The sequence below is a fragment of the Gambusia affinis genome, linkage group LG12 (genome assembly GCF_019740435.1).
Source record: "Gambusia affinis linkage group LG12, SWU_Gaff_1.0, whole genome shotgun sequence".
Taxonomy (NCBI): domain Eukaryota; kingdom Metazoa; phylum Chordata; class Actinopteri; order Cyprinodontiformes; family Poeciliidae; genus Gambusia; species Gambusia affinis.
In genome coordinates this window covers 3011774-3067299 of record NC_057879.1, presented here as the reverse complement: position 1 = coordinate 3067299, position 55526 = coordinate 3011774, and the positions used below count along the sequence as shown (strand labels likewise).

At 40.3% G+C, this 55526-nt stretch overlaps 3 protein-coding genes across 3 annotated transcripts; 1 reads left to right on the top strand and 2 right to left on the bottom strand.

The window, feature by feature from the left end:
* Positions 1 to 27807: 27807 nt before the first annotated feature.
* Positions 27808 to 47668, bottom strand: LOC122840585 (claudin-1-like). Its single transcript, XM_044133103.1, has 5 exons — positions 47577 to 47668; positions 30460 to 30712; positions 29179 to 29343; positions 28855 to 28939; positions 27808 to 28034 (listed from the first exon to the last, which is right to left on the bottom strand). Exons 2-5 carry the CDS (start codon positions 30680 to 30682, stop codon positions 27893 to 27895), a joined length of 615 nt encoding a protein of 204 aa, XP_043989038.1. The 5' UTR covers positions 30683 to 30712; positions 47577 to 47668; the 3' UTR covers positions 27808 to 27892.
* Positions 32147 to 34830, top strand: zgc:153913 (carboxypeptidase N subunit 2). The gene is made up of 2 exons (XM_044133101.1): positions 32147 to 32530; positions 32689 to 34830. Exon 2 carries the CDS (start codon positions 32694 to 32696, stop codon positions 34245 to 34247), a length of 1554 nt encoding a protein of 517 aa, XP_043989036.1. The 5' UTR covers positions 32147 to 32530; positions 32689 to 32693; the 3' UTR covers positions 34248 to 34830.
* LOC122840584 (transcription factor HES-1-like) lies at positions 43258 to 47668 on the bottom strand. Its single transcript, XM_044133102.1, has 5 exons — positions 47577 to 47668; positions 45561 to 45668; positions 45371 to 45466; positions 45199 to 45286; positions 43258 to 43847 (listed from the first exon to the last, which is right to left on the bottom strand). The coding sequence occupies exons 2-5, from the start codon at positions 45666 to 45668 to the stop codon at positions 43435 to 43437; spliced, it is 705 nt and encodes a 234-aa protein (XP_043989037.1). The 5' UTR covers positions 47577 to 47668; the 3' UTR covers positions 43258 to 43434.
* Positions 47669 to 55526: the final 7858 nt, after the last annotated feature.

Here is a 55526-nt window from a genome sequence, read left to right as displayed (position 1 = left end):
AAGTGATGTTAATTTCTCACTAGTTGTACATCATGGAACACTCAGATGACTCAAATAAATCCAGAAATCTAATCAAGTAGTTTAATGCCTGTAAAAGTCAGAGGATCCACAGAATGGGGGGGGACTTGAAACAAGCAAAGTTCTGAAGCGGTCTGGGTGCCATCTGCGGACGTGGATGATAGAGTCTCGTGACCGGCATGCTGAGCATCATAGAATCCAGATGTGAAGATGTGACAGGAGAATTAGATACACTAACTCATGACTGCCTGAGAGCTTTATCTCGTCCCACGGTGGTGAGTCAGGACAGAAATATTGTTTTCCTCAGCAGACATGACTTGGGGCCAGCACCAGGAGAAGTTATCTGAGGATGCCACAGAGGAAGTGAGGCAGGAGTCCAGAGCTGAGGAGATGGATGCAAAAACATCTCTAAATTTCTAGGGATATTTTAACTCAGCAAAACTTGGATTTCTCTAAATCATCTGAGCAGACTTGCATTTCTAGGGTTTTACTGTCAGGTCAGAAGTGTTGCCTTGTTGAGGTAATGAAAGGTGAGTAAGACACCAACCGCGACCTTTGAGGTCATATGAGTGTTTAAAAAAAGATGTCAGCAATAGCCTTGTTGAAGCACTTGTTCCTGGGTTGGAGTCGTAAAGCTGTTTCCACAGTGGGACAGATTCCTGGAAAGTGGACGAAAGCCACCAATCGTATTAAATTCACCTCAGGCTCAGACGGCAAAAACACAAAGTCTTATCGAGGGTGTAGGAGCTTGTTTTAAATTGATAATTCCTTAATCTTGATGAAAATGTTCTTGTTCCAAATGGCAGATTATTTCACGTATAACATGGGAAAAATGTCTAGTTATTTACCGAAACACAAATAAAACCTCGGACATCTGCAGATTCTGCACAGCTGCATGTGGGAGTTGCTCTTGGTGAAGATAGGCGATCTGCGCTGGCTGCTGGGTGTAAATTATTTTATTAGCCTAACTGTAAACAGTTTAAATAGACAGAATAATGTATTCTTGGATTGTGAACCGTCACCTACACAACTGACTGATAAATACTTTTACAGGGACTTTTTAATGATAAACGTTTTTGATAGTGTACTTAAAATAAACCACAGACTCAGAAAAGGTGTGTGTGTGTGCGCTTGTTTCTAATACCTCGTGGGGACCATTTTCCTGACACATACTACATTGTGGGGGCCCACTGATCTTTGTGGGTACTGAAGCCTGGTCCCCAAAAGGGGAAACGTTGTTCTTGGGTCGGGGGTCAGATTTAGGACTAAGGTGTAAATTGAGTTTTGGTTTGGGAAAAGGTTTAGGCTGTAAAAATGAATGGAAATCAATGGAAAATCCCCACAAAGTTAGCTGGGCAAACAGGTGTGTCTGTGTGTGTGTGTGTTGGGGTAATAATTTGGGACTGATTTGCAGAACATGAACCAATTGCAAAACATTGTCAACATGAGCCCACCTGTGTGAAAGCCGAGTCTTGGCTGGAAGTGGATCATTTAAGCAATGAAGCAACGTTCCAAAGATTTCTCCACAGCAGATCCGGAAGACCGACTGCCGCCGAAAAGAACTGTGGCTGTTCTTCTCTGTGGACTGTTTAGTGGGCTGAACTACGTCAGCCCACTAAACAAAACCACTGACTGTAATCCATTACAGCTTTATTGTTTTTTCATTCATAGCCTCCAGTCAACAATCTGCTGATTTATGATGGATGTAAACAGATTCGGAGTCCAGTCGGACGTTCTGATGTGTAAAACCGCACAACTGAAAGAGGGTGCTCTTTGTTTTTTCTCCACCACCGCTGCCCTGCTGTGTCTTCATCGAAGCGACTGCTGTAGAAAGAGACTCCAACCGGCTGGTATCTGTAATGGAGTGTGAGGTTCACACGGCCATTTGTCATACACGAGAGAGACATCTCCCGGCCAAATATGATGACAAACATAGCACAGCCATGCAACATTCCAGCCGTTCCTGTTCCAGGAGCTGGAACCGTCTGTACATACGTGATTCCTTACAAACCGTCGACCGTGGATGGAAATCTTTTAGCTTATGCAATATGTTTTTGAGTGCAAGATGCTTTAAATGGCCTTCCTAATATCTGAAGTACACGTGACGGGGGGTGAAAATGCTCGAGAATTTGATGATTTATAGTAAAAAACAGAAATATGCGGAAACTTTTTATTTTAAATTAGTGGTTTTTCCATCTATATTTAGCTTGAAGTAGATGGGTCTTGCTCACACTGAGCTTCATTATTTCACTTTGTCTCCAAGCAACAGAACAAAGTGAGGAACAAGGCTCCAGTTAGATCAAGTAAATGATCTCATGGAAGGGAAAAAACATTAAGAAAAAAGCTCAACCGTTTTTTTTTTTTGTTTGTTTAGTGTGTTTTTTTTAAATAAATAATTCCTAAAAATAATAACCCTCAGTACTAAAAAAGAACTTTTTTTTTGTTTTTTTTTCTCAGCAAGGAACAGTGTGATTACAATCAGCATGATTTCCTATTTCACAAAGCGATTCATGATTGCATCAACCTGAATACTTTTGTACCTTTTACTGGATACCTGACATCCTGCTGCTCTCACTGTGTTGTTTTCAGCGAGAATCAGCCGCTGCCTTCAGGTAACCAGAGCGAAAACATTCCATGCGTATTCGTGCCGTGGCTACTTTCCGAGCCGTGCTGCAACACGAAGCAGAAAACATCCAGTTCATGCTGGTTTTATGCAACACACTGGACGTCTCTAAGAGGTTGAGGCAGATTGCCGAGCGCGTCGTGACTGTTGTCTTTTGGTAACCCCTGCTCACATCTACGGTTGTGCAGTGCCTGAGAGCTAAATGAGCCGATCTGAGGCGACGACATGGTTTGCTTTGCTAAATATAAAAGAATGAAATCTTTTTTTAAAGAAGCAGTTTTATGCATTTTCCAGGCACCTAACGCCAATATATGGTCCAATCAAGTGACTAGGTTTGAGCCTGTCACGATGGCAAATTCTGATGGACGATAAATTGTTGCAGAAGTTATTGCGATAAACGATAATAAGGTTGTTTTGAGACTGTTTTTAAATTGTAGTGAACATTTAACGCTGGAACTGGAAAGCATTTTAAACATCCAAAAATTAACAAAACAACAAAGACAACAAATGGAATGATTTTTGAAGTCTCTGTAAACAAATTGTCCTTCAGAAAAATAGGTCCAGTTGAGACCAAAACACCAGACTGAAGTCTTTAGTCAGCCAGTTTTTGGTAGAAAGAGAAAAATGATAAATCAGGCAAATAGAAATTATTGAGCTAATTTTAATTTAGCATGTGTTTAAGTAATTTATTTCTGCAACAGGGCTAACAGCTTCAGTTATTAAAAAAATGCTGAAAGAAATTTGCCTTTGGAATTTAACACCTTGAAATTGGGCCTCTGTTTCTTTAAGAAGCTCCTGCTCTTACTGAAACTCCGCCTTCAGGAAGTCATCAAAACATGGCTCCTCTATTAAACCTTTAATCTTTTGACCAGCACTACATTGAGAAATAGCTTCTACAATGATCTCTGCATATGCGCGGTGTTCAACAAGTGGCTAGTCTGAAGGAGCTGAATGGGGGGAGGCAGAGAGATTGAAGGATTTCTCAAACATGCATGAAAGAATCAAAGCAACACTCCAGGTATGATTTTGATGAAGTAATATTATTATATAAAGCTAAGAAAAAGTCCATTTGACATCATACTGTCCCTTTTAAAACTCAGCAGCAAGAGATGCAGAAGGGACTCGACAGAGCGTCTCCATCTCAACCTTTAGGGCCAGTCTGAAAATCAAAACCTGCAGAATCAAGAGCCTCCTGTTGGTAAAGCACGCATTACGATACGACTTGATTTTTTTCCCCCCCAAGTGGAATCCTTTTTTTGATGGGTTGACCTTCGGTAACTTTGGGGCGTCTTGACACGGTGAGACGGTGGCATGCAGGACAGCGGCGCTCGGCTGCTTCTCTCTGCAGGCCAGATCAGGAGATACACACGGCTCTGTTTTCGTCTGACAGTTGCACAGATGAGCTTTTGCTCTCAGGAATGCTGCTGGAACATGGCAAAAAAAAAAAAGAAAAAAAAAAAGAAGGGAAAGTGGGGGCTTAACTCTCTGAAACCAGATGTTATGCTTTTAATTATCTTTGCTGAACTGATGTTTTGAAGTTTGGATGTTCAGCTGGAAGGAAATGCCAACATTCTTGTTTACACTGATGCAGGAGACAGCTGAGAATAATCAGATAAGTATTTGTTTTTTTTAAATCACATTTTTTCAAGGCAAATTTGTAAAACTGGAAGAATTCGGAGGGGCAACTAAACACGAAACGTAATACACTTTCTAACCGTGGCCGTCGGCAAGCCGATCTCCAAGCTGAATGTGTCGACAGAGTTGACTCGGCCAGAAATGCTTAGTGAGCTGAAGGAGAGAAGGAGAGAACAACGTTAGTCTAAGGAGACGCACGGGAGAGATCCCAACTTTGAGACTCACAACATTTTCCAGACTTCGTTTAGTTTGCTCCAACCGAAGGATGGTGAAGCCATCAAATACACACTGAATACACACACTGTTCTGTAGTTTTAAGGGATTACAGGACCTTTGCAGTGACATTACAAAAACGAACCCAGTGTCCATTTAAAGACTGGGTCACCGTGGCGACACATGAAGAAATATTGGAGAGAGAAAGTCCATCCATGCATTGCCTGCTTTTAGAGCAGGTTTAGACAATGCAGCACAATCAAGTGATTGAACTTGAAATGAGTCGATTTCATACGTGGTCCGTCATAAACTGAGGTCTGCAGAACCGGGCGGTGGTCAGTATGGACGCTGTGACTCGTCTGAGTGATGCATGTTGTGACATGGGGTTGAACTTTCTGGGACATAAAGTCCTGGGAATATTAGTGGCTATTTTGAATGTTTTCCACTGGTGAATATTTTTTTTATTTGACAGTAATGTCGCATGCTGTTCGCCTCAGAAGTCTCATCAGACTGTATATCTTAACAAGAGTCAGACTTGCTGTGTTGTGATCCGGTTGTAGGGGCTCATCAAGGGCAGAATACTGCAAATTAAATGCATTTAAGTAATCAAAAATGATAAATGATGGTGACTAGTAAACAGAAATAAACGATGGCGACAAGAAGGATTTGTTAAAAAAAAAAATAAATAAATAAGAAATCTCAGCTAATCTACAGATATCAGAACATAATGAGGAACTTGAAGCTCAACCTGGCTAATGTGTAAAGCCCGAAATGGCAGGAACAGCCCAGAGTAACCCAGACACAAACAAGCAAGAACACAAACAGGTGTGGATCCTGTTGTTTGGAAAGTCTCTGAGTTAGAGTGAGAACAGATGTTTGTTTTCAGATTTGACTGGTTTAGCAGCAGCGCTAAGGCTCGTATATTTGCATATTTGTTGTTTTATTTTTCCTGTGTGCTACGTCTAAAATTCAGCATTTACTTTTGACATCTTTAAAAACAACTTTGTGTGGCAAATGTTGCTACATTAGATTCTACAGTCATATTCAATAAATTTAAATATGCCTTCCTGTGAGACCAGCTTATCAGAGAAAAGTAGCTTTGACCAGGCATTAAATATTCTTTATAAGAAAACACAATAGAATAGGAATGCACATTGAGTAGAATGTGAGATATTGTCCAGTAGTTATAATATTTTAGCCAGTCATTCCACCTGCACTTTTTTTTTCTTCATTGGCAGGAAGCAGAAAAATCAGCCTAATTAACAGAAAGAAGAAAAAGAAAATATCAGTCTGTGTGTAACTGATCCATGTAATGTGTTTCGCTTAGTGAATTGAGTCACAGAAAGAAACTTGTCGAAGATATTGCCAGTGACTGAGCGGGTCTTTAATATGGTTACTGCTGAGCTTTATGGGTTCTGGTTGGCAGACACGTTCTGTTAATTGAACACAGTGTTCATTCCATTCCCACTGCCAAGCTAAGTAAACAAGCTGCTGTCTTTGACTTCATAATTAGTTGTGAAAACATGCGAGTATTATCACCGTTCAGTAAGCCTCGCCATTAGAAACGCCAAGGATCCGACGTCTCTGTTCGGTGCCCTTTGGAGACGAACTCGGACCACAAACCGGCGCTCTTGTTTCCTTTATCACTTTCGCTCGTTTCATCGTGTGTGTGCTCCACAGCACCCGGGGTTGTTTTGGTGGAATGTGACAAGTTCGCCATTGCTGAAGGCCAAGACTGCGATCTCATCCGCATGATTTAGCGTCGCTGCATAAACTTTAATTGAGGTCCAGAAGAGCAAGGCAAATAACCGCACTCCGAGGAACCCGGATTCCAGCAAACGGGAAAACCTCAGCCATGCAAAAAGAAAAAAAATAAATAAATAAAACCTCCCAAAAAACATTTAAAGAGGGGCCAGTGTTCGAACGCCGTGGTTTGGAAGAGCGGAGTCTGTTCCACAGCTTTCCCATCCTCGAAACCTTTCCCATCTGCCACAACCGCAAACTTTATGGCGCTTGATTGGGGTTTTATGTGATAGACCAACACAAAGTAGTGCATAATGTTGATGACCTGTCTGCTATGTTTCAGGGTGTTCATGATGGTGTTCACTAATGTTCTCCAACAAACCTCTGAGGCCAGAAACAGAGCAGCTGCTTTTATACTCAGACTCAATTACACACAGGTGGACTCGTTTACTAATTAAATAACATCTGAAGGCGAATGGTTGCACTGGATTTAATTAGTGGGAGTCAGAGTAAAGAAGGCCAAATACAAATGCAGTCCACATTTTCCATATTTAATTTTTCAAATGGCCATTATTATGTATTTTCTAGGCACACGGCACCAGTTCATGGCACAATCAAGTTACTTTTTATGAATCATAAAAATGCTGCAGGGCCATGGTGAAGCCAGCTGCGGTCGTCAGGCTGAAACAGAACCATCATCCTTCTGCCACTTCCTGTCATCTCCTGTTAGTCATGTGACTCGCGTGAAGCAAAATAAAGTGTTTCCACTGCAGTTTTGCAAAATACAAAATCTATTTCAATACAGACAGGAATAAAAAGAAACACCTCACCCTAGAACAAAAACCTTTCTTCGGAAATGAAAGGTTTTCGACAATCGGTGTGTTTTTTTCTAAATCAATGTGTTTCCATTAAGCAAATTTATTTTCGTAATTAAAATTTGTGCAATTTTATGGTTTATGGCGGGAAAACAGGGGGTTGTCCTGTCAAACCGTCAGTTCCCGAAAACAACACACACAGACACACACACACAAAAATACCCCTAATAATCACGCCTGGCTTTTAAAAAGCTTGCAGAGTCCAATGGACCGTGGGAGGAATCATTTTGTTTTACAGCAATTATTATTTTATGATTTTTTTTGCACCTGATGTTAGCCAACCTTGTATCCATGACGACCTTAAGGAACTTAATATCTTGACATGTAAGAAATTTGGGGGTGATAGTTAAAGGGCTAAACACACTTTTCAGTTCTTTAAGGCTGTAACCTCCAGAATGATCGATAACTTTGTATTTAAAAAAAAACAACCTTCATGTTTAGGTGATTTCTCAGACAATAATCAGGCCTGGATGTGGCTTGTAAAAATTTCCCTCAGCTTTCCAATAAAATGTTATTCCTCCCAGTGAATTTATGATTTAACAGCGGCGGTGTTCTCACATACGACCGGGTTGGTTTGGATGAGTTTTCTCTTAAGAAATTAAATGTTGAAAATGTCTCTTTGTGTTTTACTCAAAGTCTGATCGGCTGATGGAAAAAAAAATAATTTGATGATCTGAAGCGTTTAGGAGTGAATGAAAAGAAGAAAAAAAATCAAAAACAAAAGAAATCGGTGAGGGGGAACGGATGTTTTCACGGCCCTGTGGCTCCGAGGTGCCAATAAGAACGAAGAACCTCGCAGCCGCTGCTCCCTCCTGCTGCAGAGCTCTCGCTTGGTGAATTGTTTATTATGCTCTAAACAAGCTGTAATTACTCTTTGCTCAGCGGCGCTGTGGTCCTGAATGATATGCTCTCTGTTCCACCTGTGTCAACTCTGGCTCACATTCCCACCATTCAAGGTCGGCCCCTGCACCGGGCCAGTAAATCCAGTTTGAGGAGCGCCATGTGAAATATGACACGGTGCGCTATGTGCTGCTGGGCTTTACGTGGAAAAGTTCTCTGGAGGTTCCACAGAAATGAGGACGCAGAGAATGAAGAGAATGAAGAGAAGGAAGGAAGGAAGTGAGGAAGGAAGGAAAGACGGAAGGAAGAGAGGAAGAGGGAAGGAAATACAAGAAGGAAGAAACAAATACAGAAGATAGAAAAATAGAAGGAAATAGATAAAAAGAGAGAAGGAAAAGCAATCATGAGAGTACCAGGTACTCCCCACATGGATGAGGATAGAGTTGCAAGGTCTCTCTTTGGTTTCACGGGGTTCACTGAAGCGCAGCCACAAGTGAAACCTGACCTGGAGGTAAACAGGCAGCAAGTGGGAGGCGTGAAAGAGGCCAGTGGCGCACATGAAACTCATCATCGGGCGCTTTGGGCCCCACTATCTCATCTCCACATTTGACACCTGCAGGCGACAGACTTCCACGACATCTCGGTGTCGGCCGCCGGGATCGGTTTGCGCCGAAGGTGTCACAACATGGACAAAGGCCAGGGGTGGAAACTCAGTAACACGCCGTGGCGCGGCGCCGCGGATTTTTCCACTTCGCACATCAGTTGTGAGGTATTTGAGTCTGCCTCGACCTCCCCGTGCAGGTGGAACGCCACAGGCACAGTTTACAGTCGCAGGCCAGCCGAGATCTGGGAGGATTGAGAGGTGGCATTTAAAGAGACGCAGGAGTTCATCCTGCTGTCGGTACCAAGTGACGACTCAAAACCGAGTCGAGTCAAAGTGAAAGAAGAGAGATGTAGCTGCAAAGTTAACAACTTGTCGTTGGTTTGTGTGAAAAGTAAACACGATTGTGATCTCACTCCAGTCCCTTTCAGGTTTAGTCAGAGAACAAATCAAGATTGCTCATTTTCTCTCTGCATTGGTACGTCCACATTGTTGAAACTCCCCTGGCCAGTTGGTGTTCTGATCAAACTGGTCCAGTTTGTCTGTTTTGTGCCAAGGAGGATGGGAACAGCAGTTACCTGTGCATTTGTTTTGGCGACAATAGCAGTGATGTTGCCAAAACAGGGTGTGAACACAGGGTTCAAATTGACCTGACACCCCATGTGTATGTTGAATCTTATGACATTTTGTCATGTTACAAATAAAAACTTACATTTTAAGCAACAGACCACGAAGTAGTGACTCGTAGAGAGAATTACACACTTATAAAAGAGAATAGAAGTGCAGTAATTGGTCAATCTACCAAGGCTAAACTCATGTTTTTGCAGGTAAACTATTTTAGCTTGTATGTTCCCGGTAAGTGAACATTACTGGGAACATTACCTGTTGTTCCAGTCGCTGCATACATGATGTGACCCGATGTTTCTTTGGACTGGATGACAAACCGGATCCAGAGCACATTAGGCCTTTTCAGGCTGAGCACGATTTGTGCATCTGGTTTACATGTGGTGTCTATGTGGGCACATTTCCAGCGATATCAAGTGTCCAACTTAATTTTTAGGCCAGTTTTAACTGCAGCTAAAGGCATTAACAATGAAAATGATCTTACTTCAGCTAACTTGGGCATCGCCTGGTAAAACAGGTCCTTGTTCTGCACTTTGCTTCATACAGAAGGTCTGGACTCAGGATTTTAAATTTTATCTCTAACATTTGTTTGTGACGTACATGATACGCCAGTTTGATCCTATAAAGCTAACCGTAGATTTCCTGCACTGTAGACAAACATCCTCCACTGCGAAGAGAAAACAGCCAATTCAAACATGGCAGCTGTTAATGTTAATTCAGTATTTGGAAGTGTGACCAACACAGACCGAACAGCTTTGATGGTGAAGTGAGATTTGAATCGAACGCAGGACGGAAATGGCCAGGCTAGCTTGGGCTCATTTACACTGCATGATGTTCATTAATCTGCATCATCCCTATAATATTTAATCTCCTTGCTTTTCATTTTCTCACTGCTGTTCCACTTGGGATCTGAACACTCGTCAACCTGCATCCCATTGAGAGGTGTCAGAGTGAAGAAAGTGAAAACAAAGAAGTTTTATTCATAAATCATTTGAAAGTCGTGTGTCATTTTCTTGTTTCCTCACAATTATTCATGTTTTTTGTTGTTGTTGTTTTTACCAGGAATAATTGTTCTGTTCTGCAAGCACAGTGTCAGAGTGTCACATTAACAACTCCTTTCCTCAAGGACCAGTGTCTTGCATATTTTAGTGTCTCCTGTCCGAACTCATAATTTAAAAATTTGAATCAGAGCTGATTCGAATGTTTAAAGGAGCCTGCTGCTGATGTTGACCCATTCAGTTAATCGGAGGAGTTGAAACAGAAAATCTGTCATATAGGACCAGAATTACTAACACTGGAATAGACAGTTTGTTTTAAGCCATTAGGTCATTTGATTTAAAAGAACTGGTGAATATTGGATATCTGATGTACTGTTAAAGATGCTGAGAAAAATAATCATCAACCTCCAATAACAAGATGAGTAAGACAGCATCTTAGGGCCACTGTAGATAGAAATTTTAAAAAAGAAAGAGTACATTTCCACCAATAAAATCTCGGAACTTTTTTTAAAAAAATAAGGACACTTCTGAGTTTGAAAAGGTGAAAATTTGCTGAAGAAAGAGTCAGACGTTTTTTGAGATTAGTCTCAAAATTATTTTGCAAAATTTTGACTTTTAAAATTCAAATATTTCTTAGTTTTTATTCTCAAAGATTTCCTAGATCAATCTCCAAATTTCTGGGTGCTTGTCTAGCAATTTTTCAACTTTTCAAACTGAAAAACATCCAAACTTTTTTTCTCAAAAATTCCTGAAATTAATCTCCAAATTTTTGTTTTCCTCCAGCAAAGTTTTGATGTTTAAAATAAAAAAAAATTTTTCTTGTTTTATAGAAAATTTCTGTGATTAGTCATGAAATATCTGAGTTTTATTTCTAGCAAACATCTAACTGTTTAAACTCAGAAATGTCTGTTTTTTCTAGAAAACCTTTAACATTAATCTCAAAATGTTGAAATTTGGCAGAAATTCAGAAATTCTGTCTCTAATACGCCACTATAGACCAGCTTATTGTTGGATTTATACTGCCTAAAAATAAGAATATGTATTTCGACGTATAGTTTTAAGTAAAAATGGGTTTGTTGTGTGCGTAAACATACAGGACGTGCTGGAACTGAAAGGAACCCAGTTCTGTTCTGACTGTATTTTGGGGCTTGCTGCTCATATGTGCCGTTTCGGCTCTGCGTCCAGGCAGGAATGCGGAGCAGCATTCAGTCATTCAGTCATCCAGCTCTCCTGTCCTCCATCACGTCAGCCACAGCTGTTGTTACTGTCCCTCAAAATCCAACGGCCGTCGACTCGGCACTGGGTCAGAGTTGATATCCAGGCGGATCCCACATGTTGCTCTTGGGAAGGATGGTGGCAACAGAACAACAACGTAGAACATGCAGGCATTTCAGTCAGGTTACCTTTGTCTGGTATTGAAATTTTAAATATTTGAAATTCTTACACGTGTGAAGAAAAGGAAACCATTTCACCTCCATTCCACCAGGGTGCTCCAGAGGTGCCCTGAGGATAAACGCCAAGGTTCCCCACACTGAGGCCGCACTAACAGCTTTACACATCTTTTCAACATGTGTGCTGTTGGCTGTTCTCCCTAAAAGCGGGCGTGTCCAGGATTCACCCGTCCATGGCTCCTGGTTATGGACGGTAAGCTGTCTTCCTTTTGGTGTTTGTATGTCTTTCACAACCTGAACCTGTAACCACGGTAACATCTGTACTTAACTCATGTCATGAAGCTGCATGATACAACCACCTGGCCTCTGATGGACACACAACGTGGCCCCATTGAACTCATGTAGTCCGGATGCCATGACGACGGCCATCCATCACTGCACACCAAAATATGTTCGAACTGGACCGTGTCTGATTTCCTACGGAAGCAGCAACTATGATTTTCTAAATAATTTAACACTACAGTCATGAATCAAGGGCAGTATAATGTGTTTTTTTTAGACATAGCGCCACTTTAAAGCACAATCAAGTAATAAAGTTACATTCAGTTATAAAAATTCTCTATATTGAACATAACTTAAAAGGAATTTCACTTTGTAATGTAACTCCTTCAATGCGGCGTCTGTCCCTTTAAGAAGCACCTTCTCTTTCCAACGCTTCATCTATAGGAGGTCATCACCACAACATTTCTTTACGAACCCTTTAATGACAACATTACACTGAGAAGTAGCTTCTGTAAAGGGCTCAGCAGAGGCTCAGTTCCACCAGGTGTTTGCTAGTCTGAAGGAGTCATCACTGGTTTTGCAACCTGAATGGTTGCCACTGGAGATCTAAGGATTTCTCAAACATGCATGAAAGAATCAAAGCAACCCTCCAGGTTTGATTTTGATGAAGGAATAACATTATAACATGAAGTAAAGATCAAGAAAGTAGATTTTTACATAACAACAAACAATTTAAAAAAGAAAAAAAAAGTACATTTAAATACTTATTGCAGCATTTTATAAAAACATTACACTTTCGGTGAGGTATACATCTGGAAGCTCCCTCTGTTTAGTAAACCCAAGCGCGAGCATGTCACATCAGCCACACATGATAACATCATGAACATCATCACTCAGCATTGTGTGTGTGGGGCGTTTCTGTCTAAACCGCTAACATTCAGTCTGGTGTGCTGCTCACTGCTGAAGTGAGAACAAACACCAACCATGGTGAGTCTGAAAGTGAGGCGTTCAGAAAGAGCAGTTAGTGATAAGTCTGGTAAAGCAAAAGTAGAAGTTTTACCCGACAAAAAGATGAGACGGCCCATTCCATTCTATAGAATATAACCCATAGAGGACTTTCAGAAGAACTTGTGAACATGTCCAGAAAAATGACCCCATGAAACGTGACAGTAACACTGGTCCACTTTGCATCCCCAGAACCAAACATGGAGAAGCAGCATTCAGCATCTATGCACCACAAATCTGGAACAAATGTCCAGTAAACTGGAAAACTGCAGAAACACTGAGTTACTTTAAATCAACACCTAAACCCAGCTGTTTGGGGTTGCCTTTGATTAGTACTAAGTGGAACCTTGATCAACATAGTTGACGTGTGTTTGATGTTGGCATTTGACAAAATGTAATGCTTCATAATTGATGACTTCGTCATGTTTTTATGACGGGAAGCAGTATGAACCGCCTCGTCAGTGAACTGTGGTTGACCTGCAGTGAGGTCTGTAGAGCAGAGTTTGTAACACCAATTACGTAACATTTTCCTACAGTGCATATTTTCTGTCAATTTTTTAATGACGCAATTAAATTATTTGCTATGAGCCACGGGACCGATGGACTGAGGAGGCACAGAATGTGGTGGGCTTTGTTCTGGACAGCACAGTGGACCATGAGGATCACGACAACCGACCAGCATCCACTTTGATTTTTTTAATCACAGAAGGATGAATCACTCCTATATTAACACTTAGCTCACACGCCAAGGTTAGCCTTAGCAACCGAAGGCCTCCATTATCAACACCAGAGGCAGCAGTTGTGAGGCTCTCAGCAGCGATTTGCCTATTAAATGAGAAATATCTACATTTTGTTCCGATAAGTGGCTCATTTAAGGACGTTCCTTAAATTCAGGAACGTCCTCCCGTTGCGATTGTGACTCCCAAATTCAGAACTTTAGAGGGTGGGACAACCACGTTGATCCAGACGATTCAACGTGGTTGTCAGGAGTTCTGATCTGCTTCAAACACTCCGAACAGATAAGGAATATTTTGTAGGTCATGTTTCTGTTGGCAGGCAGCTGTTTTCTGTCATCTGTAAAGCGTTTCTGTGCGAAGCTCGGAATTTTCCCTTCAGAGTGTCTTTAAAGAATCCCGTCCGATAAAAAAATTTCTGTGAGAGGATAGTGGAATGTGTGGGAGGTCATTACACAATTCTCACCACCACGCCCTGGCCGCCTCTCCACAGGCCGACATCCTGTTCAATAGTGACACCCATCAGTTGAACACTGTTAAAATTTAAACTCAAAACGCCTTTATCCGTAAAGTTTGCAATCATTTTATAGGAATTGATGTTCAGAGTGCAGATCCACCTTCTTTGCAACTTTTCATTAATCTCCCTCACAGATGATCAGATGATCACATAGAGGATTCATAAGTTGTCTCCTGTTCACGCTTCAGTTTCCTGCAGAATGTCAATGTTTTTCTTCTACAAAAGTAGATTCCTTGACGCCTCCCATTGGACAATAATCTGTCTGAAAGCCTCGTGGACGTGGATGCAGACACACCCACCTGCTGCCAATCACTCCATTACAAATGTGCGCAAATCTTTGTCCATTTGCCGTTAATGTTGAAAAACACAACTTGCAATTGCTGTGTTTACATTAAATAAGAACAGAAAATAAAATGATGTGAATAAGCTTTGTCCTGTGGTAAGGCATTAAAAATAATGGCAGAAGCATATGTAAACAAATACAAGGAACATATTCATAATTCAGTGCTCATTATCTAACAGCCAATCAGAGGAGACGTCCGGGTCCTATTCAGGCGATAGTCCTGCCTTCTTGGGAGCGGCTACGTATGCGGAGTTTTGGGGAAACTGTAGTCTGTGTGTTTACAGACGAGCTGTGATTCAACAGGTTGGAGTGACACAAGTTTCTATGAACTGTGATGCTGTGTGAGCTGTGATGGAGCTAGCTGCACATTGTCTGAAAAAACAAAAACAATCCGTGGTCCTGCTACCACTTCCTGTCGTCTTTTTCAACCTGCTGTTGATCATGTGACTCGGGTGATACAAAAAAAAAGTGTTCCCATCGAAGTTTTGCCAAATACATGTATTTCGAGAAAGCTGAAAAACCACTTCGTCCAAGCGCAATTTTTTAATTTTCTTTTTTTATCAAAGCGTAATTTTATCTAAAATTTCTAGTAAGCAAAGTTTTTATTTACGTAATTTCAATTTGTGCAATTTTATTGTTAACGATGAGCAAGCAGTGCACTGGTGGTAATGTAATTCTGTCGACACTCTTCAGGAAGAGATCCGTGTCCCTGACCGACCTGCTGGTCGCTACTGGAAACTGCAGCTCTGAGGAGGAGCTTTGTCCTCAAAAGCGGGGCTAGGCCTACCCAAGTGTTTTGCACAGCTGAATGGTTACCATGGAGATTAAAGCTTTTCTCAGACAAGCATGACAGAATCAGAACAACACTCCAGGTATGTTTTAGAAGAGGGAATAACATTATAACATGATGTAAAGCTCAAAAAGGCTGATTTGACTTAATGCTGGCCCTTTAAGAAGAAACTGCCTCCTGAAAGCGAACTACACACTCATCATGCTCTTTAGAGTCATGGAACATTTTTTAACCAATGATTTGGTTAAAACAATAATTTCTTAATTGGAAAGTTTTCATTCTGGAAATATGTGTCTGCAGTGAAGCATCAATCTATTTGAAAGCTTTTTCCACATCTTTTACCAGAAATCCAGTCTGTGTGCGCGCGCGCGTGTGTGTGTGACTGGCCGTACTTGTTTGTGTCCTACCAAGTAGCAGCAGAGGCTGCTAATGCAGAAAGAAGGGAGACGTGGTCATTTTCTGCTGCTATAGTTCTCTGTGATGAGCCGTTCCTACAGTGTACACATCAAAATACCTCCATTATAGTTTTGGAACTATCTGGCCTTGGATCATAATGCATCCATTCACAACCACACCTGCAGCTCTGCAGAGCTTCTTCAAGCGTGTTTTTCTGGAAATACTTACTCAGAATTATTTCTCGTACACTTAAAAACGGGTTAGATTTGACATCCGCACAGAGATGATTGAAAACTTGCGCATGCAGCCTTCTGCATGCTAATTTCTCCCCTTTCAGTCAGATTTAGGTTGTAAATCTGCTAGAACTGGAAATTTGGAGTGCGGCCAGACCAACAACATACTTTGGCTCTTTCCCGCTGCCTTCTGTAGTTTGGCTTCGAAAATGCTCTTTGTCTGACAGAACTTGTTGCTGCAAGATTAATTATACAACTGTCAGCAAGCACCACCCAGTCAGTGAAGGAGGAGCCTTAATCCAGAAAGAATCAGAAGATAAATTTCAACAGACACGTTTCACCGTGGCATTGTTGCACTAACCTTCACGGTAAACGGAGTGACACAGGCCAGTTCTTTTGCAGCTTTCCCCTTTAACCCACAAATTTGAATCGACTCTAAATCTCCAGGGACTTTACTCAAAGCAAAAGCTTTTTCTAAGTCGGTTATAAATGAATTTAAAACAATAACATGAAATCAAGAAACTCTGCTTCTGCATTTTTTTTTCTCCTTCTTCTAAAGTGAACGTCAGTGTGTGTGTTTGAAGCTCCTAACTCTCCGTGTCTCATGATCAGAACCATGTGTCTGCCACGTGGAGGGCTCACTGGATTTGTTTAGGCTCCTTTCTGAATAAAAGCCCAGGTTCCCTGAGGACAACTGAGAACTACGTCATTTATTAAGCAACTCCGCATAGTTTTATGCACAGGAAACAGCACATGATGTTTTATTTGTGTTTCTTACTGAGTGGATTAAAGCAATTTCTGATTGGTGTTAGCTTGTACTAACATCAAGACAAAATACTTCCATTAACACACATTTCCCCAATGTATGTAAAACATGTCTTGATGAAAAGCATTAGTAGGGAAGTAACACTCCCATATTATTCTACGGAGGCAGCGCTACAGTCTGGTAGGGCTGTGTAGAAACGGCACACCCCAGTCTTCCTCCTTGCAGTGTGTTTCTCCATCCTGGGTGCGGTGTAGATTGGGTAAAGGTGAGGCGTTTCGAAGCGCCTCCTCTCTGTCAGGACAGACGCTGAAGTTCAGCGCAGCGACGCAGCGACTCCTGCCAGCAACTCCGTCTCTCTGCAGCATCTCCCTACAGTTTAATTTAGGGTTGTTTACACACACACACGCTCGCGCACGCACACACACACACACACACACCTTATGAAAGTATGTGTGTTTTTCTCACATATCTGAATATATGAAAATATTATAAAGTGATCTAATAACACAAAGTTCAACTTATTAAGGCTACATTAGGACATCCCAGGTTAAGTACCTCTTATAGGGGCAGTATTATGTTTTTACAAGGAACTAGTAATCAAGTAACTGTTATAAAAATGCTCTATATATCAAATATGACTTAAAACAAATTCGACTTTACTATATAACCCTGTCAAATTTGCCTCTGTCTCTTTAAGAAACTCCTGCTCTTTCTGAAACTTCAGGAAGTCATCACACATGGCTCCTATAATCTTTAACAAAGTTTTTACCAGCGTTGCACTTAGAAGTAGCTCTTATAATGAGCTTACCTCCACCAGGCAGCTCCACCAAGTGTTTGCTAATTGCTGCTGGCTAGTCTGAAGGAACTGAGTGGGTCTGTAGGAACTGCTCTGTGAGCCTCAGCTTTGAGGAGGAGCTTCATCTTGAAGGCGGAGCTATGTCCACCCAGGTGTTTTGCACAGCTGAATGGTTGCCATGGGAAATCAAAGGAGTTCTCAGATATACATGAGAGGATCAAGTCAAAACTCCAGGTATTTTTTTGATGAGGGAATAACATTGTAATATGATGTATAGTTAAAAAAAAAAGTCAATTTTAAGACTCAGCATTTTGAAGGGTTCTCATGCATTTTTGGTCATGCTGAGATCCACAGAGCTGTTTAAGGCCTTCAGGTAGACAGTAGCAGTTTACTTCAGAGGGACAAGCAACATGGTTTCAGATCTACGTTTCTTGTCATAGGTGTGTGCTTTTCATGTTGTTTTTTCATGTTTACTTATACTTTCAGTATACTTACCGGGACCAAGGACAAAAATGTTTCCTTGGATTAGATCGGTTGCGGACCCTGGTATAGGATGTAGCGTACAAGTGGAGAAGAGTGAAAACAACTTGCAAAACACCTGGATCTGACAGACGGCACAATCTTTGAGTTTATTTTCTTGCATTTTTCCCTGAAAACAAAGAGGATTGTGAGGTTTACCAAAGGGAACGACTTCTGCAGTAATATGCTTTGGACAGAGTCTAAAATTAATTACTTAGACAGTAGAACACAGAACATGTTTGGCATAAAACATGGGGGAAAAAAACGCAAACTTCATTCCAGCAGTAGATGGTAGAAACATGAAGGTAGAATTAAGGAATTAAAATTAAGAAATAATTATTATAACCTACATAGCAAAAACAATCCACAATAAACTATCAGTCATGAATATGGTTCTGAAATAACAACAAAAGACTACGGGAAATGGTGATGTGCCTTTGACCTCATTTCACATCCTGTAAAGCAGTGGGGAGATAGAGCTGGACTGCTTAGTGATTCTACAGATAGAAAGGTTCTGCAAAAATATCCATTATGTTAGTGTGAAGGTCATCATAAAAAGTTTCAGAAAAAAGTGATCAAAATATACATTCTGCAAAGGAAAGAGCTCAGCTAGGTTAGCAACAAGCTGCAAAGTGTATAAAGGGAGAGGTGTAGCATGAACAACAGGAGTTCTTATGCATTGTGTTCCATCGCAATGACCTAACCTTTCTATAAGTTATCTGTAGCTGCGTTTCCATGACAAATGTACACACAACCGTTTTCATGCTATGGTAATTTCGAAAATAAAGCTATTTTGGTACTGTAGTGTTTCCATGAAATAAGAAAAGGAATTGATTTCACACGAGTAAATCTGTTCATGTGATAAATCACTAAAAATTATGGCAGTGACAGATGTAAACCGTTACATGAGATATATTCATATTTCAGTCATCAGAGAAGATGTTGGCATCTTATTCAGGCCCCGCCTCGTGGGGAGTGGCTACATCTGCAGCATTTTGGGGAAATTGCTGTCAGCGGTTTTACAGAAGAAGAAGAATTAAGAAATAGAAAGTCCGACACCAGAAACCAGCACATGAGAACATTCTCACTGGGAATGTTTTTGGCAGCCTCAGAGACACTCCTTCAGTTGTCATAGAGACAGGGAGGCTTTAAGAGAAGACAATTTCCTCAAGATAGCGCCTTTTAAAGTACACACTTCTGAACTTTCCCTTTAAGAGGGGGCAGCACAGAGAGATGCAGTTCCCCCAACCACATTTTGGTTGATCTCATCTGAGGATTCTGTAGAAGCGCAAAAAGTTTCTATAATCCACTTCAGTCAGTGACATGGAGGTCTGGGAAAAACAGGGGTGCTTTGCAAATGTTTTACAGTAGAAAAAGAAGGAATGATTAGATGGGTAGCTAGTTAGAGACAGGAAGTTTATCATCTTTTATTTTATTTCAGAGCTCTACAGAAAACAAGATTGGGAAAGAAAGTTGCATTGCAGCTTTGATGTTTTCAATATTAATTGATCCTCTTGGTTTGTGGGTCTCATTGAGTGATCAACTCAGGACAACAAGGAAACAACAAATCAAATTTCCAACAGAATAGAAAAAAAATCCAACATGTCCACCTTCAGTTACAAAAAGAGAAGCCATTGCTGACAGGTTGCTACAGAGAGTTGAGATGTGTGATGCTGCATATTTCGGTATTGATCCGATACCAAGTAAATTAAGGGCCACTATCACCATTAACTATACCGATACTTTCTATCATTTAAGTTTGATACATCAACAAACTTCTGACTTTTATCTGTTTTTGTGGTTTTTCCTCTAAATTATTTTTGTTTAAATCTTTGGACAAAGTTTATAGATCTCAATAAAATACTTTAATAATATATTAACATGACAAGTAGAAAAATAGAAACAATAAAACAAACAACAACTTTGTGTGCATTTTCCTAAATAATCAAAGTGCAAACGGTATATGTAATTTGAGAGCAAGTCAAAACAATTTTTTTTTAAAGTGGAGTTGTGAAATAATGATCCTAAAAGTAAAATTTCCAGAAGTATTCTTAAACTGGAGTAAGAATATTACCATCCTATTATCAATCCAACCCTGTGGCGAACTTGGTTTTGACATATTGGATCAGTGACTTTGATATCGTTTGACAAAATGTAATGTTGATTGCTTGTTTTATATGTCTATGTTTTTATGGTGTAAAACACTTAGAACTACCTTGTTGCTGAAATATTCTATACAATTAAATTTCACTTGACTAAAATGCTTGGGGCTGGGGTGAAGGTTCACCTTCCAGGAGGACACAACCCTCAACCCTAGTGGGGTTGTGACAGGTGCTGGTGTCTATCTCAACAGGTGAGAGGCGGGGTCACCCTGGACAGGTCACCAATCTATCGTAGGAAAATCCAACATCAGAAAGAAAACATCAACACAGGCCTAATCTTGTGTTTTAAAAAGCTTTTCAACTTCAAAACCTCACAAAATCATGTCAATCTGTCAAAACCTAACTGTTATAGTTTCAAAGTTAGGTTTCTACACAGTGTTCCAAATTATTATGCAAATTGGATTTAAGTGTCATAAATATAATTTTTTTTGTTGTGCTGTTAAATTTATAGATGGTATTGTGTGACAGAGCTCTATGAATCACTATAATTAATTTCAGAGAACTGGTTGATTAGTTTGTCTGGTGAGCTCAATTAAAGGAAATCTTCTTAAGAAGGATGTTCCACATTATTAAGCAGGCCACAGGTTTCAAGCAATATGGGAAAGAGAAAGAATCTCTGCTGATGAAAATCATCAGATAGTTTAGTGCCGTATGACATGGTATGAAAACATTAAATATTTAACAAAAACTGAAGCGTTATTGTACTGTGAAGAGATTTGTGGCTGATTCTGAACACAGATGGATTTGTTCAGATAAAGGCAGAATGAGGAAGGTTTCTGTTAGACAAATTCATTGGATTTAGAGAGCAGCTGTTAAAATGCCTTTAAAAAGCAGCAAACAGTTATTTGAAGCTGCTGGAGCCTCTGGAACCTCAAGGTGGAGGATCCTCCAGAGGCTTGTTGTGTATTATTGGGCCCCTAACCAGAGCTCACAAGCAGAACCGGTCTCAGTGGACCCAGCTGGACATGAAGATTGATTTTCAAACAGATTTGTTTACTGATGACTGTTGTTCAACCCTGGATGGTCCAGATGGACTCAGTAGTGGATTGGTGGTGGACGGCCACCACGTTCTAACACACTGTGACGTCAGCAAGGAGGTGGTGGAGTCATGCTGTGGGCTGAAATCATGGGGAGAAAGCTGGTCGGCCCCTTCAGAATCCTCGAAGGTGTGAAAATGACCTCAGCAAAGAATATGGACTTTCTGACTGATCACTTTCTTTCATGGTTCAAAAAGAAGAGCCAAACCTTCAGTAGCAAAATCATCTTCATCATGACAATGAACCATCTCATGCTGGTTATGGCTGCTATAGGCATAAAAGGGGAGAAACTCATGGTGTGGTCACCATCCTCCTCTGACCTCTGACCTCAACCCTATTGAGAACCTTTAGAGTTTCCTCAAGCAGAAGATCTGGGGGTCTAATGCAGTTCATATCAAACAGCAGCTCTGGGAAGATATTCTGACATCCTGCAAAGAAATTCAAGCAGAAACTTTCCACAAACTCACAAGTTCAATGGATCAAGAATTGAGCTATGATATCAAAGAAGGTTCTATGTTAACATGTAACTTGGTCTGTTAAGACGTTTTTGATTGAAATAGCTTTTGATTTTAGTTCATGTGATCACTTAATGCTGCACATTTAAAAAAATGACAGTTTGCAGTTCTTTATTATTCATAAAATGTTTAGAAAATCTGCTGTGCATAATAATTTGGAACAGTGCATTTTGAGTTTTTTATTTTTGAAAATGGGGAGCTCATGGGGAGCTTTGTTCAATAAAATTAGATTTATACTGTAATAGTTTATGACTTGAAAATTATACTGATCATCATTTGCATTGACCAATTAAGAATATCTGAGAAAATATCACTTGCATAATAATTTGGAACACGGTGTAAAAATATAGGCTCAGCGTGTGTGTGCGTGTGTGTGTGTGTGTGTGTAGGCGTGCGTGTGTGTGTGTGTGTTTTGTAGCAAACACAGCTGTTCCCCAGCGGTCAGTGGAGGCAGCAGATGGAGAAACTTATGTTTATTTTTGCAGCAGCAAACCCTGAGAAATCCGCAGGAAAGGACCCTGTTCCCATGGAGACCCTCATCTGTTGTGTGTGGAACAGAATCCAGGTGTTAGAGAATGTCAGTGATGGTGAACTGCTGGCCAATTCATTGGAAAAATTAAACAAAAATGGCATGAAAGACAAACACACGCATACATGCCTTTGTGGTTTAGGAGACCATTTTGACTTCTAAGGTGTTTATGGGGACGCACACATGCAGGGCTTGCTAGACAGTTCACACACAACCAGCATGTATATTAAGGACTTAGACTGGCTGCTAAGTTGGAAGAAAAACCTCTAAGACACTCCGAGCTCATTAGCTACTTGTTAAGGCTCACGTGGCTTGAGAATGCTGGTGTATGTACCTGAGCGTCTGAGTGTGTGTTGGTTAAAAGGATTCAACATGTGAAGGTTCTGACACACATCCACTGAGTGCATTTTGCTCCATCAGAATCAAATGATCCAAACAGATCCCTTTTGTTGTTTTTAAGCAGCAGTATCTTTATCAGAAATTATCGCTGTATCCAGACTAACAAGTGCAACTCATGCGTGCTTGTGCGTGCTTGTGCCTGCTTGTGCGTGCTTGTGCGTGCTTGTGCGTGCTTGTCTCTGTGTGCATGTTTCCTTCTGCTCTGGGTTACAGCACAGTGAGAGGGAAAATACCTTAGAACTATGGCAGATTGCGGGGATTACGTGGTAAACTCAGCATCAGGATGCTTGTGTTTTTGCAGTTTAGAACATGAGAAAATGAGTTTAAGTTCAAAGGCAAATATGCTGACCCCACATCGCTTAGAGTTACTTTAGTATTGCTGACAGAGTGTGTGTTACTACTCAGCAGCAGCACAGGTTCCATCCAGAAACAAAGTGTCAGAGCAGTTGAGTGATTGGATTAGCAGATCAGGTTATTTTGATCTGAGAGCTGCAGCTGGTGTTGGAGCCGGTCCATAATGAGGCATCCATATTGCAGGAGGAACGCCCTGCTACTGGCTTAACCCACAGGAAAAATATGGGGTGCTCTTTGTAAAAAAAAACACAGTAAAAATTTAACAGCAATATTTTGGTTTCTTTATCTTGTCAAAAAGAAGAAAATGTAGGTGTTCATTTTTCAAAGTCATATTTTCACCATTCATTTACAAATATCAGAATTCCAAACTAAATATATTATTCATAAGCTAAATATTTAGTTTATAAATTTGCATTTTTGAAATTAAATATTTGGTGAGGAGGCTAAATATTTAGTTCTCAACTAAGTGCTTGAGTCTGAGCTGAATATTTAGTTTTCAAACTATGTGTGTATTTCAACAAAACATTTAATTCTGTTTATTCTCCAAACTTGCATCTAAATATTTAGGTCCAAGCTAAATATTTAGCTTATATGTAAATTCGTTTGCAAGATAAATATTTAGTTTTTTTGCTAATTTTAGATGTTGTTCTTTATTTTATGGGTTCATTAATGAATTGATGATTTGCTTCTTTGTAATTTTGATACAAAAGAACTCCTCAGAACACTGTTTCATTTTTCTGTATTTGTGGATAATAACTCTCACCCACATCCACAAAAATTACTATGTACCACTGCTAGTATTACTTGTTGTCTACTAATTGTAGACATCTACGTAAACGTGGATGCCTCAAACTTCAAAATCATTAGCTCAAAATTACTCGTGGGCCAAAGAAAATATATTTTTAAAAACTAAAATGACCAAAAATGTGATAAAAAACTCAGCTAAACTATAAATTAAGCATGAATTATTTTAATAAAACAAATAATCAGATGTTTGCGTAGGAACGGGATTGTTGATACTAAACTTTAGATGGTTTTTCCTTGTTAAATGAAAAGCATCTAGTTTGCTTATTATTTCAAGCTTGATTAACAAAAACTTAAAAACTTGAAAAACAAAAACTTTTTATTATTATTTTCAACAGTAAGATGCTGTACAAGATGACCAAGTACAGCATCTTGGTCAGTCTTCATTTTAAAACACTTGCTGTACTTAGTCAAGTTTAATACAGCAAATAAAAGCAGATCTCTTTACACCAAGGTGGACTTTAGACTATAAGCCAATATGGTTGTAGTTATTATGACCAAAACAGAAAGCTTGGAAAAGCGGACCATTTTGTATTACATCTAACATTCCTGTAAGAGGATTTTGATTTAAAAAGCATAGTTTTGTTTTAATATATTCTTAAGTTGTGGTCCAAATGAGTCCAGGGGCCATTTGAGCCCCTGGACTCACTTTGACCACCCTTGCTGTAAACAAATCTCTTCATATATTATTCTCATTTGCATTTTTCAACAAATCTTTTTGTTTCAGTGATTGAAGAGAAGCGTGCGATCCAATACGCTCCTCTTCAGATGATCACACCAGTCGTTACATTGAGCTTTCATTCCAAAGAAAAAATGTCATTCTGCAGCACATCCTCCTTATAAGATAATTTGAAATGCAAATTAAAATCGTGCCTCTTGTGTATTCTGAACAGAACAGCTGGTTATCTCAGAGGAAACAGGATTGAAGCTCGGTCTACAAATGTAGGTTGAACTCACTTGAGTTATTCAAAGTTGCTTCCTAAAATGAGAGTAAGTGCTGACAACAGAGGCCCAGAGGTCAGATGTGAGAGCAGGTTATAGATCACTGAGCTCCTCTGTTTGTGCTATCTGTTGACCTTTTCCTTTCCCCTCTGAGCTGTTTATGTTTAGCTTCGCTTTTTACCTCTGACTCTTGTTTAGCTTAGCAGGGAACGTGTTAGCAAGCAAGCAGAGGAGGAGAGTTTGCCCACTCACCCAGGTAAGCCTATTACAGAATTATGGCAGTAGCTGAGACTTAGCAGTGACAAGATGCTCACACATTTATCACATCAGATGTGTTGACTCCTGTTGAAATGTTGTCATTTCACCTTTTCAGACTTTCTTTTTTTGCTATGAAAAGCCTCCAGTGTGAGACAATGTTGGTGTTGGGAGATGTAGTGAGAGGCCAGGAGAGGAACTAAGTGTCTTCATCTACTTCAAAGTAAATCACTTCACCTCTTAAGCCCATTATTCATCCTCTGCCAATGTCACCTCCCACAGTCTGACTTCTGTCCAACAGCTCATGAGCCGAAAAATGCTCAATTTTACACCAATAAACATGTCTGAATATATTCATGTCAAACTGTTTACCTGTTTTCTCTGAGAACCTTGAAAGTGAAAAGAAAAAAAACAGCACAAAAAGTGGAAACATAGATTCTGCTTCCCTCTAGTGGCCACCATCCTACATTACTCCTTGAAGTTCTAGAGAAATCTCAGCTTCAAAATTAGGTTTAAAATAATATATTTAAGTTACACTTTATGCTGTTTTGACAAAACAGTTCGTCATGAACATGTAAAACATGTTTCCTGTGGTTAGTAACTGAGGGTATTATCCATTTTCTTCTTATTATTTACTCACTTTAATTCTGTTTTTTTTTTTATTAAAAATTGCTAAGGCAATTCTAATGGGCGAAAAAAAAGCTTCTGATTAATAAACTAAATACATAATATTTTTATAAATCGTGATACGATTTATGGTTCTGTTATTCTCTATTAGCTTCATCTAGATTATTTTATGTTCTCTTTTTTAAGTGCATTTAGATATCTGTACTTTTTCATTTCTGTGAATTGATATCATAAATAATTAATGTATTTTTATGATAAGATACCACTTTTGGTACTCATTAGAAAATGTAAATTAGCAAATACATGCTAGAGTATTCCACAAGTTGGAAGTGAAATATATAGGAGTTTGAACCTGTTGTCACAGAAAGAACCAGAAGGTTGAGAACTAAAAATACTCAAGTAAGAGCAAAGCTACTTCTACTTATTTTAGCTCAAGTGAAAATCAGACGGACCAAAATATAGTTATGTGGACATTTTTGTATTTTAAAGACCAAAATAAAAATAATTTACATAAATAACATAATTACAAAATAACATAATCAGGCAAAAGGAAAGTTTTTCCAAATAAATTTCTGTCGACATTAAACAAAGACTGTGTGTCTGGTGAATATTTTCTAAGATAAGTTTGTTCTTCATTCAGTGAACTTACTCTCAGAGGGTGGAGTATCTAGAAGTTTTTGCTCGGAGTAGTGATACTTCATAATAAAAACACTCAAATAAAAGTAAAAAGCACAGCATAGTAAAAATGTTCCTAAAAGTATTTTTTTTCCCCTCCAAAATAATGTAAGAAGTTAATACCTACCTGTGGAAAGAAGCTGGGTGTGTGTTCACCTTTACAATATTTGCCATCAAAGTTTTGTGTAGACTTTTAACTGTAATGAGAGGTTTAATAAATCCTGACCACATGGTGGCGCCCTTTCTCCACTCCAAGTGTTCTCTGAAACACATGGAGCGGATTTAGGAACTGCCCTGAATTTTCCAAACGTTTCCTGTCCAATTTTGCGGTGGCGTTTCTCCTGCAGTCAAAGGTCAACTCTCCACCATCAGATATAGAAAACAGAATCCATTAAAAAGCACCGAACAACCAGGCTGGATGTTCTCTAGTCAGAGGGAGGAGGAGGAAAACCTTCCAGACACTCTTCCTGCTTTTTCTTCCAGATAATAAAGGTATACTTTGGAAGCCATAGCATGTAATTCTTTCATGTCACAACAAATGTCTCCTGAGATGTTTCTTGAAGCGGACAGGCATGTTGGAACATCTGGTCTGTCAGCAGGCCCCACGCCCCCGGTTTCCAGGTGACGGACATTCCTCCAGGCGACACATTTTTACCTTTTCTTAGGGTGGTTAACAAATCCTTTGAAAGTAAACTTTTTTTGTTCCTGTTAAGCGTCACCAGAAATCTTAACAACGTAAAAACGAAGAATATTAAAACATGTGGGTTGGTTTGCTTTTGCATGATTTTATCTGCCACATCACTTTTGTTAAAAATGTGGAGATGTTTGCATTCAACTGATTCCTTCCCTCTTCTGCTGGTTCAAGGTCATATTGAACAGGGAGGTGGTGGGCTGGAAAACACATCAGAGCAACCTTAAAGGTACAAAAGAACAAAAGAACAAAAGCTGGTGGAAAAGGGCACAATCTGGAGACACTGCAAAGACAAAGCTGAGGATGTTCTGTAAAACAGTTAGTTCTATAAACACAGCAGATTCAACAACCTTTCAGTCAAAAATCTAAGTGATTCCCCATAAAGCTGACATTCAGTGACAGTTTTATAATCACATTATGTTGCTATGGTCACATAAAGTTCATAGGTTTGAGATTTGACAGCAAATAATATACTAATAAAAGTCTTATTTTAAGGATTTCTAGGCCTTTAAAAATCTAATGGTACATATTTACAACTTTGAAGATTGAAGATTTGCAAATTTATTTAAAAAAAAAAAATAAAAAATCTACTTTCCTTTTTCAAAGTATTGTTTTACACAGAAGGAGTCATTGATATTAACCTCACACTAAAACACTATGCAAATGGGTGGGGTAGAATCGGCAGTTTTGAGGCAGTTGACCAAAATCCCGGACGATTTTGAAATTTCCCCCGGACATTCTTTTAGGTCTGAAAAGTAGGACATGTCCGGGAAAAAGAGGACGTCTGGTCACCATTACAGTAAAACAAGTGGACGTCACGTAAAAACTCAAACAATAGTTTTGGATTTCCATCACGTTTGGACAAAACAAAGGCATAGAAAACATGCTGTTTATTGACATAGTGCTGTATATTCCGGTGGACTGGTGCCTGAGCAGAGGCTGCAGAGCCAGAGCTCCTCCTCACACGTAGCCGGACGGAGGGACGAGGCGGTCTTTCTCAGAGGAGCCCCTGTCTGAACACACGCAGCACAGGAAGCCCCCGCCAATGATGGACATGCAGGCCGCTCCCCATCCGACGTACAAGGCAGAGCCGAACTCATACCTGTGGATAACACAGATCACCGTGACGCCTCAACGCATGCGGTTTTAGACGTCTGAGCGCTGAACGATGATAAACAATGAACAACAGCACATCCAGTTGCAACACTGATGGTATGAGGATTTTATAAAAAGCTTTGCAAGACCCAGCTTTTATTTTGGCAGCCTACTTCCAGCTATCGACAAGTGAATTTGTAAATTAGCTAAATATTTGGCTAAGCTCTAAAAGTTTGGTTCAGAGCTAAATATTTAGCTTCAAACTAAAGATTTTGCTTGCTGACTAAATATCTAGTTAGAAGCTAAATATTTGTATTGTTGTTTACTACATGTTTAGTTTGTAAGAAAATATTTAATTTAGAGGTAAATATTGAGTAAAATAAATAAAGTTTAGCTATTAATAGAAACTAATATTATTTAGTTTATATCAGGCCACGAAAGTCATTTTGCAGCCTGAAATGACTTTGCACATATTTTAAGCTTTATTTTTGCCGTAACATAACTAATATAAACGTAGTTTAACAAACTAAGATTAGATTAACATTAAATCTACAGTTAATCTATCATTAACTTTAGACTTTCAGATTTCATGCCATCCATCCAACATCTAGAACTACTTATATAACTACTATGAGTAAGAAAACCTTACTTAGTTTACTAAATATCTCATTTGGAGTTTAATAATTAGTCTAGATATAAATATTTAGCTTTCTTACCAAATATTTGTGAGCTGAATATTTAATTTGGAGCTGAGTATTTAGCTTCATTTATTAAAACTCATCCGTTTCCTTGGAGCTTTCGGGGTGAATGAGTGAGGAGCTCCTTGCCTGGAGTTATTGGGAGATAATGGGCTGTACAAGTCCTGGGATATTCTGTGGCCGTACCAGGATGTTCCAATCAGGGCAATCACACCTGGGAAACCAGCAGCAAGGAAAGGCGACTCAGAATTCATTCTTCCATAATCCAGATTCAACTTGCCAAATTACAACAAAAGAATATAAAGTATTTCTAAAAAGCTAAAAGCTAAATGATTCATATTTTTATGAAGTCCCTCCAGGATATTTCAATGTGTTTTCTAGGCTTAAAATGACTTTGCACATTTTTAGGCTTTATTTTTGTCATAACACAACAAATTGTGTCGAGTCTCTCACCAGCTATAATGCAGATCACTCCTCCAACCACAGCCACCTTGGACTTCTGCTGCGGTTGTTCTGCCATACAGCCGGTGCACTCCAATCCCACCGCCGTCACCATCATGGAAACGAAGCAGAGCAAGATGGCTGCACACATGAGCGCCCTGGTCCCCTGTATGTTGGCTGGAGGCACACATTCAGGACGGAGGCCTTTAATTAGGACGTTTTATCCGCAGTAACATCGAGGAATGTTTCAGATTTTCAATCAAATGTTAGTATCAGACAAAATTTGACATAAAAGCTGTAGATTTTGAATGATGATGTTATTTATTAAGGGAAAAGAAAAACAATCTATTCCTCCCTGAAGTAAGTGACTGGTTGTGTCGTCGTTTTTGAGAACTTCCACTGAACAGGGCTTCTGACTCGCAGGTCTTTTCCATCACTTTGGAGAATAAACCAACACGTTGGAGTAAAGTTTTAATTCAGTCACATTAGAAATGATCATCTCCCATTGGCCATCAGATTGATCAAAACCAATAATCCTTCAACTTGAAAGACAACCTGAAAATTCTACGTTCCGTACTTTTACTCACTGTCTCAACAGTTAACATAATAAATAATTAATAAAAAAAATATTAATTTTTATTAATAATTAAATTAAAATTAATCATTTTAATTAACAGGTAAAATCCCATAGGGATTAATAGAGTATCTATCTATCTATCTATCTATCTATCTATCTATCTATCTATCTATCTATCTATCTATCTATCTATCTATCTATCTATCTAAAAACATGGCAAAAATATCTTGTTATAAGTGAAATAATTTGTCAGTGGAACTAATACTTTTTTCATCAATATTAAGGAATTATTGACTTAAAAAAAATTCCTATTTCTTGCTGAAAAGTGGTTTGTAACTTAGTTTTGTCTTATTTCAAGTGTATTTAGATATTTGCTCTGGAAACTAAACTTGGTAAGAGTTTGTGTTTTTGCAGTGCATTTCAGTGGAGGCCTTCTGTGATCAGAGAGCTGCTGCTATCTGGCAAACACGTCCCGGCTTCTCAGAGGTCCCAAAGCCATCAAAATGTCCCTGATGTTCAGTGGGACGTCTTTCATGCTTTCATGGTATATAGCCTGTATGTATTCCAAAATGAGGCATAAATCTACCATATTTTCATATAACACAGTTAAACGTAATTGTCCAAATTTTGGAATCAGCGTAAAACAAAACAGTTTGCTTTGCTTTGAAAGCTTGAAGTAAAACAATCTGACTGAGGAGGGCATCACTAAAACTTACGTGGCAGCTGAAGGAGCGAGTCGTGGATTTTACACTGAATCTGCCCGGTGCTCTGCCACACGCAGCTCTTCCACAGACCCTCATACATCGCCTGAGCCGTGATGATGTTGCTCCCCATGATCGACAAAGCTTTCCACTCCACCATGGCCGTGCATACTATCGTCCCAACGAAGCCGAGGAAGGCCAGGGAGAAGCCCAGGAGCTGGATTCCAGAGTTTGGCATTTTTTGACCTTTAGAAGGATGAAACAAATGCTGTGAAGTAGAGAGAGAAAGATTTTAAAGACGGGAACCTGGCTTGATGTTCTTTACCTGTGGAACACGGAAAGAAACAAGAAAAAAACAACAGGTATGCAGCTCTGCATCCCCTCGGGAATAACCTGGAGGAAAAGGGAGGATCCAGGACTCTCACTGCCTTTCATCCAGTGAAGAAGAAAAATGGTGTCACTATGTGGACCTGAGCTTCCACTGCAATGAAGGGAATTACTTAAAATCCTTTAACTGGAGGAAAAGACAATAAAATATCATTCAGACATAAGTGGGGTTTGCTGCACAATCTCCAAAGTCTCTGCAATTAGAAGAGAATTAATAGAATATCATTAAAATTAAAACCTTAACATATCACAAACACATAGATTTAATATGCAGAGTAATTTATTTCTCAGTATTTTGACAGTTATTGATTACAGATAAATGAAAACACAAAATTCTGATTCTTTGTAGAATCAAGTGTTATATAAGTCCATATTTATATATATATCTTTACTGTATGAATGTTATATTATATTGTGATCTGAATAGCCGTAGGGAAGACTGATTGGTTCTGCTCTTATCAGGTCTGATTTGGTCTTCATCAATCTGAGGAAACAAACGTTATATATGGGGTTCCTCAAGGCTCTGTTCTCAGCCCCGTTTATTTTACTGTGTTCTATCCTCTGCTGATCTCCTCCATACCTCCCTGCATTAAAGCAATAATTCATGTTAAAGGAGCCCAGACCAAGCACTAAGGAGATAATATTGTATTATCTACATACTTTTAAGAGGGCCTATCATATTAAAATCTTTCAGTTGTATGTAGTATTAAGTTTTTCTGAATAACTTAAATTAGCAGTAAAATATATCTATCAAAATACCCCAAATTAGGGCTGCAAACTATGATTATTTTGCTAATCTTGTATTCTGACAATTTAGTAATTAGATTTAAAAAATGTCAAAAATAGATGTAAAATGAAATTTAACAAATATTTAATTTTCTCTTTTAAATAAAAAAGACACTTTTAACAGCCTAAAAGGCAATAACAGAATGTGTTTAGTGAATCATTGATCATTTGTAGAAAAGGAAGCATCTACAGCTAAAAAATATATAATAATAATAAATATCAACATGTGGAAACATCAACTCTTTCCGCTGGACTTAATATCAATGCAGTTTGGGGCTGATCTTTGTTTTTTGGATTAGCCCATTAGCAATTAAATAGTAAAATGTGCTTATAGTATTTTTATTTATTAATATTTTTTTTTTTACAGAATTTGAACCAGGTGAAAATAAAACTGAGAAGTTCTGGATAGAATACATTTACAGACAAAAAAAAAAAAAAAAAGGTTTTTCATCTGAATACTAAATTAGATGTTGATTATTTCAATAATTGATTCATCTGATTAATTTTTTCAGCCCTACTCAGCATCAATATCCATGAATACTGGAACTATTATCAGGTTTTCTATTTTAACTGAATTATTGACATAAATAGATTTCTTGACGTAATCATGACGTAACCTGGGACTATAATCTGACACACTGAGAAAACCCCTTTCTCTTGAATCTGTTTGCTTTGTTGTACTAAACCTCTGAGTTTTGTTTTGTTTTGTTTTGTTTGTTTTTGCTGACAGTCCAATTATCTCAGCAGGAACTTTTTGTGACGTTGGTCTGATGAAATCGTAGCAGCTCCCTGTCTGCCGTCCAAAGGTTTTTATCTCTCCTAAGTCAGGCTTGTTGTTTGCAGTCTGCGTCAGCTGCTTTGCCGATCCACCCACACATTTATCTCAGTGCTATGGGATCTCCGTAACACACAGGTATGTTGGAGTTCTTTTGACTTTTATTGGAAAAGTCGGGTTCTTTTGTGATTGAATTGTCGGTGAACAGAAATTGTGGCCGTTTAATCTATCCACCCCCATCAAATGTCTTTAAATCTGTCATTTTACATTCTTCCTTCACATTTTTGTTTTTGCAGTAACCATGGACAGACAGTTGGGTCGGACTCTCCTGGTGCTGCTTCTCTGCCATATAGGCAACGGCGCCTGTCCGTACAAATGCCAGTGCTTCACTGAGCTTCAAGTGCTGTGTGCCGATGAGAGGATGTCGACTTTACCCAGGGTCTCCACACAGGTCAGGGAGGTTATTATAATGACATCCTCCTTGGCGTACCTCTTTTCCCACTCGCTGATGGAGAGCCCACAGCTCACCAAGCTCATCTTCCTAAACAATGCCCTGAGAAGTATCCACTTGAGCTCGTTTGAGCATCTGACCGAGCTCCAGGAGCTGGAGATCAGCGGGAATCCCCTGCTGGATCACCTCTACCTGGGAACCTTCTCCAAGCAGGAGAAGCTAACCAAACTGCTGCTCAACTACAACAGCCTGAAAACAATACTTCCTGGGCTGTTTGACCCTCTGATGCAGCTGGAGGTTCTGCAGATGAAGAGCAACGTGTTGTCAGATCTACCTCCGTTCCTTTTCCGGAACCTCAGCTCGCTGCGCGTTCTTGATCTCTCCCAAAACAGAATCCAAGAAGTCACAGGAGAGACCTTTTCTGGCCTGGCCAGTTTGGAGATTCTGAAGTTGGGCAACAACCTCATTGGCAACCTCACGTCTGACACGTTCCGCAACACCTCGCAGCTCACCGAGCTTCACCTAGAGTGGAACGGGATAGCGCAGCTCGACGACAGCGTCTTCTCTGCATTGGCAAACCTGAGTGTGCTGAACCTTCGGGGGAACCGCCTGACAGCCTTCACTGATAAAGTCTTCGGAGGGGAGCCGACAAATCTACAGGAGCTGAACCTCAAAGGCAACAGACTGACTGAGTTGTCTCTGGAGAGCCTGAGCTCACTGACAGATCTCACGTTGTCGAACAACCAGCTTTCCAGCCTCACAGAAAACCTTTTCAGAAATCTAACCTACTTGGAGAGCCTGGACCTGTCTGACAACCAGCTCACCTCTCTGCCTGAAGGGATCTTTAAAGACCTGTTGAGCATCGAGGCAATCAACCTCCACAATAACACCCTGACTGAGCTGGACTCCAAACTGTTTCAGGACCAGATTTTACTTAAGAGGCTCTACCTCTCCGACAACCAGCTGGAGATGCTCCGGCTGGGACTTTTCGATCATTTTATCTTGCGGCCAACGGTGAGGCTTCATGGGAACCCCTGGAGGTGCGAATGCCAGCTGTGGTACCTTCACGACTGGCTAATGCAGAACTTACAGCACGTGGAGCTGTCGGACCTGGTGGCCTGCGAGAGGCCGGACTCTCTGAGGAAACGAACCCTGGTTTCCATCAGCAGGGATCAGTTGGTCTGTCACCTGCCGGCAGACCGGATGCCTGAGCCAAACTCCTGCAGCCTGCAAATATCTAACGGCACCGTGGTCGTCAGGTGCAGCGTGGAAAAGTGCTCTCCCCTGACGGTTAAAGTGCAGTTTCAAGAGGAAAATGGTGAATTTAGGGAGCACATTTTGGAAAAAGAGTCTGATAAAGCTCAATGTAGCAATGAGACGCTAAGAGAGAGCACCATTGATTAGCTTCAAGGACTTTGTCCAGAGAGCAAATTCTTTCTTCACACCAGGGGTCGATAAAGTTTCCTGACTTTTAGTCAGCACTGTAAGCAAATATCTGACCCACCGACTGTTAACCAGCATGAAGAAATACTGCTAGACGACAGAGTGTGGATGCTGCTCTATTTGTGCAAACTTCAGCTAGTTTTTTTAATTTTTTTATATAAGGTCCTGCAGTGACATAAAAGAACGAGTACTGATAAAACATAAAAACTCTGCCATGCATATGTATTTACTCAGATGCCCCTAAATAAAATTTAGTGCAACAAAATGTCATCAGAAGTCATCCAATCACAAAAGTCCATCTGTGTGTAATTTAATCGTGGAAACTTTTGCTCCAATGAGCTAATATCTGAGCTACCATTTCGCTCAGAACTTCAGCATTTTTAATTTTTGTTAATTTTTTGCTAAGCTTGAAAACATTTGCAGCGCTTAATTTCCCAAGTTTATTTTACGGAAAATAAACTTGAAATAAAATCTAACTTAAAATCTTTTTTTGTGAACTTCCAGGTGAATACATTTTGACATCGGAATAAAAAATAAAACTCTTGTTTGACTTGTGTCTTTAATTTTATCATTATGCAGGAGTTGCTACTTTTCTAAAATTCAGTGGCATAAATTGGACAAAAAAAAAAAAAGAGGATGTTTAAGAAATTATGAACAATTTTAAATCCTGGAATTACTCAAAACTAGAAGATCTGAGCACTGATTCATTGGCAAACCAAGTTGCCCAAAGACTGTGTAAAAAACACTGCAGATTGGTTTTATCTCATACACCAAACAAATATTGATGCAAGTTAAATCCTGTACGTTTTTGACCAACTGTGAACTCTGACCCTGAAAAATCTGAAACATTTTGGAGCAGAAACATCTGCTGGACATCTGTGTTGAAGTTTTGGTTATGGACGTTTATGAAGTCTTCAAGTACTTAGACGTTTATGTTCATGCTAACTTTTTGTTTTGCTTACCACATGTTTTTGATTCATAGTTTCGTAGTATCCACAGAGACTGACCGGTCGTCCTGTGGTCATTCCTCTGGTCCTGAAGACTCAGACATATGCACATAGTGGCATATGTCAAGAGGAGGTTCCCCCTTTGCACAGCAAGGCACACAGATGGCTACACCTTGAATACAGCACTTACTGGTGGTTAACAAGGGTCAACTGGCAGGGGGTCAATTAGCTCTTCAATGTGATGTGAATGGCATCACATTAACCAGGACAAAAACAAGCTGAAGCAGTCAGATTTCCAAAGCTCTGATTGGATCGCCTGAACTGAAACTAATTGTCACTCATCTGAAACTATTGATTTAGATAACGGGACGAATGTGGGCTGTAAATATTAAATTAGACTAAATTACAGTCAGTTCAAGTTTATTTGCATAGCAAATTTAAGCAACCAGGCAGTTAAAAATGCTTTACACCTTAAAAACAATAAAACACTTAGAACCAATATGCAAGTATGAATAGGTAAACAAAACCACAATTAGTGATGTAAGTGTTATAATTAATTTAGTAGACATACAAATCAATCATGCTGACAATCATTGTCTGTAACTGTTTACCCATGCAGGGTCACTAGATAGCTTGTGAAGCTCTCCAGGAGTTCTTAAAGGGGCAGTAATATGTATTTTCCAAGCACATAGTGGCATTTTACAGCATTATTAAGTTTCAAGTTCAGTCATTAAGAAAATGCTGCATATGTCAAAAATAAGTTAAAAAAATTTACTTTGCGATTTAATGCTTTGAAATTTGCTTCTGTCCCTTTAAGAAGCTCCTGCTCTGTCCGACATTCCATCTTCATCACTTAATGTTTTTGCCAGTAAGCCTTTAACAGCATCCTTAGGAGGACTGGATTGAGAAGTAGTTCCTATGATAAGCTATGGAGACGAGCAGCTCCACCAGACGTTTGCTAATTGCTGCTGCCGCTAGTCTGAGGGAGCTGGGTGGGGGAGGGGTGGAGGAGAGCTGCTCTGTGAGGGGGAAGCTCAGTGGGAGACTGCAGCTTCAAGAGGAGCTCTATGAGAGCAGCCACCCTGAATGGTTGCCATGGGAGATTGAAGGATTTCTCAAACATGCATTAAAGAATCATGACAACACTCCAGGTATGTTTTCAAAGAAGGGATAACGTTATAACATTATGTAAAACTCAAAAATGTTGATTTTAATGAATATTCTTCCTTATAAGCAAAGTAGACGTTACATTCAAGGTTGCCAGTTCATTACAGGCCAACACAGAGACAAACACTACTGGCAGTTTGGAGAGCTCAATTGACCTAGCCGTCATGTTTTTGGATTGTGGGAGGAAGTATCTGAGAACACAAGCATGCAGGGAGAACAAACTCAAGTAGAAAGATCCTGGCTGGGATTCAGACTGAGGAACGTCTTACCAAGGCCAGATGACAGCCTGCCTTTATGCACGGTCACATTCAGTAAAACACAATATGTGTTCCAATGAGGCTCGTTTGTCAAATTAAAAGTATCTTTGAAAATAATATCCTAGAAATAGGCATTAAATATGCCACTCAGCTCCTTCAGACTAGTGGCAGCAGCAATTAGCAAACACCTGGTGGAACGGCAAGTCTCCATATTTCTCCATAGATGTATAAAAATAAAAATAAAATGTTTTTTTTTATACATCTAATGTATTGTTGTATGATTGGAGCAAAATACTGGAATGGAATCCTATTCTTTGACCTCACCTTTCCAAGAAAAAATTTTAAACCCATTACAAAACTTTGAATTATTTTAGTTCCTCAGTGCAAATTTGCCCTGATACCCATCAATCTGACCCAGTAGATCCCAAGTAGACCCAGTAAAGTGCATTGCAGTCTGTGGTGGTAAACGGGCAAATGTGAAACAGTTCAAGAGGAATGGATGCTTTCTCAAGACACAGTACACTGGAATAACTTGAGACACTAATGGAGTCATCCTTAATCCCCTATCACCTGCCAGTAAGGACCAGTGTCTCCCAGAGCTCAGTGAACAGAGGCAGCGCCTGGGTGCCTCCCTGTGAGGGAGGAGGACAATCTGCTGTGAGATCACATCTCTTTATCCTGTGCACTGAGATTTTTTTTACAGCAGGACTCCACGCTCTGAACAGATTGAAAAGGAAAGAAACAGGGGAGGAGACTTTATCTGTCCAGAACAATACAAAGCACCAGGGTGGAGAGGTTGGGGGTAGAGGGGGATTCCCACAGTGTTCAGACTGACCAGGGAACATAGAGGTGGAGAGGGCAAGCCGCGCTCCTCAGGACGAGGAGTAAAGGTCAGCAAAGGCCCAGTGCCTGGAGGCTGGGGTGGAAGGAGGGGGGAAGAACTGTGATCAGAAGATCTGAAATAACTCAAGACAGCGTCCACATTACCAACTTGTTGTCTAAAAATTAAAAATGCATTAAAGGAGCAGGATTGTGTGTTTTCTAGGCACATAGTGCCACTTTATAGCACAATCAAGTTTACCCTAAGCTGTTACGAAAATGCTGAATATATCAAATAAGACTTAAAAGAAATTTAACTTTGTAATTTAATGCCTGGAATTTGGGCGTCTGTCTTTTTAAAGACTCCTGCTCTTTCTAAAACTCTGCCTTCAGGGAGTTATCAAAACAATGCCTTTGTATTAACACTTTAGCATAATTTTTACAAGTGAAGTAGCTCATATAATGAGTTCAGTGGCTGTCCCGTCCCACCAGGTGTTTGCTAATAGCTGCTGGATGGTCTGCCAACAACTGAGACAATAACACTGAGAGGGGCAGTAAAGGTGAATACGAGCTCTTTGTGGTGGAAGCCTGGAAACTGCAGCTCAGAGGAGGAGCTTTGTTCTCGAAGGCGGGGCTAGGTTCACCCAGATGTTTTACACAGCTGGGTGGTTGCCGCAAGAGATTACAGGATTTCTCAAACATGCATGAAAGGATCATAGCAACATTCAAGGTTTGTTTTTGATGTGGGAATAACATTATAACACGATATAAAGCTCTAAAAAGTTGATTTTACATACTGCACCTTTAAGAATATCCAGCGCGACATTATGATACCGCAGGAACGTGAAGATCCTTTAAGGGGTTTTGGTCAGTACTTTATCACTTTATCTAAAAAATAAGGCATTAAGGTTAACACTAAAAGTATTCTTCCTCTCAGCATCATTGAAATAATTTCATCCAGATGTGAAATGATTCCCAAGACAAGTTCCTATTGGGTAGGTAGGTGCCTATTAGCTCCACTCTCTTACCCAATGAGAGGACGACACTCATTCCTCCATGATACAATGACCCAAACATCTCAAGAACACAAACGGGCCGTTTTGCCCCCTCAGACTGGGAGCCTTGCTTACAAACAGAGGTCACGATTTCCCCCTCCAGGCATCCAGACCCCTGGATCTAAGCTAAACTGGGGTTGGTGACCAAATTAAGAACAGCTGACCTGATGTGGGTGTTAAGTGGACGCGGCGATGTCACCATAATGGTAATCTGTCATCGTACTGGTTCGCTGGCCTTTGTCGTGTCCATCGCAATTGGAACACAACAACAGGCTATAAGCTCCTTATCATCACATTACAATTATTGAGGAACTATAGCCTTCAGAAAGAAGAACTATGACCTTCTGAATCATGCTCTCCAAAAAGCGAGCCTCGTTTTGTTTTGAGCCTCCCAGATGGAGAGGGTTTTATTATGCATACATGCAGGCGGCATTGTCTAGAAGTAGTAGTTCTAGCAGAGAGCGAGTGCAACACTGAGTGGTTTATTTGCCACCAAACATCTGAAATACCTCCCACACTTAAGCTACCAACTGCATAAGTAATTTCTGAAGAGGCTATTGTGAGACATAAAAATATAGCCGCGCATAAGTATCAGATATACTAGCTTATAGCGTTTACACCTTCATTTTTGGTACTTTGCAGAAGCATTCATACCCCTTGGGTTTTTCCTACTTATGTTACAACCACAAGTCTTCAGTGTTTTTCATTATTTTATGTGATAGACCAGCTTGATCATGGCCAGATTTACAACCTGGCACCAAAATCTGGAGAAACCTGGCTACACAAAATTCTTCTACTAATGTAAATTGCAAGACATTATTGAGTGGTTCTATAGAGAAACTGATGCATGGCAGGTTTAATGCAGTAGCTCCATGTTGTTCCCAAAGAAATTGGTATAACTTCATTATTTTAAAATAGTTTAGTGTTGTAAACATTCATAAAAATCCAAAAATGTTAATACAATTAATCTGGTATGGGCTTATGTGAGCACAATGCATAACACACATTCATTAAAACAAACAAACAAAAAAAGTCTTTGGGCACCCCTCAAAATTGTTTTCCTGGGCAACTGCCTTTTCTAAATTTTGGCTCAGATGATGATCCGTGGTTTTCAAAATCACTAATAAAAATAGGAAAAGACCCGAACCAAGACCCAAGACCAGATAATTCACTTCATTTCTGTTTACTTAAAACAATTTCAAAACTCTATCATGCTGTTTCACAGCTATCCTGCAAAGCTCAATGATATTCATAATGCAACCAGTTAGTGTAATTGGAAAGTGGGACAGCAAATGAGTCAGAACAGATTTTGATCTACAAGAATCATTTTTGGTGTTTTCTACAGGAGGAATCCTCCTTCAAAAAAATAAACATTATTCGGAAGATGAAAGGTGTGTGTGTGAAATTTTCCTGTCGCACGTCAGTGGGATTGTAAATTTGCTGTCGGAAGCTTCTCCTCCACTTCTAAGTTTTAATTTCAAAAAGAATAGAAAGAAATATTGTTGTAATTGGAGTCAAAGGACAAAGAGTACTGTTCATTCACCATTGATACAGAGTGCATAATATATGCGCTACTGTGATGTGAACCTCTGCCTACTGCGACCCCCATCAAGTACCAGTACTCTAAGAACAATTCACCCAGAGAGGTGGAGGCAGCAGAGGTTTCCGGTGTGTGTCACAGAGAAACCATCACCGTCCACTCGCCGATTCTAAGAGGACACCATCAATCACGGAGCGGACGGAAGGGGCGGGCCCTTCCCAGCTTCATGTTTACCATGCTAATGTTCACGACTGGGACAGTACTGCTTCCCCAAAAAGAGTTCAATTAGGTAGGGGAGGGGAGACAAGTAAAAGGTGATCAGGCACAACCTGGCGCAAATGAATATACGTCTCTGAAGGCTGCTCAACTCTTCTGTGACATAGCTAAGTAAACTGTCAGCGTCTTAATGGGTCTACTTCTGTGAAGAGCACAGCGTGGCCTGGTTAGTTCTTGAGAAAGCCTTTAGGCACAGGACCTCAGGGAGCAAGCAACAATAAGCCTTCTTTACCATGGTGAAAGTGACAGCATGGTCCTCCCCCTCCCTGCTATTAAACCTTTTCTTGGATAAACAAGTGGAAGGCCCTTTATGAAGATGGAGAGGGTCACAATGAGAGGAGCCACTGAGTGGGGCCCGTCTTTGTTTTTGGGTTTCGGAGGGTCTTCCCAAAGGATGTGATAAGTGGAGGGGCTCTCGTTTTGTCTTTGAGTTCTCTTTACTGTCAGGGATCTTCTCGGCTTAACTAAAACAACACAAAGTTAAGTTCTGGGTTTTAATATCTGTTGAGGTGAAACAGATGTCTTTGGATCAGCACTTTAACAGAAAGCCAGAATGAAGCTAATATAAACAGAGCCCAGATGGGCCCAATTGTGGTGTTTCCATTTAATAAGAGGCACAATAAAAATCACACATGAATAATCAATAAGTAATTTAAAAAGTGCAGCACCAACATCCTCAAACTATTTCCTGTCGTCTTCTTCTTTGTGGTTTGGGCCAGGGGCAACATCCGGTGTTTGATTACGTGACTCCTGATGCAAAATGGATTTCAATTGCAGTTTTCCAAAATAAACCAATTTTGATACAGTCAAAAAAGCACCTCATCCTCATTTTTTAAATATCCATTGACTTAATTTATCTTGAAATGTCAAGTTGTGCAATTATGGTCAAAGGAAAAACAGCTTGTAGTTGGTGTAAACTGAGGTATAGTCAGGACCAATCGACTATTTTCCAGGTATGGATCAATGCTTGGTCAGTATGAAACATCCTCAATATAGAAACAAAGTGGTGCATGGTCAGCACAAAACATCCTTTAGGTTTGAATCCATGTATGTTGCCCAAGGAGAAGGACTGGGGCCATGATGTGGAGCATCAATTCACAACACATCATCTGAAGGCACTTTACAAAAACAGTCATGTCAGTCCAGTCATACAAACCTTCCAACTGAATCCAGTTATCAAACAGTGCAGTCAAGTTCAGTTTATTGTACAAATTGGTTAAAACGTTTACTGAGAGCCCACAAGGAAGCTGGTTGTTGTTTTGAGCTCAAATTAAAATTTTGACAACTACAAAGGTCTGTCACATCTTAAAAATATTGCCTGAAAGAAGAGTTTTATGTTAAAAAAGGACAGGAAAACAGGTGCATGCCTTTATTTTCAGTAGATTAATGATACACTAGTATATGTAAAAAATCAGCTCCAGCTCTGGATAAGCTGGAGCTGAAGCCAGAGTTCTGACCAACACCAGGAAAATAGATCATATCTCTCCAGTTCTTAAAACACTGCAGTGGTTCTCCGTTTGTAAAAGACTAGATCTTAAAATTCCGCTATTGTTCTATAGAGCAAAACTTTGGAGTCTCAAGTATGAACTATGTACACGCCTAAACATTCAGGTACCTGCTTACTCAGTATTCCCAGGACATGTTCCATCCCAGGACACTCCTAAACTCTGGACAAACTCCCTGAAAACCTGAGAAATCAAAATGTTGGTTCCTGTACATTTATCTCTTATGCATTGCTGTGATGCTTATACTTTATTTTTTCTTTGCTTATCTTCCGATATCCTGGAAAGCACTTTGGAATGCACTGTGTATGAATGGGTGCCATAGAAGTAAACTTGCCTTGCCTATAAATCTGGAGTGTTTGCACCAATATGAGAGGATGATGCACGTCTTCTAGTGATGATAATACCATTTTTAGAATGAATCCACCTTTAAAGGTAATGAATCTCTTTTATTTTAGAGTGAAGTGGGAAATAAATTTTGCCTATCTGAATTCTGAGAACATCCCCTTTTACTGCCACCTATCGGTATGTTTGGTGTATTACTAGTGGTGTCCACACGGGGCAAGATCGTCAAGCTGAAAGTGCTTGGGAGCCACAAAAAATAAGATTTTTCCACAAGGACATGGCTTCAGCCACCCTATTTTTGAAAAACATTTGCTATGTTTAGGAAAGATCAATAAATCAATTAACTGCAGCCTTGCATGAATCCAGCTCTGAGTTTGAGTAAAGGTAAATGGATTTTGTAACCCTGTTTACTATCAATTTAAAAAGAAAGTAAAAACCATGACTTTTAGAAGATGAATACTTTGTGCTCAACCTAATATAAAATGATTTAAATTTGCCAATAAAAAAAGAAATTACTTGAGTTTGGCCTGGCAGTGATTTGCACCTTTCTCTCAAACTGTGGATCTGAGACCAAACAAAATCAGTCAAGAGGCACACAATCTGCACTGTAGACATCTCTAAACCGTCACTCTTGTGATTTTGAGCTCAGCTGACTTTAGTTGGTCTGATACATCCTGTAGGCCGTGATCCCTCAGAAACCAGTCTATTGGTGGGAACACCTTGTCTTTCCAGGATCTGTGCAGACAGTGTTATGTAGAATCCCCAGCCTAATATTCAGGACAGATGTAAGGACGGCCAGCCTAAAGATAGATGACCCTTAGACCGACCCTGCTGAGCCGGTGTCTTATAAACATAAACTCAGATTTTGAACCCTTTTGAGTCAAGCTTCGTCAACTTGAACACGACAAGAACCGTTTTAGAATCTTTACCTCTTTAAAGAAATATTTAATCCAGCCAGAAAACTGAGTTAATAAAGTGTGGGGAGAGAATAAATGAAAATAATATGGTCAGATGGCTATTCTTTTTAAATAACACATCTTTTACATTTTATAAACACATTTTATTTATTTATGTACAGGCAGTGCTTTAAAGAACAATCAGCATTTTATATGTCGACTAAAATCTCTTCCCAATACAAATGTAGATAAAAGAATCTGTTAAGAAATATTCCCTAAAGTATTTACAAAATGTACAATAGGATTCATTGTCTTATTGTCAATTTTTTCCCCCTCCATGGTTCCTACCATGGTCTCCACACAGAGTCTGAGGTGACAGCAGGTGCGACAGGTGACACATGATGGCTGTTTTGTACACTCAGAGGTGTGAGAGCTGCGCCGGGAATAAGAAACGCAAAGTGTCCGTGTGGAGATGTCACCACCTGGAAGCCTCCGTACAGTTTCATGGCTTCGGGGGACAGTGAGCCGCCCTTGAGGGGCGCGGTGATCTGTGTACTGCTGGTCTGTCCCAGGTCGCCCAGGTGAGGTCCATACAGGTTAATCTGGGTCACACAGGCCGCCAGGTGGCCGAGGAGGCGAGTCCTCACCTCGGCCGTGACCCCTTCACATGTGGACAGGAAACGGGTAACCTCTCCGACGCACTCGCTGAATCCAGCTCGGTACTTCCCCAGGATGGATGGGTCTATGTTTAAAGCCGCTAGAGAAGAAGAAAGAATTTTAGGAAATGGAAAGAAGGGCAAACAACCTAAGACATATCAAACACATAAAACCCAAAACCAGGCAGAAAGGAGGCTGTTGTGGAGGCTTTTATATATTAGACATTGATTTAGCTTTATTTTCATCAAGCTACTGGTAAATCTAATGTTTAACGATGCTGGTTTGGTCAGCAGTTATTCATCGTGTGAAGTGTCCAACATTAAGGCTGATATGCTTTTATGTGACGTGTGTGAATGAATATAACAACTTTGTAAACGTTTAGTACGGTCATAAAATCTGTGGTTAAGAAAGCTCAAGTTTTGGAACAGTTTTAGTTTGTGTCCACCTTTTAACTAATTTAGAAATGATATTCAATATTCATTATGATGAAGTCAAGATTAGGATGCTGAGGTTTATAACACTGAAAAAAATGACACATGAATGCACTAATGAGTGCAGCTGTAAAACTTTCATTTTAATTTCAATAATCAAGTGTATTTATCTTTATGAGCCTAAACGTTTAAATGCATGATATGATTCTGGCTACAGAAATCTTAAACATGTGGCGTTATCCAGTCGCTAGTCCAGACATTTTGGACTTCCATTAGATTAAAAAAATATAAATTGTCACATATTGCAAATATCTACAATTGAAGTCGTTCTAAAAAAACAATAATAGTCCCACGCTAATTTACTGGAATAATTAAACTACTCATTTACAGTCATACTCAATAAATTGGAATATTGTTAAAAAGTTTATTTCACCTCGATTTACTAGGTGAAATGTGTTGTATCGATTAATTACAACCATTATCCTTTAAAACCTTTAATTTTTGCTAATTATGATTTTCTTACAGTACACTCAACCAACATTTTAAGAGCAAAAAGAGGTTGTTTCATGTTTCATATTAAACACATGAAAAGTATGTTTAATACCTGTATAAAGGTTCATTTCAAAAGGTATGTTTAATCTGACAAGACTCATTGGAAGGCATATTCTAATTTACTGAATATGACTAAGTATAATGTCTGAATTAATTAGATGTAAAACCAAGTCAAATTAATAGCCTAATTAGTTTATTTTGTAGCTGTTAAACTTGCACAATTTCTAGAACAAATGCTGGATGAAATATATCCAAATAAAAAAAGATATGTAAATTGTTACAGCAGTTTAATTGGTAAAATTTTGACCGTTCTTTTTTTTTTTCCTGTTAGTGTGCTTTTCTTAACTCTGTAATTAATGTCTCTTCTTGGCAACATTTTCACAGTCAAAAAGTACACATAGCCTACTGTAGATACCAGAGATGAATTATTAACACCAACCTAAAACCGGAGTGACTGAGCTGACATACCTGTCATCTGAAGCCGCTGGAGGTTCCTCAGGTGCTTTACCGTCATCTCCAGGATGTCGGCCTTCTCCAGCTTGGAGTGCCTGGAGCTCTTCAGACAAAAACAGAGCAGCTGTGTTTAAAACTCTCATTACATTCGGAGAAGTCATTGACTGTTGCTCGCTCAGACTCTTACGTCTTTCTTGAGCGCGTCCAGGATGAGGGTCTTCAGCTGACCCAGGCTCTCATTGATGCGCGCGCGTCGCCGCTTCTCCATGATTGGCTTGGAGGACTTCCACGAGCAGGTAAAAATACAGTTAGTGTTGTTTTTAGGGTATAAAAGTTATTACAAGTATAACTAAAATGATTGCGCTCAGAAAGCCTACCTTTCTGTTCTCTGACAGAGTGCGGGGTTTCCCTGGGGTAGAGTCGCCTCTTGCCGGAACAGCCGCAACGCCAGACGGAGATGCTCTTTCGAAAGTACCGGCTGGCATCTTCGGATTCGCACGAGAGTGAAAAACAACGGAAAAGTAAACGGCCGAGAGTCCCGCCGTCTCCTGGCAGCTCTCAGGGTAGCTAGCTGACTATAAAAAAATGACAGCAGTCCGAGCTGTCTCCGAGCCAAACTGCAGCACTCCAGACACAAGCGCTTCTGCTCGGTATTTATACAATCGCAGCATGCACGCGAGCGGCTCGTGTGACACGTCGGGGTTCCCTCCGCTTGTCCAATAAGCGCGCGGGATACGGTGCCGAGCAGGCGAGGGCTCGTGCGGCAAGGCGCTCTTATTGGCTACCTGTCCGGTAACTAATAAATATACATAAGCTTGCAAAGTCACAGTTGGAAGCTTTAAAAAACCCCGATGAGCCAACCAGCCTTGTGAAAAGCGAAAGATAAAAACAATCCTGAAGTAAATGTGCTACTTTTCATCTGTTTCAGATCGTGGTTACATCATTATAAATAAGTCACCCATTTTTTCCACATTCTCCAAATAGAACAATGGTCTTAGGGAGAGAAATTCATTCATGGTTACATAAACCCACAAACGTTAATTATAATTTTTCATAATTTTATGTCAAAAACTATCTCATCATAGTTGTACATAATTCTGAAGTCGATAAAGTCAACTACGGCTTTGCAAATTAAAAAATAACACCAAAAAGAAATCTGAAAAGTGTGTCATAACTTGATATTCAGCTTTCAGTTTTTTTTTCTACCGTGGCCATCGGACTTTCTGCTATTCTATAAGGCAAGGGTGTCAAACTCCAGTCCTCAAGGGCCACTGTTCTGCAACTTTTAGATGTGCCTCTGCTGCACCACACCTGAGTAGAATAATTAGGTCTTTAGCAAGGCTCTGGAGAACTGATCTACACAAGGAGGAGGTAATTAAACCATTTCATTCCAGTGTTTCCTACCTGAGGTACATCTGAAAACTGCAGGACGGTGGCCTTTGAGGACTGGAGTTTGATATCTGTGTTATAAGGCTTTTTTTGAGGTTTATCCACATGTTAATATCTCGTTGTGAAATATCTGAACTTTTATATCTTTTTCTTTAGGATAGAAATACACCGCAGACCTATGATACAAACAGAAACTTTCCGTAAGAAAGAAATAAATAAAAAATACATAAAAATATTTGGACTTTTTCTGAGTTATTATTGTGGGGTAGTGAGTCATCTGACAGTTTTGATTGTGTCTCTTTTGTGTTGGTCTGAATGGTTAATAAAGGGCCGTTTTCATGTACAGTTCCATCTCAACCATGTACAAACACATATAAACAAGCAGTGAATAAATCGATTTTCAATCAGTTCTTTGCATCAAAGAGTTGATAATACCCACGTTTTCACTGAGGATCTTTAGATGTGTATATATTTGAAATTTGAAATTGACATCTGTGACCATGTACAAAATAGAGCAGTAAGAACATTGCGAGGGAACGCAAAAAATTTGCGGGGGAATGCAAAAAAGTAAAAAATAAATAAAAATTCCCTATGTGCCACGGAAGCCTTCATACTTTCTAACGTTTGATCCAGCAGCAGATATTACAAATATGGACGTTCAAAGATCAGCAAACAGGACTTAAGCCCGTCCAACCACATTACATCAGAACGGCCATATTATATCCAGCAAACATTTCAACCAAATGTTAACATTAGAACAGCAGCAGAAACCCAAAAGCAGTCATTATTATTAACGATTTCTAAAAAAGAAATCTTAGCAACATTTACCCAGAGCGGTATTAGCATTGTAACTGCAATAAAAGCATCATATAAACCACGGCAACGTTCATAACTGATTACTAACAGATGATAGCAGCTGACGAAAAATGAACAGAAAAAAAGAGCAGAGCAATATGGTTGCTAAAACTTATAAAGCACTATGAGCAACAGAAGCTATAGCTTACTGGCCATCTGGAACAATCTTTTGTACTGTCATTGAAGGTGAAGAATTCTGTCTAAGCCTCCCTCCTCGACTGCCATCGTCGCCATTACGAACTTTATCCCCATAGCAACCCAAAAACGTTCCGGCATCTGCTAAGCAGGGCGAAATTCCCTGCTTATTAAATTCAGCGATGCTGATTGGTCGAATGTTTACCATTTTTTCCCTAAAAACCTCACATGATTGGCTATTTAGCTCCATTTCTGGAACAGACAGGAGTTTGTCAGAGAAAAATCACTGTTGAGCGAGAGGTGGAAATGTTGTGCGAATAATTCAGATTACATTCAGGCACATACTATTAAGATTAAAATACGCTAAATAATTTTTTTTTTAAATTAAGTTTCTTTGTCATTTTTAGATTCCCCACCTCCTCCTTGTTAGGGAGCCCGGCGGCCCAGGGACCATGCCACTGATCTCCAAAGCATAACATCGCAACCAAAATGTTTTACTGAGATTTTGTTTAACCCTGCGTTAAATTTGCCCAAAAAAAAAAAATAAAAAACTTATTCCGTGACCGTGACGTGCCTGCTGGTATCCTAGGTTTTGTTTGCTTTATAATGTTTTCAGTTGTGTCAATGTGACAAAGTAGAAAAAAGTCAGACAGTATGAATACCTTTCTGGCATTAATGCCATTTAATAAAAATTGTCTGTGCTTATTGTCTTCATCATCATGAAAAGCTAAAAGAGGTCGGAAATTTTCTTTGTGTAAGATATGATTTTACACACAGCGTTCAGAGAAAGTTTTTCATATTATTGTGGTTTATTACTGCATTGTTTCCCCTCATTTACGTCACTCTAAAACAACATAATTGTTTTTCGGCATTTAGATCTTGAATCTATACCATCCCAAATGTTAAATGCATCAAATTGAACTGTCAGTGTACAGGCTATTTGACCTTCTGACCTACTCGGCTGGTAGGACTTCCTTGTCCTCTCTGACAGAGTTCAAGCTCTTTTCAGAGGTGAAATGACCCGAGAAGCTGGTCACTGTTTACATCCACTGTTTAAATTAACACAATAAAAAAAAACGTAAGTCAAGCCTTGAGTTAATGCACATCTTCAACACTTTAAAACTCATTCAACCATTTCAGAAAATGAATATTCTGGAGCGGAGAGTTATGCATCCAATCCAGTGACATAGCAAAAGAAATAAAATAAAAAAGATTTATAATCATCATTAAAGAGGCTGTATTATGTATTTATAGCACAATCAAGTGACTATGTTACTTTCTGTTGCTATGAAATACTGCATATATCAAACATGACTTTAAAGAAAATTGATGGGGCGTGCTGTGGTGGCGCAGGGGGTTAGCACGCCCCACGTTTGGAGGCCTTAGTCCTTTAGTCCTCGACGCGGAGATCGTGGGTTCAACTCCCGGTCCCAATGACCTTTGCCGCATGTCTTCTCCCTCTCCTCACCCTCTTTCCTGTCTGCCTACTGTCACAAAAATATGAGCCACTAGTGCTGCAAAAACTCTTTGGAGAAAAAAAAAGAAAAAAAAAAGAAAATAAATTTGACATCGCAATATTAATACCTTGAAATTGGGCCTCTGCCTCTTGAAAAACTCCTGTTCTTTCTGAAACTCCACTTTCAGAAAGCCATCACAACATTGCTGCTTTATTAACCCTTTAAGAACGTTTTTTTTTTTCCAGCGCTTCACTGAGAAGTAGTTTGTATAAGGAACTGTGCCGTTCCACCAGGTCCTTGCTAATTGCTGCTGGCTAGTCTGAAGGAGATGCGTGGGGGAGTCGGCGTTCACATATACAGTTGCACCGCACCAGAGTTCACTTAAACCTTACCGAAGCAGTTAGGTCAACCTCGGTTTGTAGGTTGACCATAGTCTACCTCTTTTTGGTTCGATTGCGCATTCACACCTCTCAGAACAAATCCGACTTTCTATGGTTACTACTAGAGTTCAGTGATAGTAGAACTAAGCAGGGTTGGTGTGTATGCACGCTCCGTAGTGACCAAAGGAGCCAAGCGTCCCGTAAGAATGCATAAAATGTTGTGGACGTCTCTTCACTTCCACCTGCATGCCGCCGTCACCTTCACCCCCCCTCTTCACCTGGTTTATCAGCTGCAGCCTCTGCTTGCTGTTCCTCCCACCCAGTCAGCAAGCACCCTGCCGTGCAGGCAGTGAAATGATCATCCTCATCATCAAATACAGCAAGGACTCCCTTTCAGAGGCTGGTATGAAAACCTCTCAGGCCAGGAGGGGAGGGCGCAGACAGAAGGGATCACTTAAAGATCTCAATCCAGGGCTCTGCTCTCTCTTCGTCCCTCCTTCTCCCTTTTAATTCCCCCCATAAAGAGGGAAGGGAGGGGCTGCTCCCTTAGCAACTCCCAGCCCCCTGTCTCTGCCTGCCTTTTGTCCCCCCTCCCCAATAGCAGTTTCTGCTCCAGGAGCCTTAGACAAGGCCTCTATTAATTGCAGGCCTGTGTGGAATACATGTGGGACAATGGGCCCAACAGAGTGTCCAGCCCCCAGACAAGGCTGGAAACAAGTGGAACAGGAATCCGGCAGAATAGACCCGTCCTGGCTGATGTCACTGAATACATTTACCTACCTCAGAGCACATTCACGCTCTGCTTTGTTTTATTTGGACAAAAAAACAGAAGAAATCGCAGGCACAGGGAGGAGGTAGCAGTGTCAATGGAGGAGAGAAGCCGAGTGTGGGAGCACGAGGATGGGAAATAACTGGTTACCATGGCAATGAGTTGAATCAAAAATATGGTCGAGTTTAGCTGAGGCAGAGATGTCTAAAGGGTAGAGGGCATTAGATTAAACCCTGGGTGAGATAAGAGAAGGCTGAAAACAGAGGTTTAGTTTTTAATCCATTCAGACCAGTTTATACGGCAATAAAAGGCTAATAAAGGAGCGGGAGATTAGACGACTCATCCAGGCTCGTGTTTGTCAACAACAACCTGAGAAGATTCAAGTCAGCTTATTCCGAGTCAGTAGACGGGCTTTCAGGAGGGACGCTTCGGTATGCCTGGAGAAGCTGCTGAGGACAACTGGCACCATAGTAACTGGTATTTCACCATCACAACCTTCCATCCATCATCTAATGTGGCAAGATGTATTGGGGGGTAGGTTGGTGAACTGTGCATTTTTTTCCGTGCCACCACCGGAATGCGATTTCTTTGTGCCACCAAAGTTCAAACGCATTCCTGTAAAGGCCGTGGACATTACGAGGGTTGATTCCCTGCATCAGAACAACCTGCGAACCTGTTGATCGGGGACAGAAACAAGAGCTCCTTGTCTCAAACCGAGCGCCAATGTAACCTCTGTTCTTTTATACGCGCTGCAGGTCAAAAGCTCCACTCAGAGAGAGCATTGCTGATGCCCTGCCATGTGGGGCTTAGCCTCCTGCGAGCTCAGTCCATATCCATGAGGGTGTTTGTGTTGGCATTTCTGAATGTGAAGATGCCCCATTCTTGCCACTCAAGACGACTCACAAGACCAGCGTTATGGCCACTTATGATGTGAAAGCCGCCTGTTGGATGCCCTTTCAGCTCTCGAGGACCTCTGGCTGAGTCCCCTTCACATGGCAGATCATCCTCACTTGGGGTGGAAGAGAAAAAACTCTGCTTCTTACAGACAGCGCTGTCCTGAGGGATGCCGCAATCCTTGTCCCAGGGCCTCCCTTCTTCACCTGCCAGCTTAGCACTCATCACTTATGCACATAATCCCTAGTTGTTGCGTGTGATTCACCAGCCTGGGCCCAGAACCCAGGACCCCCGAAACTCCCCTGCTTAAATGCTGCCTGGGTGGCTCCTGGGTGGCCATGGAAACTCATCTTCTCATGACAGTCAGGCTTCAGTCATGTCTCTAAGTCCCTCTTCAGTCACAGAGCGTCTTTTTCTGTCCTCTGTTTTCCGTCTCCTAATGCCCTCTGCCGTCCCTGTGTTGCCTTATCTACGGCTTTCTGTCTCTTTTCTTTGGCTTTGGTTGCTCCCATGCATGGGCTCAGCTGATCCACAGAAAGGGGCCAAAACTCTGGAACAATGTGACATCTTTAGAAGACACAAAAGTGCATAAGTGCTATTCTATGCCAAGTTTTAACGAGTGGATTTACCATCACTCCCAAATGAAGGCCTGACCTCATTTTATTGTGAGTCTCATCTGTAAAGTGAGATCGTAAGATAGACTTGTGCGCTCCTTTTCAGCACAGGCACTGCGAGGCCTGGGAGTGCAGATCAACTTACCCCCCCACTACAAGTCTGCAGCCTCAGCCATTAGTTTGTTCTAAGCTCTGAAGATCGCACAGGCCCTCGCGGGAGAACAAGACAGGCAACCGGGCAATGTTGCACGGCCCCACATGAACAAGTGTCACAGTGATCCGAAGCAGTCCTCCCCCTGTGTGAACGCCATGTGAGAGGCGGCTCCATCCATGCCCCGACCACCTCTGCACAAGGCTCTCCATTGACTTCTAACCTGATGAGGGACCACGGGAGACAAAGCGCAGCTGGGCGGCGCCCATCCCTCCGACAAGCCTGTGAACAAACGCTAACACGGCTGCAACTGTCCACCCCCTGAATCACTGAATTTATTGACCAACCACAGAGCCCATTCAGGCCAGGAAGGACTGATAAATGAAGGGGGACAGCGATGGCATGAGGACCCGGGGTAAGGAGACGATGCTCAGGGGGACATTAGGGAGGAAAGGGGCTTTGTGACCAGCTGGTGGGTCACAGACCTTTTACCAGACGTCATTGCCTTTGTATCATCTGTAAAATGAGGCCATTGGTATGTGAGCATCAGGTTGGCCTCATGTCCTGACTATTAATCAAAACGGGGCCTCAACTCGGTCTAAGAACTTTAGTAGAAACAGCATGCAAATTGGTCTTTTCCAAAGTTGAAGACTTGATGAAAATCGCCACAAAAGTAATAGTTCGGGATTTTTACAGGGAGCTGTGAAAATCTGTTAAAAGTTTAAAAGCCATTCATATCTTACCAGCAGTACATATGTCTCTTGGCGTTTTAATTTGGTATAAAGATTGGTGTAGTGACTATTTGTCCAAAATAAAAAAAAATAAAAAAATAAATAAATAAAAACTGAAGACTCAAAAGTGATCAAAGCAAAAGTGAATTACAGTCATAGTCACCACAGGAAACGGAAGGAGGCATTGTTTACCAGCATCAATCTCAAAAGAATCAAAAGTCAAAATGCAGTTCTATTCTTTTTATTCCAATTCAGGCAAACAAGTTATAGATTCAAATGACTGATTGACTGACTGACTGATTGACTGACTGACTGGCTGGCTGGCTGGCTGACTGGCTGGCTGAGGAACTGGAAAAACCTTATGACCAGCATGTCCACATACCTAAGACCTGACCCATTTATAGACACACCCACATCCCAAACTGAAATTAACTAACTCTTAAGCGAACCGTTAACCAAAGAACCTATTATAAATAACAAATTAAACAAAAAATTCTAATTATAAATCAACTAGAAAATAAACAAATAAGAATACAAATAAACTATATAATCTAAATTCTAAGATTTAACTGAAAATTGGTAAATAGCTCCTACAATTGGGAACAGACCAAAGGGGACTTTTACTTCTTAAAACAAGTTTAAACTAAATGTCAGTTTTTCTTATTGCTACTTTATGAATCTTCACACCGTCATTGGCTGGTTGTCACCACAGGAAACGGAAGGAGGAAACATTGTACCAGCATAAATCTCGTATGAAACCACAAACAGAACATGTTGGCCTTTGCAATCAAGACTAACGGATACAACAATAACATTATGAAAAATGCTAACATAATACTGCAGGTCTGATCAAAGTAGTTTGAGGAACTGAAAATTGTGTTGTGTTTGCACAGCATGTCCACATACTAAGCTGAGATTTTTAAAAGCAGTTTTCAAATGTTAGAAGCTTAAAGTCTCTTCGTGTTTTATAAGCAATATCCAGAAGTTATTAAAAACAGTGAATCACTGCCTGCACAAGAAACCCCAACAGTAATGAAACACTCTTACCAGATGTAAGAGTGTTTTTGTCTTGGTTCTACTTGGACAGTCTGGCCATTGCTTTTCTACGCAATTCTTTTCTGTCTCACGTTGTCCTTGCGCTGTTTTAGTTCAAGGTCATTTGTAAGCTGAAGCTTAAAACTGGCAATTAAAGGGAAAACTGTCAATCTACAATTGTTTTTGGAGAATATTTAAGCTAATTTTCATTGCATAAAAATTACAAAGCATCTGAGTGAAATCCTGATAATAGCAAAGACATTAAAGGAAAAAAAAGTCTGGTGTGTTTCTCCAGCAGTCACTGGGTGAGAGGCAGGGTACACCCTGGACATGTCAGTCCATCACATATTCCAACATTTACATTTCTATAAATAAACACTATAACAGTTTAAAAGTTGACAGAATTATGCCAGAATGTTTCTGATATCGGAACAGAAATCTGCTTTTGTCTTGGTTCTACTCGGACAGTCTGGCCATTGCTTTTCTACGCAATTCTGCTCAATGCTCATTTTCCTTCAGTGTTCCATCTGGGCTTTCTCCAATTCAATTTGATTCCTTTGGTAGAATTTCCATCAGGCTAATCAACAAACAGAAGGAGAACTTGTTAACGATGACAACGGTTTTCAGAACTGCAGTCTGTCTGTTAATATTGAATTAACATTAACAGCCATCCTATTCCTTCTTCACAATGGAGGATTGTTGTTTACAGCGCAGGAAATTTCCGGTAAGTTTCATAGCGACCAGCGTCACAGCCAAACAGAAGCAGTTGGGTAAAGTTTCAAGCTTCCGCAGCGTCCAGGCCTCCAGCAAGCAGTTGTTTCTCGATAGCTGAGAGTCCACTGGCTCTGGACGAAGTGAAGCGCAGAACAAGGGGCTGGTTTTCACCAAATAAGACGCAGTGAGCGTTATTTACTAAAAGTAAAATAACTGTTTGGAAGGTATTAACAGAACCTTATTTAAAAAATCCTGAACCATCCATTTAACGCTGAATTCAGGGGACACTGTAAGCAGTGAGAGTGTAAACAAATCTTGAAAGTGGCCAACCTAGACACAAAAAAAAAGTGTTACTTAAAAGACAGATTAAGAAAAAAAAAAGTTAATGTCTGAAATAGCACACGTCTGAGAGCAAGCTTGAGAAAATCTTTTTGGGTGAGTTGCTAGCTGCGAGGAAGAAAGACTGTTTGTTTTAGCTTCTTTATTTGTCTCCACCACTCTCCATCTGTTCCGACAACGGACACAAAAGCAATACAGCAGAGAGTACACACACACACACACACACACACACACAAACCCACGTCGCTCTGCGGAGAGGCAACACTTTCCGCAAAAAACACCACACGGCAAACAAGCCGCCGAAAGCAAGACATCGGTGTTTACCGAAAAGATGATCCCACAAGTCACAGAGACACATGAATTCATGATGCCTCCTCATCCTCATCATGAATATTCCCCTGAAATAAAAGGCCCCTTCCCTGATCTGTGGGAGATTCCTTTCTTTTGGCTACAAGCGAGGAACCCCTTCCCCTCATTCACGGTCCCGGCTAAATCCGTCCATTCACGGCCCGTAGGCCCTGATCTCCACATGAAATGATAGCACTCTTTCTCCTCCACTCCTGCGCCCTTAAGGGCCCATATGCCAGGCAGCGAGGAGGCTGGGAAAGCCCATAATTGATCAGTGAGTCTTGGCTGAAAAAGTGTGACCAAGGTCAGCCCCCCACGAAGTCTGCAACACTGGCTTCAAATACACATTTACTGGGGGAATTTCATGGAAGTTCTGCAGAGCAAACACTGGCAACTAAAAAAAAAAAAAGAAAGAAAAAAACCCCCAGATATATATATACACAAATACGGAATTACATTTTCATTCAAATGAGACTTTTTCCACATTTTCACAGTTTTATTTTTGTGGAGCTGACTGGGAAACACTTCATGT

Bases quoted from the DNA above. Each gene is read 5' to 3' on its own strand.
- LOC122840585 (XM_044133103.1), bottom strand. From the start codon at position 30,682: ATGCCAAACTCTGGAATCCAGCTCCTGGGCTTCTCCCTGGCCTTCCTC. The intron at 29,344-30,459 runs GTAAGTTTTAGT...GTGTGCCTCCAG, and splicing joins CTCGCTCCTTCAGCTGCCAC to CCAACATACAGGGGACCAGG. The intron at 28,035-28,854 runs GCAAGGAGCTCC...TGTTATCCACAG, and splicing joins TTATCTCCCAATAACTCCAG to GTATGAGTTCGGCTCTGCCT.
- zgc:153913 (XM_044133101.1), top strand. From the start codon at position 32,694: ATGGACAGACAGTTGGGTCGGACTCTCCTGGTGCTGCTTCTCTGCCAT.
- LOC122840584 (XM_044133102.1), bottom strand. From the start codon at position 45,668: ATGCCAGCCGGTACTTTCGAAAGAGCATCTCCGTCTGGCGTTGCGGCT. The intron at 45,287-45,370 runs GTAAGAGTCTGA...TTTTGTCTGAAG, and splicing joins TGGACGCGCTCAAGAAAGAC to AGCTCCAGGCACTCCAAGCT. The intron at 43,848-45,198 runs GTATGTCAGCTC...CTTCTTCTCTAG, and splicing joins CCAGCGGCTTCAGATGACAG to CGGCTTTAAACATAGACCCA.